Raw genomic sequence first — 72089 nt, 5'->3', positions numbered from 1 at the left:
TGTAGACCCCATCTCCTTGCCAAGCCCTGATTGGCCCAATGCAGATGATTAGGGTTGACCAGTGGTCAAAACCCTAATCTCAAGGTATCTGATCAATCTCTTGAATCTCTTAGATGATAACAAAACCATGATGATGATGATGTATCATTTCAACCAAGATGAAGATCAATCTCCTTGAGAACCAAAAACCCTAATTTGAACCACACATCCTCAGATGATTAATGATCAATTCAATCAATGAAACCCTCAGGCTTGCATACATCAACCTTTTATCTTCTGACCAAGACTTAGGAGGATGACTTGCTCAATGTAGCCACATGATATGCAAATATGCAATGCCTAATGACCTAATAAATGATATGCAATATGTTAAGCTAGTCCCAAGAGAGGAGGGCAAATTTTGAGGTGTTACAGATATCCATCACATAAAAGGTGCTCTTGAACACCTGCGGTCCAATCTTAACTGGCAACTCAACTTCGCCAAAGACAGCTCTCTTAGAGCCATCAAAAGCCCTCACAACTAAGTTACTTGGCCTCAGGATGGTGTCATCGCAATCCAACTTCATTAAGGCTTTCTTTGGAAGAACATTTAGAGAAGAGCTTGTATCAACCAAAACATGGGAAAGCATCACCCCTTTGCACTCCATTGTGATATGCAAGGCTTTGTTGTGATTCCTGCCCTCAGACGTCAGGTCATTATCGGTGAAACCTAGCCCCGGGCTAGCGTTTACATTGGAAACTACCGACTCCAGCTGGTTAACAGTTATCTCCGGTGGAACATAGGCCATATTCAGTACTTTCAACAAGGCTGCTCTGTGCGCCTCAGAGCACAGCAATAGTGAGAGAATGGAGATCTTTGAGGGTGTCTAATTTAGCTGGTCGACTACCTTGTAGTCACTTTTCTTGATAATCCTCATAAACTCATCCACTTCCTTCTCGAATGCGGTCTTAGGAGGATCTTCCTCAGTAGTAACCTCTTCGACGGCCATCTGTTTCCCTTTAGCCTTGGCAGCTGCCTCGGCTTCAGTATTCGCGCGTAATGTTGATGGTGCAAATAGGCGTCCACTGCGAGTGAAGCCACCAACCCCTCCAACATTGTCTACAGCGGAGCTACCAATGTCAATGTCTTCTTCGTTAACTTTCTACCCCTGGCAGTAGATATCAGCCCCATAGTGCCACGGGATAGCACTGTCTTTCTCATACGGAACGGGTCCTGGTACCGTGATGGTGATTGGACCAACCAAAGTCGGTTGAGGGCTGTCAGAGTAAATTGCGACTGGTGCTGAACTTTCGATGTTCACCGCTGCTGGTTCTGTACTTTCTGGGAAATATATTGTTGTCGGAGCGAGTCTCTCGGGAACATATATTTCTTCAGGAGTGAAATAAAACGTCACCGTTGATACATCATTCTTCACCGGACGGGCCTGATCGAACTGAAGACAACCTTCATCTATCAGTTGCTGAATACCCCTTCTCAAACTATCACATCCGTTTTCGGCAGCTTGACAATTTCTGCATTCTTTCCCACAGCCCGGGAAAATCTGTCCTTTCAGAAGTCGGTCTTTAACCACCGATAGCGAAGTCTTCACCTTAGTCACATCAGAAACCAAATTCAAAGTTTCCCCACTATCAACAGCATTAATCCTCTGCCCGCCGTGAGCCGGCATCGGGTTCTGGATAACATTAGGCACCGGAGCAAAATTGATAGCCTGGGCATCTCTCAAATCTTGTACCTTTAACTAGAGAGCCTTGCAATTATCTGTAGTATGGCCAGGTGCGTTGGAGTGAAAAGCGCATCTGGCGTTGACATCATAACCTCTAGGCAAATTATTGGGATCGATTGGTGGGGCCAGAGTTCTCAATGTAACCAGATTCATGTCAATCAGCTTGGGAAGTAATACTGAATAAGGCATTGGGATTGGCTCGATGACCCGGTCCGTCTGCCTTGGACGTTGTTGATAGTGTCTCTGCTGACCCGGATTACCTCCTTGTTGTTGATTGTTGTACCTGGGTTGTTGTTGCGGATGATATTGCGGTTGAGGAACAGGTGTTGGTATAGTGACTGCGGCCACTTGATCTTGATAATAATTAGGGCGTCCTTTACTCCTGCCTCTGCCGGCATACACAACGCTTGCCTCGCCTTCTTTTCTTCGCTGACCGTTACCAGCAAACGGTCTCTTGGGACCTGATGAGTTGGAAGCACTATTGTCTTGAATTCGGCCCATCTTCAACAAAAGACTCTCGATTCTTTCTCCAGCAATTACTATCTCTGCAAAGCTGATTGACGGGCAAGCAGCCAATCTCTCAATATAATTGCCTTGAAGAGTGTTCATGAACATGTCCGCCATCTCCCTTTCAGACATAGGGGGTTGGACGGACACAGCAATCTGTCTCCAACGCTGAGCATACTCTCTAAAGGTTTCTTTGGCAGTCTGAGACATACCTTGCAACAAGGTCCGATTTGGAGCCATGTCCAAGTTGTATTGATATTGCTTGATAAAAGCCTCTGCCAAGTCTTTCCAGCTCTTGATGGTAGTACGAGACAAATGAGAATACCATTCACGAGAAGCTCCAGTTAGACTATCTTCAAAATAGTACATCCACAGCTTTTCATCTTCCGTGTGAGCTCCCAACCTTCCCAAATAAGATTGGAGATGAGTGCGTGGGCAAGAAGCCCCGTTGTATTTCTCAAAAGTAGGGGGTTTGAACTTGTGAGGAATCCTTACTCCCTGAACCAGACCAAGATTTGTGACATCAAAGCCTAAGGAATTTTGAGACTCCAAAGATTTGAGCTTCTCAGCAAGCTCATCCATACGGCGAGTGGTCTCGAGGGCCTCGTCGTGCAAAGAAAATTGATCACACTGATAATCTTCAGTAACGGGGCTCCCGTTAATCCGAATTCCTTGATTCACATCGTACCTTCCGCCAATACCATTCCCAACATTCCCTGTGTTGCCAACATTACCCGGGTTTCCATCAGCATTTGCGTTACCCGCGTTACCAGTGTTCACAGGGTTATCAGCGTTCCCAGGGTTACCAGGGTTTCCCTCAGCATTTGGTATCTCCACCTCCGGATCGGGTCTCGGTTGCTCAACCAATTCCCTCAGCTTCGCTTGGCCTTCTGCCATACCAGTCATCAATGTCATGAACTGATCCATCCTTTCACGCATATCAGCCAGCTCTTTCTGTACTTGGTCCATCGCTAGCTGTGGACGATTTTCCTTTGTCGGGTACCTGTGGACTCGCTTGGGACCAATAACTGCCTGATATAGGGAACAAACATTAGACACTACGGTGACACCTGCAAAACAGACAAGGGTTAATATGCATGGTATGCGATGCACTGCTTGTTCAGTTTTAAGGCACCCCCATTTTGAAAGGGAATACCCTGCAAATGAATAAGCATGAGATGTTGGATGCAAATATGCAGATGATGTTATGCAATGCAAAGGCATGTCAATCAGAATTGATGGATCCGCTTGAACATCTGTCAGGTTGCACTGCCTGGAGAGAAATTCACTGAGGAATATAATACAAGACCAAAACTCTGCTCCAGAAAACCGGGTTGGTTGGAGGTTAAGGTTTCCTGAATTTAGCCCACCCCTCACTGGTAGGTTTTAAGAACAGAAGTTCGTCAGCTTCAGCCCTTCAGTCGCGAATAATACGTTTACCACTGAAGGTTTGGCATTATTACGGGATAAAAGACCTCCACTGACTCCCCTCAACAGGACATCCTAAAGCAAGTTTCCAGTCTCGGGGTCCTCGGATTGATCAGCGTGAATGCGCCCACCAGAGCTAACATAATCACGTCTCGGAGGAGAGGCCTCGACTGAGTTCTCGGGAAATGGTCACCAGAGTCGACGATTTCTAAAGGAACACCATGTCGTTACGGAACATCCGTAGGACATAATATATCCAAAAGAAACCTCGTCTGGGTGTGGTTCTTCACGAACGACTTAACGTAGCAACATGCCATGCAAGCCTCATGATCATCCACTCTAAAACCTGTGTGTACACTAAAGCCTGGGTAATGGGCTTATCTCTCGTAGAACATCCCATCCCAACAAACAAACAAACAGATCCAGCAGATATAGCAGGTGAATGCAAGCAAGTAAATAAATAAAGGTACAAAAGCATGAACACCCAATAAACAAGAAATTCACAAAAGCTAGGAGGGACTCGCTTAGGGAAGATGGACCAGCAAGAGGTCAACTTCTTTTGTCCCCAGCAGAGTCGCCAGCTGTCGCAACCTGAAAAATACAGTGCGCGAAAAAACAATCGGCGAAAGAAAATGACAGAAGAGTCGCCACCGCGTGTTATTCATCCCAAATGAGGGAAAGGAAACGCTCGAAGTAAACCTGAAAAAGGAAAGGACAAGACGGGGTCTCGCAACCAAATCTTGGGTTCGGGAGTCGGTTATGCGAAGGGAAGGTATTAGCACCCCTACGCATCTGTAGTACTCTACGGGATCCACTTTTATAGTTCTTGTCTAAAGGGTGTGAGTTTATCTTGTGCTGTTTACAAAAAAAAAAGGTTAAATGAAAATGACTCGCGCGGATGTCGCATCCACTGCATACGTATCTCATCTGAATATGACAATCAGAGTCTTCGTAGCTCGGCTGACCTATGGGTTGGGGGGATGTGTGCTCGCTAAGACATCACGTCTTATGCCTACGTATCTCATCTGGCCTGAGAATCAGAGCAAAACGTAGTTCGGCTAACTATGGGGTTATGGATTGGGTTTTGGACGAACGACGTCACTACGCAATCTACCGGATGCTCGACCTTTGGAGACTTACTCGCCTGTAGTAGAAGGAGTAAACGTGTGTTATGGAGAAGAAAAATCAATGAAGGTTTTGTTTGCATTGTAGGAACGCGCATGCAAAAGGGTAATGAGGATAAGACCTCATAGCTCTTAACCCTGGACAAAGGAACCTGCATAAAGTAAACACAAAAAACATTGCCTCCTATCGAGGTCTTCCAGCTAGGAAAGCAGTAAAATGCGGGAAAAATGTAAAAGTACCACACGGATGAAGATCCGAAGTAACAGCAATTAAAGGAGTAAGAAACCCAGGGATCTCCCAAGCTAATGCCATCAAAGAAAGGTGAGTCAGTACAGGTAATCGGAATGAACCTCCAGGGGTTATCCCACAAATAAAGTGGGAAACCACGCAAGTTATCCCTGCAAAAGTCATGTGAGCCCTCACAAAAACTCAACAAAAGGGTTAGTGAAACACCATAAGCATTTTTTTCATGGATAACAGTATGGTTTCATAAACCTCAAACCCTGTGGCATACACTTCAGAAATCATGTGATTAAACATTCAAGGCATAGGTTTCACCCATTCATAATACATCACACATTTAGAACATTCAAATTGAAGGCGTAAAATAATGGAAATAGGGCAAACCTGATTGGAGGGCTTGATTGAAATTGAGTTGCACCCGTGAGGCCCTTCAGGGTTTGGAGGCTGCTCTGAGTTCTCTGTCAGGTTTCTCTTCAAGTTTTGTCCAGGGTTTTGTTCCAAGGAAACCTCAGAGTATTTTGTTTCTCTTCCTTTTTCTCAAGTGAAGCCTTGGTATTTATAGACTGAATTTCATGGTTTTGTGGGCTCAAAAGAGAGAGACCCAAGTCCAAAATTTTTTATTATATTATATTTATTTTTTTATTATTTTTATTTATTTATTTATTTTTGTAAAAAATTATTATTATTATTATTATTTTTTTTTCGGATCTAATTCTGATTGACATGATGAAATGCAATATGAAATGAATGCATGAATGAGGAGGGCAAATTTTGGGGTGTTACAAGCCTTAATGCTTGCAACTATGGATGGTGAAAACTTTACTTCCCCTGTGAACTCAGACGAAGTTAAAAAATACTTCGCATAAAATAGACCCGTTGGACAATAAAAAGAATAGTCCAGGAAAAAAATGGGCATCCCGACGAACCAAGAAAATGAAAAGGTTCGGGAAAAAATTAGGGATTAAAAATGAAAAGATTGTACACTCGGTAAGTTGAAAACCTGAAAGGGCAACTTAGGCAAAAATGGGTATCCCGGTGGATTGAAAACCCGAAAGGGCGATCCAGGCAAAAGTTAGGGATTAAGCGAATGACTGCGTTCTGGGTAGTTCTGAATCTCATCTCGTGTCAATAACTGGAAACTTCCGAAGGTAGGAAACATTCCAATCACTCTTTTCAGAAAGTCGATCATCTGAAGGATCTTGAAGACGAGCGAGTCATAGCAGAATTGGAACCCGATAGAAATCCTTTTCACATTGCCATTAGATTAATTTCTGTTTTTTTTTATCTTTTGTGTGATTACCTCTTTCCAGGGATTGCTACCTGATGTAAATGCCTATTCAGAGGCCATTCAATCAATAAAATCATGTCATTCAGTATATCTCTGTGTTTATTATCATTTTACTGTTTTGTTTGCAAAAAATGACGTCCGAATTTTTGATAAACATTGCATCATGAAACATAAGAGCTTTACAGGTAAGTGCTTAATAAACATTGAAAATTGCTGTAAATTTTTTGTGCTCGGGATCGTCTATTCAGAACAGGTACACTCGGGGCATTTCCTTAAGGTCCCCATCAAATGATCGCGGATGTTTTTCCTAAACAGTGGGAATTTGGTATCTTATCCATGCAGAGCTGGTCCGAGTGTTGGATTCTTCAATCCCCAACAGGCTCTCACTGTTGTACTTCCCCAAGCATTTGTTTCAGACTATACTCTCCCCAGTAGAGTCGACAGTGCCAGACTGTATATCCCCAACGGACTTGACAGTGCCAGACTGTGTCTTCCCAGCAGAAGTAGCTGCTCCTCAGAGTTCGACGCCAGATCGATGATCTCGATGCTAGATCCGTAGTCTCTCTCCTTGAAGCAGAATCTCGGTACCGTATCGGTGTTTGCTTCCCCTGCTGAGTCGTCTCTCTCGCAGATTATGGTTGCCAGAACCACTGTCGCTTTCCTCAACAGTAAGTTTTCAGTGTCGTTCTCTCCTCAATCAGAGCCTCGGTATTTTGTTATTTGCCAGAACACCGTGTGGCGGGTCGTTTCCCCACAGAGTTCTTTGTGCTGTGCATCTCCAACAGCCTTGCCAAGGTCCAAAAGATGGTGATCATTTCCCCAGCAGAATTCCTTGCCTCATCTTGGCATTCTATCTAATCAAGCATTTCGCATCCCTGCATGTAGAATCATATTGCATAGCATCCTCCCAAATTGCGTAGCATTTCCATTTTCACGAAGCATTACGCCATTGAAAAATTCAAACATACGCATGTAAAGCATAAGGCATTCTCGGTATCCCCAGTGATAAGTCAGAAGTTGTTTCCAGTACTCAGACTGAAAGGTTGTTCATGACTTATCATTATTATTCCCAGCAGGGGTCGTTGGCCAACACGCCGCCTCAATTATCATTTTCCCTATTTCTGCCGATGCTGACAGGCATGAAGGTTTCCGGTATGCAGACTGAAGTGGCATTCAGGCCAATTTTCCGATGTTCAGATCGAAGAAGTTTCCGAAGTTCAGGTCAATGCAACTTGTGGCATTCAGGCCAGGTTTCCGGTATTCAGACCGAAGTGGCATTCAGGCCAATTTTCCAATGTTCAGATCGAAGAAGTTTTCGACGTTCAGGTCGATGCAACTTGTGGCATTCAGGCTAGTTTTTCGGGTATTCAGACCGAAGTGGCATTCAGGCCAGTCTCTCGGTGTTCAGATCGAAGAAGTTTCTGACGTTCAGGTCGATGCAACTTGTGGCATTCAGGCCAGTTTTCGGGTATTCAGACCGAAGTGGCATTCAGACCAGTCTCTCGGTGTTTAGACCGATATTAATAATCTCATATCTTCCGATGCTTAGATCGAAGTCATTTCCAGTATTCAGACTGATGAGCGGTATTCAGGCCATGGTTATTTCTGTGTTACCATTTATTCTGGTATTCAAGCTAACATTCTTTTTCGGTGTTCAGACCGACTGTCACCGTACCAGACAGATTCTTCTTTCAAGACCACCTCTTTGCCGATGCTAACAGGCATTGTTACTTCACTTCACTTCACTTCAGTGCAAATTTTCAGACTTTTATTGTATTCAATCCCTTGATACCTCGAAAGTGCGAAAGCCGCTGCTATCTTCTTTTCGGGTCTCCAGTTGATTGAATAGGGGCAGCTGTAGCACCTCAAATTTGCCCCCTCATTCATGCATTCATTTTTAGGTCATTTGACATTTCATATTGCATTTCATCATGTCAATCAGAATTAGATCCAAGAAGCTTGAATATCATCCAAGAAACTTTGTGGGATCTATCTGGGTGATCAGTCAGCACAAGGGAATGACTTGAGTTACTTCCAACATGTTCAAATGGGGTCTATCTGTCATTCAAAACGTTAATCTTGAAGGAGCAAAAGTCTGTTCCTGAGCTGTCATGCTCGCTAGGCGAGCAGCATGGTTCGCTTAGCGAGTTTGAACTGTCATGCTCGCTAGGCGAAGCCCACACGTTTTTAAAATATAACAGAAAAATCTTGGACTTGGACCTCTCTCATTTGAGCTCACCAAGCCACGAAAATCAGGTTATAAATTCTAAAAATTCAGTGAAAAACCCTAGAGAGAAGAGAAGAGCTAACAGAATTCAGAGCAACGTCAAGACACTAAAGAGAAAAAGTCACTCGGACTCTGAGACTTTTCACTCTGAATCGCCTCTATCAATTCCATCTCGTATAAACCCTAACATTACTTTGCAAACCCAAGGGTGCAATTCAATTTCATTCGATCTCTCCAACCAGGTTTGCCCTATTTCCATTACTTTATGCTTTCAATTTGAAATTTCTGAATGTATGAGGTATTTTGGTTGAATTTGGAAGAGTGGGTATCGTTAGGTTTTGCATGTGGGTTTAGATATGCATGAATGTGTAACAATACCTTGAATGTTTGATCACTCAGTTTCTGAAATGAGCACCATAGGGTTTGGGGTTTCTGAAATCGCACTGTTATCAAAGAAAAACCCAGAACCCGCAGACATTCGCTAGCACCTCACTAAGCGAACATGTAGCGAAGCTTCGCTAAGCGAAGCAGTAGCGATCGCGACAGTAGCTGCTTTTTCTGTTTGCTCTCCAATCTGTTTTGTGTTTGCTATGACATGCTTTCTATTGCATCCGGGCACATGTTTTAGTATGTATGTCATATCTTGATGTGTGGATCCTTGCCCCCTGACCTTGAGTTTTGATACCCTTTCGATGCAATTGTTTGACAAGAGGTCTGGGCCTCCTATCCTTGGTTGCTTTATGTGAGCTTTTTGTGAATTTTAATGGCATGATTCATGTGGCTATATTTTGATTCTGGTTTGGTGCAGCTCTTGATTGCACCCCATCTTGTTTCTTTAACCTATTTGTTGAGTTTTTGTGAGGGCTCACATGACTCTTGAAGAGATAGCTTGCTTGGTATTCCACTTTATTTGTGGGATACCATTTGGAGATTTATTCCAATTACTTTGCTGACTTGCTTTCTTTGATGGTGCTAGCTTGAGAGATCACCGGGTTTCTTGCTCCTTTAGTTGTTATTACTTCGGATTTTTATCCGTGTGGTAGATCTCTTGACCCCTTTACATCTTCCCAGCATTTTACCGCTTTCTTAGCTGGAAGACCTCGATAGGAGGCAATGTTTTTGTGTGTTTACTTTTGTGCCCAAAGACCTCCACGAAGAGGCAATTGACGGATAAAAGGGATTAGTAGTCAATCCCCCGTTATTCAGTGTGTCGTTCTTTATGCTCGCACTACGTGTCGATGCTTCAGAACAAAAGCCCAAGATCTTTTGTCCGGTCAGTCAGTGGAGAGGGTTCCACCTTTCTGAATCCCCACTTTTTGTCATGAGCTCACCCTGTCCAGGGTTAAGAGCTATGAGGTCTTATCCTCATTACCCTTTTGATGTGCTCACCCTGACGTGCAGTGTCAGTGGTTAAGAGCCCGTTTGATTACCCTTCCATGGCTTATTTGTCGAGGTTGATATGACCCCTCTTGACTAAAGCCCTACCCATGTATGCTTGAGCCCCTTGTTGGTGTGTTTACTTTATGCTATATGTTTTTTTGTGTGGTGTAATCATCACCCATAGGACTGCTAGGCTTCATATAGTCTCTCGTTTGCATCTCAATTAAGGTAGCACGATTCCTTCGTCTAGGACTTCCTTTTTGCATGAGCATTCCTATAACCCCCAAAAAACTCATTGAGTTTTCTTCTCCTAAGAACACGTTAACTCCTTCTACTACAGGCGAGTAAGTCTCCAAAGGTAGAGCATCCGGTAGATTGCATAGTAACGTCGTTCACCTAAAAAAAACACAAAACAAACCAATAGGCCAGCCAAACTATGGTTTGCTCTGATTCTCATTCCGGATGAGATACGTAGGCATAAGACGCGATGTCTTAGCGAGCACACTTCTCTTTAACCCCTAGGTAGCTGAGCTACGAAGACTCTGATTCTCATATTCAGATGAGATACGTATGCAGTGGATGTGACATCTGTGCGAGTCATTTTCTTTTGACCCCTCTTTTAGTAAATAGTACATTAGATAAACCCACACCCTTTGGACAAGAACAACAAGAGTGGATCCCTTAGAGTACTACGGATGCGTAGGGGTGCTAATACCTTCCCTTCGCATAATCGACTCCCGAACCCAAGATTTGGTGGCGAGACCTTGTCTTTTCCTTTCCTTTTTCCAGGTTTACTTCGAGCGTTTCCTTTCCCTCCTTTGGGATAAATAACGCACGGTGGCGACTCTTCTGTTCCTTTTCCTTCGCCGGTTGTTTTTCGCCTGGTTGCGACAGGAAGTTATAGTGACTTATGTATGGTGCACTGTGCAACACTCCTCGAAAAGCAAATCTAGTTCAATTGGTTCGTTAGTATTGGCTCAGGTCAGGTCACATCATGCTTTCACTTGTTAATAAGATATTTTTGTTCTCATTTTTTACATCTCCCTCTTGTTTGTTTTGGATTTTATTACGAGATTCTCTCTCTCTCTCTAACGTGAAAATTCTAAAATAGGAATTATAATAATCTAAGTCATTCCTATACATACATCACTAATTAACAATACTCTAATTGGAGATGCAGGGGATCAAACCATGTACCTCTCGCATGCAAAGCGAGCGCTCTACCATTTGAGCTACATCCCCATATATAAAATTATTCTTGAACTTTTAAAATCAACAATACAATATTATTTCATCAAAACTAATGGTAAATAAGTTGCATGTTTGATACAAAACATTTATTCATGCAAAGAAGAAAGAACAAAAAAAAGTCAAATAAATCTAAATCTTCTTTTTTTTATAAATAAAATTACTTTTAAATACTTGTGTTAGCCCTTCAAAAGTCATATATGAAGGAGAACGGCGATCCAAAACGCAACGGAAATTAAAATTTTCTCCTTTAGTGGTCCTTACGAATGGGCATGATCAATGATAAAATATTTACCTCTTGTGACGATTGAAACCTTTGATGCAAATCTACGGAGCGATCACGAACGTTGAACGACGACAACGCCTCTACTAAGTCCATACGAACGGATTCCTTCAATCTCAGTGCTAGCTGCTATGAATGAAGGCTTTGAGTGTGAGAGAGAGAGAGAAAATGAAAAATGCAACTGCAAAAAAAGAATGCTTCTGCACAAGGGTTCTATTTATATAACCACTTGTGTGGGCTTCAAGCTAAAAGGCCCACTTAAGTGTAGGTGGCCCATATCTTATAATATTCCCAAAATCACTTAAGCCCATGGTACCTTACCATATTTCGCATTCTATTTAAGTACAACGTACCTTACGATGTTCTACAATTCACTTAAGTGCACCGTACCTTACGGTGTTCATTAGTTACTCTATCTCTCATCAATCCGTCCTTTGTGTGTGACCCTGTATGTTTTTGCGGCATTGGCAAATATATTAAAGCACGTATTTAACATAATAAACAGTGAGTGGTATCTAGCAACACATCACTACTACCCAAGACACGAAAATGTCACGTGATCTGACAAATCCTTCTGTGACAATACTTATGTGCATAATTACCCTTTTACCCTTATGTCTATATTGAACACAAGGCATAGACCGTGTCATCCTTGTCCAGTTCAATATTGGGCCCATAGACATTTATCTTGTTATACAAGATGGGCAAATCCCATCTAGGTCACTCATGTCCCTCAGCATGCTTCGTGGAGTACCCATCAACTGTCTTTATTAACCAGTTACGGAAAATGTTTGATCAGCAATAAAGTACTCGACTCTACATCTAGGGTCCATAGTGGTTTCAGGACGAAGGGTGGTATACACCATTATCACCATGAGAATAACTTATGAAACTTTGCATAACTTTCTATATAGTACTCTCATAGCGGGTCAATCCAGTATAAATATTATTCTTAATATTCATACCTATGTTTAAGACTTGACAACTCTTTATCCATGATCCATGAGATGTGATCATCAGTCTATATACATAATAGTCTTAATGTTTTAATGTAATCCCACTTCACAATAAAGCTCGACTACGGATACTTTAAGAATAATGTCCTTATGTTTAATGTGATCTCATCATCAAGTCACACTTGATACATTAAACGGACTAGCTATCCTAAGGACTTTACTAAACAAACATAATAAAGAAAAAGCTTTTTATTACTAATAAAGCATTTGATACAAGTACCAAAAGTATTGGCCTCTAGGGCGTACACCACAATATAATCACCTTTAGGTGATACTGTCAATATTATGGATTAAAAATCTAAATTTAGAACAAATTGATTGAGAAAAATTAGCATCCAATGAACATAAGCATTTAAAATGATTTTATATGGAAAATAGCACAATTAAAAAAAGAATGGAAAATGATACAGAATGATTCTCCATCTTTCAATTATTGTGTGTGAGAAATACTCTTTTTTTACCTGACACGTATATAATTGTGAAATAGATATATGAAAAAATTAATTAAAGATGTAGAAGCATACCTTAAAACCTCAAGTGATGAAAAAAAGGAAAACATGTTCCGAGGCTGTAAAAAATTGAAGATATTATAACACATGAAAAACGGATCAAAAGTCATTACAGAATATGAGAGCTGCAAAGCAACAACATCTTAAGGAGATGAACAGCGGCTTAAAAGCCCCAAATAAACAGTTTGTGTGCCACAAGAGGCACATCAATCGCAATCGTTTTACTATTTTCATTAGCTAGCAAACAAGAAAGAAGAAGGTCGAGTAGGGAAGTGTTGGGGGGAAGTAACTCATGTTGCCACTAATAACGACTCATGAATCTAGTTATTGGAGGTAGTGGTCGCAGGAAATTGACTTCTAGGAAGCTATAGTGACTTATGTATGGTGCACTGTGCAACACTCCTCGAGAAGCAAATCTAGTTCAATTGGTTCATTCGTATTGGCTCAGGTCAGGTCACATCATGCTTTCACTTGTTAATAAGATACTTTTGTTCTCATTTTTGACATCTCCCTCTTGTTTGTTTTGGATTTTATTACGAGATTCTCTCTCTCTCTCTCTCTCTAACGTGAAAATTCTAAAATAGGAATTATAAAAATCTAAGTCATTCCTATACATACATCACTGATTAACAATACTTTAATTGGAGATGTAGGGGATCGAACGTTGTACCTCTCGCATGCAAAGCGAGCGCTCTACCATTTGAGCTACATCCCCATATATAAAATTATTCTTGAATTTTTAAAATCAACAATACAATATTATTTCATCAAAACTAATGGTAAATAAGTTGCATGTTTGATACAAAACATTTATTCTTGCAAAAAAGAAAGAACAAAAAAAAAGTCAAATAAATCTAAATCTTCTTTGTTTTATAAATAAAATTACTTTTAAATACTTGTGTTAGCCTTTCAAAAGTCATATATGAAGGAGAACGGCGATCCAAAATGCAGCGGAAATTAAAATTTTCTCCTTTAGTGATCCTTACGAATGGGCATGATCAGTGATAAAATATTTACCTCTTGTGACGATTGAAACCTTTGATGCAAATCTACGGAGCGATCACGAACGTTGAACGACGACAACGCCTCTACTAAGTCCATACGAACGGATTCCTTCAATCTCAGTGCTAGCTGCTATGAATAAAGGCTTTGAGTGTGAGAGAGAGAGAGAGAAAATTAAAAATGCAACTGCAAAAAAAGAATGCTTCTGCACAAGGGTTCTATTTATATAACCACTTGTGTGGGCTTCAAGCTAAAAGGCCCACTTAAGTGTAGGTGGCCCATATCTTATAATATTCCCAAAATCACTTAAGCCCATGGTACTTTACCATATTTCGCATTCTATTTAAGTACAACGTACCTTACGATGTTCTACAATTCACTTAAGTGCACCGTACCTTACGGTGTTCATTAGTTACTCTATCTCTCATCAATCAGTCCTTTGTGTGTGACCCTGTATGTTTTTGCGGCATTGGCAATTATATTAAATCACGTATTTAACATAATAAACAGTGAGCGGTATCTAGCAACACATCACTACTACCCAAGACACGAAAATGTCACGTGATCTGACAAATCCTTCTGTGATAATACTTATGTGCATAATTACCCTTTTACCCTTATGTCTATATTGAACACAAGGCATAGACCGTGTCATCCTTGTCCAGTTCAATATTGGGCCCATAGACATTTATCCTGTTATACAAGATGGGCAAATTCCATCTAGGTCACTCATGTCCCTCAGCATGCTTCGTGGAGTACCCATCAACTGTCTTTATGGTTAACTAGTTACGGAAAACGTTTGATCAGCAATAAAGTACTCGACTCTACATCTAGGGTCCATAGTGGTTTCAGGTCGAAGGGTGGTATACACCATTATCACCATGAGAATAACTTATGAAACTTTGCATAACTTTCTATATAGTACTCTCATAGCGGGTCAATCCAGTATAAATATTACTCTTAATATTCATACCTATGTTTAAGACTTGATAACTCTTTATCCATGATCCATGAGATGTGATCATCAGTCTATATACATAATAGTCTTAATGCTTTAATGTTATCCCACTTCACAATAAAGCTCGACTACGGATACTTTAAGAATAGTGTCCTGATGTTTAATGTGATCTCATGATCAAGTCACACTTGATACATTAAACGGACTAGCTATCCTAGGGACTTTATTAAACAAACATAATAAAGAAAAAGCCTTTTATTATTAATAAATCATTCGATTCAAGTACCAAAAGTATTGGCCTCTAGGGCTTACACCAAAAATATAATCACCTTTAGGTGATACTGTCAATATTATGGATTAACAATCTAAATTTAGAACAAATTGATTGAGAAAAATTAGCACCCAATGAACATAAGCATTTAAAATATTTTTATATATAAAATAGCACAATTAAAAAAAGAATGGAAAAATGATACATAGTGATTCTCCATCTTTCAATTATTGTGTGTGAGAAATACTCTTTTTTTACCTGACACGTATATAACTGTGAAATAGATATATGAAAAAAGAGATTAAAGATGTAGAAGCATACCTTAAAACCTCAAGTGATGAAAAAAAGGAAAACATGTTCCGAGGCGGTAAAAAACTGAAGATATTATAACACATGAAAAACGGATCAAAAGTCATTACAGAATATGAGAGCTGCAAAGCAACAACATCTTAAGAAGATCAACAACGGCTTAAAAGCCCCAAATAAACAGTTTGTGAGCCACAAGAGGCACATCAATCGCAATCGTTGTACTATTTTCAGTAGCTAGCAAACAAGAAAGATGAAGGTCGGGTAGGGAAGTGTTGGGGGGAAGTATCTCATGTTGTCACTAATAACGACTCATGAATCTAGTTATTGGAGGTAGTGACCGCAGGAAATTGACTTCTAGTAAGTTATAGTGACTTATGTATGGTGCACTGTGCAACACTCCTCGAAAAGCAAATCTAGTTCAATTGGTTGATTAGTATTGGCTCAGGTCAGGTCACATAATGCTTTCACTTGTTAATAAGATATTTTTGTTATCATTTTTTACATCTCCCTCTTGTTTGTTTTGGATTTTATTACGAGATTCTCTCTCTCTCTCTCTCTAACGTGAAAATTCTAAAATAGGAATTATAAAAATCTAAGTCATTCCTATACATACATCACTGATTAACAATACTTTAATTGGAGATGCAGGGGATCGAACGTTGTACCTCTCACATGCAAAGCGAGCGCTCTACCATTTGAGCTACATCCCCATATATAAAATTATTCTTGAATTTTTAAAATCAACAATACAATATTATTTCATCAAAACTAATGGTAAATAAGTTGCATGTTTGATACAAAACATTTATTCATGCAAAGAAGAAAGAACAAAAAAAAAGTCAAATAAATCTAAATCTTCTTTGTTTTATAAATAAAATTACTTTTAAATACTTGTGTTAGCCCTTCAAAAGTCATATATGAAGGAGAACGGCGATCCAAAACGCAGCGGAAATTAAAATTTTCTCCTTTAGTGATCATTACGAATGGGCATGATCAGTGATAAAATATTTACCTCTTGTGACGATTGAAACCTTTGATGCAAATCTACGGAGCGATCACGAACGTTGAACGACGACAACGCCTCTACTAAGTCCACACGAACGGATTCCTTCAATCTAAGTGCTAGCTGCTATGAATAAAGGCTTTGAGTGTGTGAGAGAGAGAGAGAGAGAAAATGAAAAATGCAACTGCAAAGAAAGAATGCTTCTGCACAAAGGTTCTATTTATATAACCAATTGTGTGGGCTTCAAGCTAAAAGGCCCGCTTAAGTGTATGTGGCCCATATCTTATAATATTCCCAAAATCACTTAAGCCCATGGTACCTTACCATATTTCGTATTCTCTTTAAGTACACCGTACCTTACGATGTTCTACAATTCGCTTAAGTGCTCTGTACCTTACGGTGTTCCTTAGTTACTCGATCTCTCATCAATCCGTCCTTTGTGTGTGACCCTGTATGTTTTCGAGGCATTGGCAATTATATTAAATCACGTATTTAACATAATAAACAGTGAGCGATATCTAGCAACACATCACTACTATCCAAGACACAAAAATGTCATGTGATCTGGCAAATCCTTCTGTGATAATACTTATGTGCATAATTACCCTTTTACCCTTATGTCTATATTGAACACAAGGCATAGACCGTGTCATCCTTGTTTAGTTCAATATTGGGCCCATAGACATTTATCCTGTTATACAAGATGGGCAAATTCCATCTAGGTCACTCATGTCCCTCAGTATGCTTCGTGGAGTACCCATCAACTGTGTTTATGGTTAACCAGTTACGGAAAACGTTTGATCAGCAATAAAGCACTCGACCCTACATCTAGGGTCCATAGTAATTTCAGGTTGAAGGGTGGTATACACCATTATCACCATGAGAATAACTTATGAAACTTTGCATAACTTTCTATATAGTACTCTCATAGCGAGTCAATCCAGTATAAATATTACTCTTAATATTCATACCTATGTTTAAGACTTGATAACTCTTTATCCATGATCCATGAGATGTGATCATCAGTCTATATACATAATAGTCTTAATGCTTTAATGTTATCCCACTTCACAATAAAGATCGACTACGGATACTTTAAGAATAGTGTCCTTATGTTTAATGTGATCTCATGATCAAGTCACACTTGATACATTAAACGGACTAGCTATCCTAGGGACTTTATTAAACAAACATAATAAAGAAAAAGCCTTTTATTATAAATAAATCATTCGATACAAGTACCAAAAGTATTGGCCTCTAGGGCTTACACCAAAAATATAATCACCTTTAGGTGATACTGTCAATATTATGGATTAACAATCTAAATTTAGAACAAATTGATTGAGAAAAATTAGCACCCAATGAACATAAGCATTTAAAATGATTTTATATGGAAAATAGCACAATTAAAAAAAGAATGGAAAAATGATACAGAGTGATTCTCCATCTTTCAATTATTGTGTGTGAGAAATACTCTTTTTTTACCTGACACGTATATAACTGTGAAATAGATATATGAAAAAAGAGATTAAAGATGTAGAAGCATACCTTAAAACCTCAAGTGATGAAAAAAAGGAAAACATGTTCCGAGGCGGTAAAAAACTGAAGATATTATCACACATGAAAAACGGATCAAAAGTTATTACAGAATATGAGAACTGCAAAGCAACAACATCTTAAGGAGATCAACAGCGACTTAGAAGCCCCAAATAAACAGTTTGTGAGCCACAAGAGGCACATCAATCGAAATCGTTGTACTATTTTTAGTAGCTAGCAAACAAGAAAGACGAAGGTCGGGTAGGGAAGTGTTGGGGGGAAGTATCTCATGTTGTCACTAATAACGACTCATGAATTTAGTTATTGGAGGTAGTGTAGCACCTCAAACTTGCACCTCCCATTTGTATATACAGTTTTAGGTCATTAACGTCACATTAACATTGCATTCATATTGCATAGTCCATTGCATTGCATCAGGTAAGACTGGTCAGGAGATTCAACTGTGCAAGGCCATTGCATTCCGTTGACGTCTGGTCGAGTCTTCCCAGTTCATCCGTTGATGTCTGGTCACCTCTCCGTTGGTGTCGATAAACGTCAAGTTTCTCCCGTTTGTCCGTTGACGTCTGGTCGAGTCTTCCCATTCATCCGTTGATGTCTGGTCACCTCTCCGTTGGTGTCGATAAACGTCGAGCTTCTCCCGTTTGTCCGTTGACGTCTGGTCGAGTCTTCCCATTCATCCGTTGATGTCTGGTCACCTCTCCGTTGGTATTGGTAAACGTCGAGTTTTTCCCGTTCGTCCGTTGACGTCTGGTCGAGTATTCCCATTCATCCGTGGATGTCTGGTCACCTCTCCGTTGGTGTCGATAAACGTCGAGTTTTTCCTAGTCGTCCGTTGGCGTCTAGTTGTGATTTCTATTCCCCTTCATCATCTTTCGATGTCTGGATGTGGTTCCTTTTTTCTGAAAAAAAATCAAAATCCCAGTGGAAGCTTCCGTTGGTGAATTTTCCTTTCTTGGATCCCCGCAGGGTGCAAATTTCTACGGTTCTTCGGTATTCAATCCCTGTTTACCTTGAAGGTCTGACAGCCGTTGCTATCATCCATTCAGGTTCCCAGTTGATTGAATAGGGGCAGCTGTAGCACCTCAAATTTGCACCTCCCATTTGTATATACAGTTTTAGGTCATTAACATTGCATTCATATTGCATAGTCCATTGCATTGCATCAGGCAAGACTGGTCAGGAGATTCAACTGTGCAAGGCCACAAGAGCATTCTCCATGAGATCAAAGCCCTAGGGTGATTCCCATGAGTTCATATGACCCAAGGATCATTTTGAAGTATTTTGGCCAAGTGCTGAAGGCTCAGAATTCATCAGTCCATGTGCAAATCATCTGAGGCCCACAAAAGTCAACAGAAGTCGACTGCACAGTCAACCATGGATTTGGAAGTAGGAAGAGGTTAGAGATGATTCATTCATGTTCAAACAAGTCTCATTTGACATTTCAAACATCAACATTGAAGAATTTGAAGTCAGATCAAGACTTTCCAAAAATAGCAGGTGACCTGTAATTTGAACTTTCCAAAAATGGAAAGATTTTGGACCAACTTCAACTCAAGATTACATCATTAAGAAAGCTTCAAATGAAATTTTGTCCAACATAAAAGTTGAAGATCTTTCTCTCCCATTTCCAAAAAGTCCAAGATCATGGATTTCTCATGTGTGGTTGAGGAGATATGGTCCAATCATGGCAAAGTGTGGTTTAAACTTCAAATGAGCATAACTTTCAAACAAAAACTCCAAATTGAGTGGTTCTTTTTGCACTTTGATCCTTATAACATGTATTTTCCAAGCATATCATCACATGGCATAAAATCTCATTGCATGGCCTTTGGTTCATTCATGAAGATTTTGGGAGGAAATTGCATAAAATCATTTTTGTGGAACATATGCATATCAAATCAATTCAAAAGCTTGCAAGGGATGTTTTTAAGGCATTTTGAGCCAAGAACATGTACTGTTCACGTGCATGGGGGTGCATGAAGGGAGAATTTCATTTTTGCACAAGCACCTTCCAACTCACTAATCACACTTGCATTTGGCTTAAGTTGTTGTTAAACATGATTAGCATGAGGTATAAGTACTTAATCCTAACTGTTTTGATCAGAATCATCAATTTCAGATCTAGAATCAAAATTCTCCAAAAAAGTTTCTCTTAAACTTTTTCCAAATTTCTTCATACATGAACACTTTTCCTTGCTCAATTCATCATCATGAAGCATAATTGAGCACATTTGGACGTGGAAGCAGAGGAAATCGTGGCATTCTTGTTCATGTTCATAGCTTGGAGCATCCATGGCAGTTGGAGATTCAGCTGAATTCATGTGCGTTTGAGTTTCTAATTCATCACCAATCGTATCCACAAGCATTATAGAAGGATTCTGGAGCTTTACAAGCCTTGAAGCAAGCTGAATCCAACCTCTGTTCTTCAAGAGGTACTTAAGTTGCTTTGAGTTCTTTTGAACTTGCTTTTGCTTTGCTTGGTTGCTTAACCACTGAGGTATAATTCCTTTGACTTCATGTAGTCTGGAAGACCTGTCCTGTTATGTGGGCAGGCACCTGTCTGAAGCCCTCCTTAAGAGGCAATGCTTGTGAATGTTTATTTTTGTGCCAAGCAGGTAAAGACCTCTTAAGAGGCAATTGGCAGATAGAAGGGATGTGCAATCCATCCCCTGCTATTCAGTTGTGTCATTCACATTGCTCACACACCTTGTGTTGATGCATTGTGGATAATAACCCAAGACCTTTGTTGTGTCAGTTATCTATGGAGAAGAGTTCCTACATTCTGAACTCCCACACTTTCATTTGTCTGAAGCTCTCCCATGCCAGGGATAAGAGCTGTGAGGTCTTACCCTCACTTCCTATTTCATCTGCTTCACCCTAACTCTCAATGTTAGGGTTAAGAGCTAACTACACCCGATTCCAGTTGGCTTGTGTTTACAGCCTAACCTTGTATGAGCCCAATTGTTCGCATATAGTGTGTGTGCTTGCTTTTTTGTGCTTGTATGTATTTGCCTGTGCTGTTTAGGATAGCTTGCTTCCTGTGCAAGTTAGGTAGAAACCTTAACATAGGGATCGCATGCATGATAACTTCTAGTCTCGAGTCGTAGTCTCCCTAGTAGTTTGTGTCTCCCTTTGTCTCTGGTTAGGTTAGAAGTTCTTTCCCTGTTAAGGGGAACTACGTCGCCCTGATCCTCATACCAGATGAGGTACGTAGGCAGGAGATTGAGCTGATCTCTCCGGGCGCCCTTTTTCTTTTTCAACCCCTTTGTGTGTGTTTGGAGTCTGACAAAAGTCCAGCGATTGGCAGTTGGTTTCTTGTGTCTTGTTTGCTTGTTGGAGTCTGACATAAGTCCAGCGATTGGCAGTCGGTTTCCTGTGTGTGTGTTTATTGGTTCGGAGTCTGATGTAAGTCCAGCGATTGGCATTCGGTTTCCATGTTTGCCTGTTTGTGTGGAGTCTGATGTAAGTCCAGCGATTGGCAGTCGGTTTCCTGTTTGTGTTTTGTTTGGCGTGCGTTAGCCGAGCTACGAGTGCTCTGATTCTTCTCTGGTTAGAGAAGATACGTATGCATAGGATGCGACATCCTAGCGAGCACGCTTCCCCTGTCCCGAACTACGTCGACTCTGATGTCTGTGTCTGACAGACTACGTAGGCCCAGGATGCGATATCCTGCCGAGTCCCGTTTCTTTCGTTTTTCTGTGTTTCCTTCCAGCCTTGTGCAGTGTGTGAGCAGTTTTTAGCAACCTTTATCCTTTCTTTCTGAGCGTGGATCTCGTCGAGTACGACGGATGCGTAGGGGTGCTTATACCTTCCCTTCGCATAACCGACTCCCGATCCCATCTTTCTCTGGTCGCGAGACCATGTCTTTTCCAGGTTTACTTCGAGCGTTTCCTTTTCCTCTTTTGGGATAAATAACGCACGGTGGCGGCTCTGTGTCTTTTCCCGCCGGTTTTTCGCGTAATGCGACAGCTGGCGACTCTGCTGGGGACTTAATAGAAGTTGACCTCTTGCTGGTCCATCTTCCCTAAGCGAGTTAGTCCTAGCGCTCTTTAGGATAGGGTTTGGTTGCTTTTGCTGTTTATTTATTGCATTTATGATTATGATGTGATCGTTTGTGTTTATATTTATGTTTGCATTTATGTTTGCATGCATCATACTTTCATTGTGCTGGCTGTGTGTTTGTCTCTCTGTGGGGTGGGAGTTACAAGAGGTAAAAGGCCCAATACCCAGGCTATGAGTGAACTCTAGGACACTTAGGAATAGAGTGATTCATGGGAAGCGGGTGGTATTGCGCCACTTAGCGGAACATGATATCACGAGCAGTTCAGATCCTGATGGGGTATTATCGTTGCATACATCTGGTGTGTACATGATGATATTCTTGAAAGGGTTGTTTATCCTGCGTTTCTCTTGACCTTACCCTGGCCTAGATGACACCCGTGAGCAGGGAGGGATTGAATCATTTGCAGGTACATTTGGTGACTATGGTTCAAATGAACTTATGGGTACTTACTTCTGACACGCCGGAATTCTGTCCGTGATATCTATCAGCGGGTTCCGTTTATTTCGGATCCCCGGGTTGAATTTGAGAGTACTCGTTCAGAGGATCTGGTTGTCATCCGTTCAGTGGATGTTCCTGTGATGATAGTGATGTAACCTCCGGTTCCGTTTATTTCGGAACTCCACAAGTTGGATTTGCGGTTACATGGGCCCTCAGATGATTGTGACTGGTTCAGAGACTTGATGGATCCTCAGATGACTTGGGAGATGGCACAGTGACCTGCCTGCATGCATTTGCATCAGTCCCATTTTGCATTCATCTGCATTTAACCCATGTCTATCCGTACTCAGGGTCCATTTTTTTGATTGAAATTTTGGTTGAGAGACATCCTGATGTCAGAATGTTATTGTGGAACTATTATCCGTCTCGATGAAACCAGAATCAAAGGACAGAATTTTCCTCATACGGATAGACATTACATGTGTGAGTCATATTAACCTGTTTGCTGTTTTGTAGGTGTCAGTATCCAACCGGTGCGCATAGCTCTTCCGTTCAGATATCCTGCCAGACTCAACAAATCCAAGCTGATGGATCCACCCAACGCCGACATCTCGAATTGAAAGAGATGATGGGGGAGTTGTTCAAAGTCGTGCAAGGGCTCGCCTTGGGGCAGAAAGCAATTGCTGAGAGGTTGGAGAGGATTGAGAAATGGCTGATTACGGAGAAAGTTTAGGGAAAGGCTCCGTCATCCGTAGTAAAGAAGCCCTCTGGCAGTGGTCAGCCCGAGAAGGAGGTTGAGTCAAGTGGTGTGCATGCCAAAAAAGAACGCGGTCAGGATCGTTACCACCCTTATGCTTCTACTGTAACAACTCCTGTTGGTAATCCACCTGTACAACAGCAACAACCGCCACCTCAACAAAAAGCACCGAAAGCTAAGGGCCAAGTGAAGAAGGGGAAGGCGGATCGTCAGTTTGATAAGCCACCCGTGACTTATACCCTTATGTTCAAAAGGTTGAGGGATCTTGGGTTAGTTCGGTCGAGGATATTGGTTCCTGTAGAACTGCATCAGAGGCCTGCAAACTACGATGAGAATGCCAAGTGCGAGTTCTATTCTGGGGCACCAGGACATAACATTGAGGGTTGTAGAGCCTTTAAGCATGTCGTCCAAGATATGGTGGATTCTAAGGCTATCAGTTTGGCACAGATACTGAATGTTAACGCCAACCCCATGCCAGGTCCTGTAGAGGTGAAAGTGATGTCAAGGGACAAGAGAGGAATAGAGGTGACTGATGGGGATCAGTTAAAAATTCCAAAGTCTGGGGTCCCAAAATATCTGATGAAGAGTGGAGCATTCCCTAGTGTTGATAACTGTTGTGCGGCCGTCGCCACAAACGGGTGTGTAGTGATGGGGGAAACGATTCAGAGGATGATGGAAGTAGAAATGGACGGTGAAAAATTTGAAACACCAAGTCAGGCAGTTGAAACCGTCAAGGTGGAGAGGGCCATCTGTGCTGATAAAGAGAAGAAGCTGTCCATTTCTTCTTACAAGCAGGCCATGGAAGTGGTGAAGAACGGAGAAGCCCTAGGCTGGGGAAGGATCATAGACATTATGGTGAAAGAGGATATGTTCGAGGTCGGCTATCAGCCAGATCAAGAGTCGTCTAGACAAAACAGAGGACGTCGTCCACCGTACACCTTCGTCAGGGCAGGAATGCTGGATCCTGGTCACGCCTATACAGTGGGTGAAGAGATTGACAGTGACCGCGAGCTCGAGTCGTGGATAAAATCGTGCGTACCAGGAAACTGGAAGGCCTCCAAGATCATCATTGTCACTCATCCTGAAGTGTAGTATTTCTGTTTTTCAATTTTGTTTGCATGAAAGCCATACATTTTGTCCGAAACGTAATGGTCCATTGTAAGGGCCATCTCATGTGTTTCATTGTGCAACATTTTGCATCATTAATAAATGGATGTTTTTGTAGTAAAAGCGGTGCTCCCTGTCTTTCATTTCTTTTTGCAGTTTAAAAAAATAAAATAAAAATGGCAATGTGTATTTTCAATTTTTTTTCCTTTTGATTCATCTTGTTCCGACCTCAAAAGTGATTATCCTCCTGATCTCATTGATAACAATTCGGTTACACCTCTGTATGACTTCGACAATCCGATCTGTCATGCCGAAGAAGAAGGCGAAGAAGATTGTGATCTGCTGGAAGATTAGCCAGGTTGTTAAGACAAGCGGAGAAGGTGATTCAACCGCACGAGGAGCGAGTTGAGATTGTTAATCCAGGCACCGAGGAGGTCAAAAAGTGAAAGTTGGGGCCGCTTCAGAGAAATGTCAAGAGCAGAATGGTAGCACTGTTGAAAGAGTATGTCGATATCTTCGCCCAGTCTTATCAAAATATGCCAGGGTGGAATATCGATGTCGTGGCGCACAAGCTACCATTGAGAGAAGACAGTCCTCCAGTGAAACAGAAGCCGGTGCCGGAAAAGGATGAGAAGGTGAGAACGTGTGTGGACTACCGAGGTGTGAACAGAGCTAGTTCGAAAGAGGAATCCCCAGTATGTCACATTGATGTATTAGTTGATAGTACAACTCAGTTCTCGGTGTTTTCCTTCATGGATGGCTTTGTTGGCTGTAGTCAGATCAAAATGTCGCCAGATGATATGGAGAAAACAACGTCCATCATACCATGGGGCACTTTGCGTTATAAGGTGATGTCGTTCAGTCTCAAGAAGCGTCGGGGCCATGTATCAAAGAGCCATGGTGACTTTGTTTCATGATATGATTCATCGTGGAATCAAATGCTATGTTGATGACATGATAGCAAAGTCCCAAACAGGAGAGGGGCATCCGGGGCAAGTTGTTTGACCGGATTGAGACAACTCAGACTGAGGTTGAGTCCGCATCAGTGCACTTGTGGAGTGTTGTCCGGTAAACTGCTGAGGTTTATTGTGAGCGAAAGAGGAATCGAGGTCGATCCTGCTAAAAAAAAAAAAAGAAAGAAAAAAGCAATATAAGAAATGCCTGAACCGAGAACAGAAAAAAAGGTTCGTGTTTTCTTAGATAGATTGAACTGCATTTCACGGTTCATATTTCATCTGATAGCCACGTGGGAACCCATTCAAGAAAAAGGGAGAAAACGGTCAGGTGGATAATGATTGCCAAGGGGCATTGAAAGATAAAAGAATAAGTTGCAGGAACCTCTGATTCTGATGCCTCCTGTGGAAGGAACAACTGTTAATTCTGTACTTGACAGCTCTCGAGGTGTCTATGAGGTGCGTATTGTGTCAGCATGACGAGTCTGGTCGAAAAGAGCATGCAATTTACCTTAGCAAAAAGTTTATCGACTGTGAAACAATACATTCACTGCTCGAGAAAACTTGTTGTACTTTGGCATAGGCTGCTCGCCGACTGAGACAGTGTATGCTGGTTCGTACCACTTTGTGGATGTCCAAGATGGATCCGATCAAGTATGCGTTTGAGAAGTCAGCATTGACCGGACGGGTGGCGAGAGGGCAAATGATGTTGACTAAATACGATATTCAGTATACCTCTCAGAAAGCAATCGAGGGGAGTGTATTGTCCGATTACATCGCCCCGCAACCCATTGAGGATTATCAACCAAGGAAGTTTGAGTTCCCTGATGAGGACATCTCGAGGTGCTCAAATCGAAAGATTCTGAGGAACCGATCCCGGAGGAGGGGCCTGACCCTGAATCCGAACGGATTCTGATGTCTGATGGGGGGAGGTTAATGTGGATGAGTTAGCGCCGTTTTGGTTACGTCGAAAAGATCCCACATTCCTTTTGTTGCCCAGATAACATTTGAATGCACCAACAATGGTGGTTGAGTACGAAGCTTGTATCCTGGGTATCGATCTTCGGTGCGTACGTCTACTGGGGCAACGCCGCGCTCGCTCGTGTATGGGATAGAAGTGGTATTACTTACTGAAGTCTAGATCCCATTGTGGAGAGTCCTGGTGGGCGTAAAATTGGAAAAGGCTGAGTGGATAAGGACTCGGTGTGAAGGGAGCCCTATTGAGGAAAAAAGACTGGCAGTCATTTGTCATGAGCAGTTGTACCCAGTGAATGAAACGTGCTTGTGGCTGAAAAGTGCAACTTCGTGCGTGTCATGTGGGAGACGCGTTGTTGAAAAGGATCCTTCCTCCTCAACGATCGTAGGGGCAAGTGGACACACAATTATGAAGGTCCATTCATGGTCAAGAAGGTTTTCTCTGGTGGAGCCTTGTTGTTGACGACCATGGATGACGAGGATTCTCCATCCCTTGTGAATGCGGACGCAGTTAAAAGATACTTCGTAAGAGAGACCCGCTGGACGAAAAGAATAAAAGAGTCCAGGCAAAAATGGGCATCCCGGCGAACCAAAGAAAAAAAAGGAAAAGGTTCGGGCAAAAGTTAGGGATAAAGAATGAAAAGAATTTGTACACCCGGCAAGTCGAAAACCCTACAAGGGCGGCTTGGGAAAAAAAGGGTATCCCGGTGGACTGAAAACCCGAAAGGGCGGTCCAGGCAAAAGAGGGAATGAAACGAACAACTGCGTCTAGCATGGTCATTTGTGCTTTGGATAAGACATCATGGATAATCCCCGACAGAGATCGATCGGAAGCGTCTGGTTCAGAAGACAGAAAGTGCGGAAAGTCTTGAGGACATATGGGGTGTAACCGAGTTGAAACCCGATGAGATCACGGTTTCACATTGCCATTAGGATAGATTTTTCCTTTTGTGCGCAATCACCTCTTTCCAGGGATTGCTTCCTGTGTGTTGCTCGGTTTTGAGCCACCTTTTTTTTCAGTCAATAAATGCGTGTTCAGTCAAATAATTTTGTTTTTGTTTTCATGACCGCTTTGATTGCAAAAACATCCGTTTATTTTTTATAAGCATATTTGCATTTTGAAATATAGAGGTTCCTTCTGATGCATGCTTATAAGATTGAAATCGGGAAATCTTATTCGGAAGTTTGAGTGACCTAGGTGTTAAAATGTTGGCACGCCTGGGGCACGCTTTTATCTAACGATCTCTTGTGCAGGTGCTGTTAGATATATCCACCCACTTGCAGTTTGTGATGGGTAACACTTTGACAGAAGATCCCTGCAGAGTCCAATCAAGGGCAAGGGATAGAAGAACGGTGAAGAGATGAAAGAATTGCAACGACGATCCTAGAGGGTAATCAAGAAGACTCTTCAAAGTCTGAAGATTGGAGAGTTTGCCCGAATCTGAGGAGATCATTCGTCTCAAAGCAAGGAAGAGACGAGAATACTAGGTGATGGATCCGAAAAGACCGGATGAGTCTGGGAGTCTCTCAAGAGTGGAAAGTTGACACTGTGGTTAGATAATGAATGCCGGTGTTCGACGAATCGATGGGCGTTCCGTGTCAAATAAGCCGTATCTCCCTAGTGGATTTGGGAGTGTTATCTCCACAGCAGATTCGAGATCGGTGTCTCCCCACTGAGTCTGAAGGTTGTATCCCCAACGGAGGTATCAGTGAGTAGTCTGTTCCTCAGCAGTCTGGGTATGAAGTACTGCCTTCCTCAGCATGGTCGTGAATGCCTTTTCCCAGCAGGGTTGTGATTGTCTCCCCAGCTATTTTGAAATGGGTAGTCTTCCCAGCAGAAGTTTGCGTTGATGGTTTTCCCCAGCAAAGTCCCCAAGCGGATCATGTTCGGTGAAATTATCCCCAGTAGAGTTTATTCTGCTCGTGGGTTGGCAGTTATCCCCAGTAGAGGTGAGCATTGGTTGTTTCCCCTAGCGGGGTCCCTCAGTGGATTGGATTCAGTGGAAGTCATCCCCGGTGGGATTTATCCTTTCTCCAGCAGCAATGCTATTCGCCAGCACGGTTGAGAAGTTGGCGTGTTCCTCAGACAGAGTCTCCCCAGAGTTGACTTGGTTTCCTCTGCCGTCTCCAGAGTACCGGATCAGCAAAGCACCCCCAGCAGTGCATCTCCCCACTGAGTCGGAGAATCTAATCAGATGTGTGCACTCAGAGGAGCGACCTGTGCTCCCCAGCAGGAGTTTTCATCATTTGCATCTTTCATGTAGTGATCATTGCATCCTCAAATAGCGTAGCATTTCCATTCAACGTGGAGCATTACGCCATAGAAAAATTCAAACATATGCATTCATGTGTTAAACCTGATTGGACCACATCCCTAGCAGAGGCGGACCATTGTTCAACATCTGTACGGCACATTTGCTACAGTTGCTCTTGACAGATAGCATTCAAGAGTGGTAATTCCCCAGAGGTTTATTTCCTCACCCGCAGGTGAGAGGAAAGCTTGATTCTCCTCAGTGAGATCCCCAACAAGTGTCTGGCCTTGCCTTGACATATGTAGATGTCATCCTTCTGATACCGGTAGGTGTCATGTCCATACCCGTGTGTGTTCTTTCTTTGGTGTCGGTAAGCACCATTGTTTCGGTGTCTGTAAACATTGACTCTTCCCATTCATCCGTTGATGTCTGGTCACCTCTCCGTTGGTGTCGGTAAACGTTGAGTTTTTCCCATTCGTCCGTTGACGTTTGGTTGTATCTCTTTCTCCCAGTTCATTTGTTAATGTCTGGTCACCTCTCCGTTGGTGTCGATAAACGTCGAGCTTCTCCCGTTCCTCCGTTGACGTCTGGTCGAGTCTTCCCATTCATCCGTTGATGTCTGGTCACCTCTCCGTTGGTGTCGATAAACGTCGAGCTTCTCCCGTTCGTCCGTTGACGTCTGGTCGAGTCTTCCCAGTTCATCCGTTGATGTCGGGTCACCTCTCCGTTGGTGTCGATAAACGTCGAGTTTCTCCCGTTTGTCTGTTGACGTCTGGTCGAGTCTTCCCATTCATCCGTTGGTGTCTGGTCACCTCTCCGTTGGTGTCGATAAACGTTGAGCTTCTCCCGTTTGTCCGTTGACGTCTGGTCGAGTCTTCCCATTCATCCGTTGATGTCTGGTCACCTCTCCGTTGGTATTGGTAAACGTCGAGTTTTTCCCGTTCGTCCGTTGACGTCTGGTCGAGTATTCCCATTCATCCGTGGATGTCTGGTCACCTCTCCGTTGGTGTCGATAAACGTCGAGTTTTTCCTAGTCGTCCGTTGGCGTCTAGTTGTGATTTCTATTCCCCTTCATCATCTTTCGATGTCTGGATGTGGTTCCTTTTTTCTGAAAAAAAATCAAAATCCCAGTGGAAGCTTCCGTTGGTGAATTTTCCTTTCTTGGATCCCCGCAGGGTGCAAATTTCTACGGTTCTTCGGTACTCAATCCCTGTTTACCTTGAAGGTCTGACAGCCGTTGCTATCATCCATTCAGGTTTCCAGTTGATTGAATAGGGGCAGCTGTAGCACCTCAAATTTGCACCTCCCATTTGTATATACAGTTTTAGGTCATTAACATTGCATTCATATTGCATAGTCCATTGCATTGCATCAGGCAAGACTGGTCAGGAGATTCAACTGTGCAAGGCCACAAGAGCATTCTCCATGAGATCAAAGCCCTAGGGTGATTCCCATGAGTTCATATGACCCAAGGATCATTTTGAAGTAGTTTGGCCAAGTGCTGAAGGCTCAGAATTCATCAGTCCATGTGCAAATCATCTGAGGCCCACAAAAGTCAACAGAAGTCGACTGCATAGTCAACCATGGATTTGGAAGTAGGAAGAGGTTAGAGATGATTCATTCATGTTCAAACAAGTCTCATTTGACATTTCAAACATCAACATTGAAGAATTTGAAGTCAGATCAAGACTTTCCAAAAATAGCAGGTGACCTGTAATTTGAACTTTCCAAAAATGGAAAGATTTTGGACCAACTTCAACTCAAGATTACATCATTAAGAAAGCTTCAAATGAAATTTTGTCCAACATAAAAGTTGAAGATCTTTCTCTCCCATTTCCAAAAAGTCCAAGATCATGGATTTCTCATGTGTGGTTGAGGAGATATGGTCCAATCATGGCAAAGTGTGGTTTAAACTTCAAATGAGCATAACTTTCAAACAAAAACTCCAAATTGAGTGGTTCTTTTTGCACTTTGATCCTTATAACATGTATTTTCCAAGCATATCATCACATGGCATAAAATCTCATTGCATGGCCTTTGGTTCATTCATGAAGATTTTGGGAGGAAATTGCATAAAATCATTTTTGTGGAACATATGCATATCAAATCAATTCAAAAGCTTGCAAGGGATGGTTTTAAGGCATTTTGAGCCAAGAACATGTACTGTTCACGTGCATGGGGGTGCATGAAGGGAGAATTTCATTTTTGCACAAGCACCTTCCAACTCACTAATCACACTTGCATTTGGCTTAAGTTGTTGTTAAACATGATTAGCATGAGGTATAAGTACTTAATCCTAACTGTTTTGATCAGAATCATCAATTTCAGATCTAGAATCAAAATTCTCCAAAAATTTTCTCTCAAACTTTTTCCAAATTTCTTCATACATGAACACTTTTCCTTGCTCAATTCATCATCATGAAGCATAATTGAGCATATTTGGACGTGGAAGCAGAGGAAATCGTGGCATTCTTGTTCATGTTCATAGCTTGGAGCATCCATGACAGTTGGAAATTCAGCTGAATTCATGTGCGTTTGAGTTTCTAATTCATCACCAATCGCATCCACAAGCATTATAGAAGGATTCTGGAGCTTTACAAGCCTTGAAGCAAGCTGAATCCAACCTCTGTTCTTCAAGAGGTACTTAAGTTGCTTTGAGTTCTTTTGAACTTGCTTTTGCTTTGCTTGGTTGCTTAACCACTGAGGTATAATTCCTTTGACTTCATGTAGTCTGGAAGACCTGTCCTGTTATGTGGGCAGGCACCTGTCTGAAGCCCTCCTTAAGAGGCAATGCTTGTGAATGTTTATTTTTGTGCCAAGCAGGTAAAGACCTCTTAAGAGGCAATTGGCAGATAGAAGGGATGTGCAATCCATCCCCTGCTATTCAGTTGTGTCATTCACCTTGCTCACACACCTTGTGTTGATGCATTGTGGATAATAACCCAAGATCTTTGTTGTGTCAGTCATCTATGGAGAAGAGTTCCTACATTCTGAACTCCCACACTTTCATTTGTCTGAAGCTCTCCCATGCCAGGGATAAGAGCTGTGAGGTCTTACCCTCACTTCCTATTTCATCTGCTTCACCCTAACTCTCAATGTTAGGGTTAAGAGCTAACTACACCCGATTCCAGTTGGCTTGTGTTTACAGCCTAACCTTGTATGAGCCCAATTGTTTGCATATAGTGTGTGTGCTTGCTTTTTTGTGCTTGTATGTATTTGCCTGTGCTGTTTAGGATAGCTTGCTTCCTGTGCAAGTTAGGTAGAAACCTTAACACAGGGATCGCATGCATGACAACTTCTAGGCTCGAGTCGTAGTCTCCCTAGTAGTTTGTGTCTCCCTTTGTCTCTGGTTAGGTTAGAAGTTCTTTCCCTGTTAAGGGGAACTAAGTCGCCCTGATCCTCATACCAGATGAGGTACGTAGGCAGAAGATTGAGCTGATCTCTCCGGGCGCCCTTTTTCTTTTTCAACCCCTTTGTGTGTGTTTGGAGTCTGACGTAAGTCCAGCGATTGGCAGTTGGTTTCCTGTGTCTTGTTTGCTTGTTGGAGTCTGACATAAGTCCAGCGATTGGTAGTCGGTTTCCTGTGTGTGTGTTTGTTGGTTCGGAGTCTGATGTAAGTCCAGCGATTGGCATTCGGTTTCCATGTTTGCCTGTTTGTGTGGAGTCTGACGTAAGTCCAGCGATTGGCAGTCGGTTTTCTGTTTGTGTTTTGTTTGGCGTGCGTTAGCCGAGCTACGAGTGCCCTGATTCTTCTCTGGTTAGAGAAGATACGTATGCATAGGATGCGACATCCCAGCGAGCACGCTTCCCCTGTCCCGAACTACGTCGACTCTGATGTCTGTGTCTGACAGACTACGTAGGCCCAGGATGCGATATCCTGCCGAGTCCCGTTTCTTTCGTTTTTCTGTGTTTCCTTCTAGCCCTGTGCAGTGTGTGAGCAGTTTTTAGCAACCTTTATCCTTTCTTTCTGAGCGTGGATCTCATCTAGTACGACGGATGCGTAGGGGTGCTAATACCTTCCCTTCGCATAACCGACTCCCGATCCCATCTTTCTCTGGTCGCGAGACCATGTCTTTTCCAGGTTTACTTCGAGCGTTTCCTTTCCCTCTTTTGGGATAAATAACGCACGGTGGCGGCTCTGTGTCTTTTCCCGCCGGTTTTTCGCGTAATGCGACAGGTAGTGACCGCAGGAAATTGACTTCTAGTAAGTTATAGTGACTTATGTATGGTGCACTGTGCAACACTTCTCGAAAAGCAAATCTAGTTCAATTGGTTCATTAGTGTTGGCTCAGGTCAGGTCACATAATTCTTTCACTTGTTAATAAGATATTTTTGTTCTCATTTTTTACATCTCCCTCTTGTTTGTTTATTACGAGATTCTCTGTCTCTCTCTCTCTCTAACGTGAAAATTCTAAAATAGGAATTATAATAATCTAAGTCATTTGAGCTGTGGAATTAACAATAATCTAAGTCTCTCTCTCTCTCATTTTTTACATCTCCCTGTGGAATTAACAATACTTTAATTGGAGATGCAGGGGATCGAACCCTGTACCTCTCGCATGCAAAGCGAGCGCTCTACCATTTGAGCTACATCCCCATATATAAAACTATTCTTGAATTTTTAAAATCAACAATACAATATGATTTCATCAAAACTAATGGTAAATAAGTTGCATGTTTGATACAAAACATTTATTCATGCAAAGAAGAAAGAACAAAAAAAAGTCAAATAAATCTAACCCTTCTTTTTTTTATAAATAAAATTACTTTTAAATACTTGTGTTAGCCCTTCAAAAGTCATATATGAAGGAGAACAGCGATCCAAAACGCAGCGGAAATTAAAATTTTCTCCTATAGTGATCCTTACATATGGGCATGATCAGTGATAGAATATTAACCTCTTGATACGATTGAAACCTTTGATGCAAATCTACGAAGCGATCACGAACGTTGAACAACGATAACGCCTCTACTCAGTCCACACGAACGGATTCCTTCAATCTCAGTGCTAGCTGCTATAAATGAAGGCTTTGAGTGTGAGAGAAAGAGAAAACGAAAAATGCAACTGCAAAAAAAGAATGCTTATGCACAAGGGTTCTATTTATAGAACCACTTGTGTGGGCTTCAAGCTAAAAGGCCCACTTAAGTGTATGTGGCCCATATCTTATAATATTCCCAAAATCACTTAAGCCCATGGTACCTTACCATATTTCGTATTCTATTTAAGTACACCGTACCTTACGATGTTCTACAATTCACTTAAGTGCACCGTACCTTACGATGTTCCTTAGTTACTCTATCTCTCATCAATCCGTCCTTTGTGTGTGACCCTTTAGGTTTTCGCGGCATTGGCAATTATATTAAATCACGTATTTAACATAATAAACAGTGCGCGGTATCTAGCAACACATCACTGCCACCCAAGACACAAAATATGTCATGTGATCTGACAAATCCTTCTGTGATAATACTTGTGTGCATAATTACCCTTTTACCCTTATGTCTATATTGAACACAAGGCATAGACCGCGTCATCCTTGTCCAGTTCAATATTGGGCCCATAGACATTTATCCTGTTATACAGGATGGGCAAATTCCATCTAGGTCACTCATGTCCCTCAGCATGCTTCGTGGAGTACCCATCAACTGTCTTTATGGTTATCCAGTTACGGAAAACGTTTGATCAGCAATAAAGCACTCGACTCTACATCTAGGGTCCATAGTGGTTTCAGGTCGAAGGGTGGTATACACCATTATCACCATGAGAATAACTTATGAAACTTTGCATAACTTTCTATATAGTACTCTCATAGCGGGTCAATCCAGTATAAATATTACTCTTAATATTCATACCTATGTTTAAGACTTGATAACTCTTTATCCATGATCCATGAGATGTGATCATCAGTCTATATACATAATAGTCTTAATGCTTTAACGTTATCCCACTTCACAATAAAGCTCGACTACGGATACTTTAAGAATAATGTCCTTATGTTTAATGTGATCTCATGATCAAGTCACACTTGACACATTAAACGGACTAGCTATCCTAGGGACTTTATTAAACAAACATAATAAAGAAAAAGCCTTTTATTATTAATAAATCATTCAATACAAGTACCAAAAGTATTGGCCTCTAAGGCTTACACCAAAAATATAATCACCTTTAGGTGATACTGTCAATATTATGGATTAACAATCTAAATTTAGAACAAATTGATTGAGAAAAATTAGCACCCAATGAACATAAGCATTTAAAATGATTTTATATGGAAAATAGCACAATTAAAAAAAGAATGGAAAAATGATACAGAGTGATTCTCCATCTTTCAATTATTGTGTGTGAGAAATACTCTTTTTTTACCTGACACGTATATAACTGTGAAATAGATATATGAAAAAAGAGATTAAAGATGTAGAAGCATACCTTAAAACCTCAAGTGATGAAAAAAAGGAAAACATATTCCGAGGCGGTAAAAAACTGAAGATATTATAACACATGAAAAACGGATCAAAAGTCATTACAGAATATGAGAGCTGCAAAGCAACAACATCTTAAGGAGATAAACAGCGGCTTAAAAGCCCCAAATAAACAGTTTGAGAGCCACAAGAGGCACATCAATCGCAATCGTTGTACTATTTTCAGTAGCTAGCAAACAAGAAAGACGAAGGTCGGATAGAGAAGTGTTGGGGTGAAGTATCTCATGTTGTCACTAATAACGACTCATGAATCTAGTTATTGGAGGTAGTGACCGCAGGAAATTGACTTCTAGTAAGTTATAGTGACTTATGTATGGTGCACTGTGCAACACTCCTCGAAAAGCAAATCTAGTTCAATTGGTTCATTAGTATTGGCTCAGGTCAGGTCACATAATGCTTTCACTTGTTAATAAGATATTTTTGTTCTCATTTTTTACATCTCCCTCTTGTTTCTTTATTACGAGATTCTCTCTCTCTCTCTCTCTCTCTCTAACGTGAAAATTCTAAAATAGGAATTATAATAATCTAAGTCATTCCTATGCATACATCACTGATTAACAATACTTTAATTGGAGATGCAGGGGATCGAACCCTGTACCTCTCGCATGCAAAGCGAGCACTTTACCATTTGAGCTACATCCCCATATATAAAACTATTCTTGAATTTTTAAAATCAACAATACAATATGATTTCATCAAAACTAATGGTAAATAAGTTGCATGTTTGATACAAAACATTTATTCATGCAAAGAAGAAAGAAAAAAAAAAGTCAAATAAATCAAAATCTTCTTTTTTTTATAAATAAAATTACTTTTAAATACTTGTGTTAGCCCTTCAAAAGTCATACATGAAGGAGAACGGCGATCCAAAACGCAGCGGAAATTAAAATTTTCTCCTATAGTGATCCTTACATATGGGCATGATCAGTGATAGAATATTTACCTCTTGATACGATTGAAACCTTTGATGCAAATCTACGTAGCGATCACGAACGTTGAACAACGATAACGCCTCTACTCAGTCCACACGAACGGATTCCTTCAATCTCAGTGCTAGCTGCTATAAATGAAGGCTTTGAGTGTGAGAGAAAGAGAAAACAAAAAATGCAACTGCAAAAAAAGAATGCTTATGCACAAGGGTTCTATTTATAGAACCACTTGTGTGGGCTTCAAGCTAAAAGGCCCACTTAAGTGTATGTGGCCCATATCTTATAATATTCCCAAAATCACTTAAGCCCATGGTACCTTACCATATTTCGTATTCTATTTAAGTACACCGTACCTTACGATGTTCTACAATTCACTTAAGTGCACCGTACCTTACGGTGTTCCTTAGTTACTCTATCTCTCATCAATCCGTCCTTTGTGTGTGACCCTGTAGGTTTTCACGGCATTGGCAATTATATTAAATCACGTATTTAACATAATAAACAGTGAGCGGTATCTAGCAACACATCATTGCCACCCAAGACACAAAAATGTCATGTGATCTGACAAATCCTTCTGTGATAATACTTATGTGCATAATTACCCTTTTACCCTTATGTCTATATTGAACACAAGGCATAGACCGCGTCATCCTTGTCCAGTTCAATATTGGGCCCATAGACATTTATCCTGTTATACAGGATGGGCAAATTCCATCTAGGTCACTCATGTCCCTCAGCATGCTTCGTGGAGTACCCATCAACTGTCTTTATGGTTATCCAGTTACGGAAAACGTTTGATCAGCAATAAAGCACTCGACTCTACACCTAGGGTCCATAGTGGTTTCAGGTCGAAGGGTGGTATACACCATTATCACCATGAGAATAACTTATGAAACTTTGCATAACTTTCTATATAGTACTCTCATAGCGGGTCAATCCAGTATAAATATTACTCTTAATATTCATACCTATGTTTAAGACTTGATAACTCCTTATCCATGATCCATGAGATGTGATCATCAGTCTGTATACATAATAGTCTTAATGCTTTAATGTTATCCCACTTCACAATAAAGCTCGACTACGGATACTTTAAGAATAGTGTCCTTATGTTTAATGTGATCTCATGAACAAGTCACACTTGATACATTAAACGGACTAGCTATCCTAGGGACTTTATTAAACAAACATAATAAAAAAAAAACCTTTTATTATTAATAAATCATTCGATACAAGTACCAAAAGTATTGGCCTCTAAGGCTTACACCAAAAATATAATCACCTTTAGGTGATACTGTCAATATTATGGATTAACAATCTAAATTTAGAACAAATTGATTGAGAAAAATTAGCACCCAATGAACATAAGCATTTAAAATGATTTTATATGGAAAATAGCACAATTAAAAAAAGAATGGAAAAATGATACAGAGTGATTCTCCATCTTTCAATTATTGTGTGTGAGAAATACTCTTTTTTTACCTGACACGTATATAACTGTGAAATAGATATATGAAAAAAGAGATTAAAGATGTAGAAGCATACCTTAAAACCTCAAGTGATGAAAAAAAGGAAAACATGTTCCGAGGCGGTAAAAAACTGAAGATATTATAACACATGAAAAACGGATCAAAAGTCATTACAGAATATGAGAGCTGCAAAGCAACAACATCTTAAGGAGATCAACAGCGGCTTAAAAGCCCCAAATAAACAGTTTGTGAGCCACAAGAGGCACATCAATCGCAATCGTTGTACTATTTTCAGTAGCTAGCAAACAAGAAAGACGAAGGTCGGGTAGGGAAGTGTTGGGGTGAAGTATCTCATGTTGTCACTAATAACGACTCATGAATCTAGTTATTGGAGGTAGTGACCGCAGGAAATTGACTTCTAGTAAGTTATAGTGACTTATGTATGGTGCACTGTGCAACACTCCTCGAAAAGCAAATCTAGTTCAATTGGTTCATTAGTATTGGCTCAGGTCAGGTCACATAATGCTTTCACTTGTTAATAAGATATTTTTGTTCTCATTTTTTACATCTCCCTCTTGTTTCTTTATTACGAGATTCTCTCTCTCTCTCTCTAACGTGAAAATTCTAAAATAGGAATTATAATAATCTAAGTCATTCCTATGCATACATCACTGATTAACAATACTTTAATTGGAGATGCAGGGGATCGAACCCTGTACCTCTCGCATGCAAAGCGAGCGCTCTACCATTTGAGCTACATCCCCATATATAAAACTATTCTTGAATTTTTAAAATCAACAATACAATATGATTTCATCAAAACTAATGGTAAATAAGTTGCATGTTTGATACAAAACATTTATTCATGCAAAGAAGAAAGAACAAAAAAAAGTCAAATAAATCTAAATCTTCTTTTTTTTATAAATAAAATTACTTTTAAATACTTGTGTTAGCCCTTCAAAAGTCATATATGAAGGAGAACGGTGATCCAAAACGCAGCGGAAATTAAAATTTTCTCCTATAGTGATCCTTACATATGGGCATGATCAGTGATAGAATATTTACCTCTTGATACGATTGAAACCTTTGATGCAAATCTACGAAGCGATCACGAACGTTGAACAACGATAACGCCTCTACTCAGTCCACACGAACGGATTCCTTCAATCTCAGTGCTAGCTGCTATAAATGAAGGCTTTGAGTGTGAGAGAAAGAGAAAACGAAAAATGCAACTGCAAAAAAAGAATGCTTATGCACAAGGGTTCTATTTATAGAACCACTTGTGTGGGCTTCAAGCTAAAAGGCCCACTTAAGTGTATGTGGCCCATATCTTATAATATTCCCAAAATCACTTAAGCCCATGGTACCTTACCATATTTCGTATTCTATTTAAGTACACCGTACCTTACGATGTTCTACAATTCACTTAAGTGCACCGTACCTTACGGTGTTCCTTAGTTACTCTATCTCTCATCAATCCGTCCTTTGTGTGTGACCCTGTAGGTTTTCACGGCATTGGCAATTATATTAAATCACGTATTTAACATAATAAACAGTAGGCGGTATCTAGCAACACATCACTGCCACCCAAGACACAAAAATGTCATGTGATCTGACAAATCCTTCTGTGATAATACTTATGTGCATAATTACCCTTTTACCCTTATGTCTATATTGAACACAAGGCATAGACCGCGTCATCCTTGTCCAGTTCAATATTGGGCCCATAGACATTTATCCTGTTATACAGGATGGGCAAATTCCATCTAGGTCACTCATGTCCCTCAGCATGCTTCGTGGAGTACCCATCAACTGTCTTTATGGTTATCCAGTTACGGAAAACGTTTGATCAGCAATAAAGCACTCGACTCTACATCTAGGGTCCATAGTGGTTTTAGGTCGAAGGGTGGTATACACCATTATCACCATGAGAATAACTTATGAAACTTTGCATAACTTTCTATATAGTACTCTCATAGCGGGTCAATCCAGTATAAATATTACTCTTAATATTCATACCTATGTTTAAGACTTGATAACTCTTTATCCATGATCCATGAGATGTGATCATCAGTCTATATACATAATAGTCTTAATGCTTTAATGTTATCCCACTTCACAATAAAGCTCGACTACGGATACTTTAAGAATAGTGTCCTTATGTTTAATGTGATCTCATGATCAAGTCACACTTGATACATTAAACGGACTAGCTATCCTAGGGACTTTATTAAACAAACATAATAAAGAAAAAGCCTTTTATTATTAATAAATCATTCGATACAAGTACCAAAAGTATTGGCCTCTAAGGCTTACACCAAAAATATAATCACCTTTAGGTGATACTGTCAATATTATGGATTAACAATCTAAATTTAGAACAAATTGATTGAGAAAAATTAGCACCCAATGAACATAAGCATTTAAAATGATTTTATATGGAAAATAGCACAATTAAAAAAAGAATGGAAAAATGATACAGAGTGATTCTCCATCTTTCAATTATTGTGTGTGAGAAATACTCTTTTTTTACCTGACACGTATATAACTGTGAAATAGATATATGAAAAAAGAGATTAAAGATGTAGAAGCATACCTTAAAACCTCAAGTGATGAAAAAAAGGAAAACATGTTCCGAGGCGGTAAAAAACTGAAGATATTATAACACATGAAAAACGGATCAAAAGTCATTACAGAATATGAGAGCTGCAAAGCAACAACATCTTAAGGAGATCAACAGCGGCTTAAAAGCCCCAAATAAACAGTTTGTGAGCCACAAGAGGCACATCAATCGCAATCGTTGTACTATTTTCAGTAGCTAGCAAACAAGAAAGACGAAGGTCGGGTAGGGAAGTGTTGGGGTGAAGTATCTCATGTTGTCACTAATAACGACTCATGAATCTAGTTATTGGAGGTAGTGACCGCAGGAAATTGACTTCTAGTAAGTTATAGTGACTTATGTATGGTGCACTGTGCAACACTCCTCGAAAAGCAAATCTAGTTCAATTGGTTCATTAGTATTGGCTCAGGTCAGGTCACATAATGCTTTCACTTGTTAATAAGATATTTTTGTTCTCATTTTTTACATCTCCCTCTTGTTTCTTTATTACGAGATTCTCTCTCTCTCTCTCTAACGTGAAAATTCTAAAATAGGAATTATAATAATCTAAGTCATTCCTATGCATACATCACTGATTAACAATACTTTAATTGGAGATGCAGGGGATCGAACCCTGTACCTCTCGCATGCAAAGCGAGCGCTCTACCATTTGAGCTACATCCCCATATATAAAACTATTCTTGAATTTTTAAAATCAACAATACAATATGATTTCATCAAAACTAATGGTAAATAAGTTGCATGTTTGATACAAAACATTTATTCATGCAAAGAAGAAAGAACAAAAAAAAGTCAAATAAATCTAAATCTTCTTTTTTTTATAAATAAAATTACTTTTAAATAATTGTGTTAGCCCTTCAAAAGTCATATATGAAGGAGAACGGCGATCCAAAACGCAGCGGAAATTAAAATTTTCACCTATAGTGATCCTTACATATGGGCATGATCAGTGATAGAATATTTACCTCTTGATACGATTGAAACCTTTGATGCAAATCTACGAAGCGATCACGAACGTTGAACAACGATAACGCCTCTACTCAGTCCACACGAACGGATTCCTTCAATCTCAGTGCTAGCTGCTATAAATGAAGGCTTTGAGTGTGAGAGAAAGAGAAAACGAAAAATGCAACTGCAAAAAAAGAATGCTTATGCACAAGGGTTCTATTTATAGAACCACTTGTGTGGGCTTCAAGCTAAAAGGCCCACTTAAGTGTATGTGGCCCATATCTTATAATATTCCCAAAATCACTTAAGCCCATGGTACCTTACCATATTTCGTATTCTATTTAAGTACACCGTACCTTACGATGTTCTACAATTCACTTAAGTGCACCGTACCTTACGGTGTTCCTTAGTTACTCTATCTCTCATCAATCCGTCCTTTGTGTGTGACCCTGTAGGTTTTCACGGCATTGGCAATTATATTAAATCACGTATTTAACATAATAAACAGTGAGCGGTATCTAGCAACACATCACTGCCACCCAAGACACAAAAATGTCATGTGATCTGACAAATCCTTCTGTGATAATACTTATGTGCATAATTACCCTTTTACCCTTATGTCTATATTGAACACAAGGCATAGACCGCGTCATCCTTGTCCAGTTCAATATTGGGCCCATAGACATTTATCCTGTTATACAGGATGGGCAAATTCCATCTAGGTCACTCATGTCCCTCAGCATGCTTCGTGGAGTACCCATCAACTGTCTTTATGGTTATCCAGTTACGGAAAACGTTTGATCAGCAACAAAGCACTCGACTCTACATCTAGGGTCCATAGTGGTTTCAGGTCGAAGGGTGGTATACACCATTATCACCATGAGAATAACTTATGAAACTTTGCATAACTTTCTATATAGTACTCTCATAGCGGGTCAATCCAGTATAAATATTACTCTTAATATTCATACCTATGTTTAAGACTTGATAACTCTTTATCCATGATCCATGAGATGTGATCATCAGTCTATATACATAATAGTCTTAATGCTTTAATGTTATCCCACTTCACAATAAAGCTCGACTACGGATACTTTAAGAATAGTGTCCTTATGTTTAATGTGATCTCATGATCAAGTCACACTTGATACATTAAACGGACTAGCTATCCTAGGGACTTTATTAAACAAACATAATAAAGAAAAAGCCTTTTATTATTAATAAATCATTCGATACAAGTACCAAAAGTATTGGCCTCTAAGGCTTACACCAAAAATATAATCACCTTTAGGTGATACTGTCAATATTATGGATTAACAATCTAAATTTAGAACAAATTGATTGAGAAAAATTAGCACCCAATGAACATAAGCATTTAAAATGATTTTATATGGAAAATAGCACAATTAAAAAAAGAATGGAAAAATGATACAGAGTGATTCTCCATCTTTCAATTATTGTGTGTGAGAAATACTCTTTTTTTACCTGACACGTATATAACTGTGAAATAGATATATGAAAAAAGAGATTAAAGATGTAGAAGCATACCTTAAAACCTCAAGTGATGAAAAAAAGGAAAACATGTTCCGAGGCGGTAAAAAATTGAAGATATTATAACACATGAAAAACGGATCAAAAGTCATTACAGAATATGAGAGCTGCAAAGCAACAACATCTTAAGGAAATCAACAGCGGCTTAAAAGCCCCAAATAAACAGTTTGTGAGCCACAAGAGGCACATCAATCGCAATCGTTGTACTATTTTCAGTAGCTAGCAAACAAGAAAGACGAAGGTCGGGTAGGGAAGTGTTGGGGTGAAGTATCTCATGTTGTCACTAATAACGACTCATGAATCTAGTTATTGGAGGTAGTGACCGCAGGAAATTGACTTCTAGTAAGTTATAGTGACTTATGTATGGTGCACTGTGCAACACTCCTCGAAAAGCAAATCTAGTTCAATTGGTTCATTAGTATTGGCTCAGGTCAGGTCACATAATGCTTTCACTTGTTAATAAGATATTTTTGTTCTCATTTTTTACATCTCCCTCTTGTTTCTTTATTACGAGATTCTCTCTCTCTCTCTCTCTAACGTGAAAATTCTAAAATAGGAATTATAATAATCTAAGTCATTCCTATGCATACATCACTGATTAACAATACTTTAATTGGAGATGCAAGGGATCGAACCCTGTACCTCTCGCATGCAAAGCGAGCGCTCTACCATTTGAGCTACATCCCCATATATAAAACTATTCTTGAATTTTTAAAATCAACAATACAATATGATTTTATCAAAACTAATGGTAAATAAGTTGCATGTTTGATACAAAACATTTATTCATGCAAAGAAGAAAGAACAAAAAAAAGTCAAATAAATCTAAATCTTCTTTTTTTTTATAAATAAAATTACTTTTAAATACTTGTGTTAGCCCTTCAAAAGTCATATATGAAGGAGAACGGCGATCCAAAACGCAGCGGAAATTAAAATTTTCACCTATAGTGATCCTTACATATGGGCATGATCAGTGATAGAATATTTACCTCTTGATACGATTGAAACCTTTGATGCAAATCTACGAGCGATCACGAACGTTGAACAACGATAACGCCTCTACTCAGTCCACACGAACGGATTCCTTCAATCTCAGTGCTAGCTGCTATAAATGAAGGCTTTGAGTGTGAGAGAAAGAGAAAACGAAAAATGCAACTGCAAAAAAAGAATGCTTCTGCACAAGGGTTCTATTTATAGAACCACTTGTGTGGGCTTCAAGCTAAAAGGCCCACTTAAGCGTATGTGGCCCATATCTTATAATATTCCCAAAATCACTTAAGCCCATGGTACCTTACCATATTTCGTATTCTATTTAAGTACACCGTACCTTACGATGTTCTACAATTCACTTAAGTGCACCGTACCTTACGGTGTTCCTTAGTTACTCTATCTCTCATCAATCCGTCCTTTGTGTGTGACCCTGTAGGTTTTCGCGGCATTGGCAATTATATTAAATCACGTATTTAACATAATAAACAGTGAGCGGTATCTAGCAACACATCACTGCCACCCAAGACACAAAAATGTCATGTGATCTGACAAATCCTTCTGTGATAATACTTATGTGCATAATTACCCTTTTACCCTTATGTCTATATTGAACACAAGGCATAGACCGCGTCATCCTTGTCCAGTTCAATATTGGGCCCATAGACATTTATCCTGTTATACAGGATGGGCAAATTCCATCTAGGTCACTCATGTCCCTCAGCATGCTTCGTGGAGTACCCATCAACTGTCTTTATGGTTATCCAGTTACGGAAAACGTTTGATCAGCAATAAAGCACTCGACTCTACATCTAGGGTCCATAGTGGTTTCAGGTCGAAGGGTGGTATACACCATTATCACCATGAGAATAACTTATGAAACTTTGCATAACTTTCTATATAGTACTCTCATAGCGGGTCAATCCAGTATAAATATTACTCTTAATATTCATACCTATGTTTAAGACTTGATAACTCCTTATCCATGGTCCATGAGATGTGATCAATAGTCTATATACATAATAGTCTTAATGCTTTAACGTTATCCCACTTCACAATAAAGCTCGACTACGGATACTTTAAGAATAGTGTCCTTATGTTTAATGTGATCTCATGATCAAGTCACACTTGACACATTAAACGGACTAGCTATCCTAGGGACTTTATTAAACAAACATAATAAAGAAAAAGCCTTTTATTATTAATAAATCATTCGATACAAGTACCAAAAGTATTGGCCTCTAGGGCTTACACCAAAAATATAATCACCTTTAGGTGATACTGTCAATATTATGGATTAACAATCTAAATTTAGAACAAATTGATTGAGAAAAATTAGCACCCAGTGAACATAAGCATTTAAAATGATTTTATATGGAAAATAGCACAATTAAAAAAAGAATGGAAAAATGATACAGAGTGATTCTCCATCTTTCAATTATTGTGTGTGAGAAATACTCTTTTTTTACCTGACACGTATATAACTGTGAAATAGATATATGAAAAAAGAGATTAAAGATGTAGAAGCATACCTTAAAACCTCAAGTGATGAAAAAAGGAAAACATGTTCCGAGGCGGTAAAAAATTGAAGATATTATAACACATGAAAAACGGATCAAAAGTCATTACAGAATATGAGAGCTGCAAAGCAACAACATCTTAAGGAGATCATCGGCGGCTTAAAAGCCCCAAATAAACAGTTTGTGAGCCACAAGAGGCACATCAATCGCAATCGTTGTACTATTTTCAGTAGCTAGCAAACAAGAAAGACGAAGGTCGGGTAGGGAAGTGTTGGGGTGAAGTATCTCATGTTGTCACTAATAACGACTCATGAATCTAGTTATTGGAGGTAGTGACCGCAGGAAATTGACTTCTAGTAAGTTATAGTGACTTATGTATGGTGCACTGTGCAACACTCCTCGAAAAGCAAATCTAGTTCAATTGGTTCATTAGTATTGGCTCAGGTCAGGTCACATAATGCTTTCACTTGTTAATAAGATATTTTTGTTCTCATTTTTTACATCTCCCTCTTGTTTCTTTATTACGAGATTCTCTCTCTCTCTCTAACGTGAAAATTCTAAAATAGCAATTATAATAATCTAAGTCATTCCTATGCATACATCACTGATTAACAATACTTTAATTGGAGATGCAGGGGATCGAACCCTGTACCTCTCGCATGCAAAGCGAGCGCTCTACCATTTGAGCTACATCCCCATATATAAAACTATTCTTGAATTTTTAAAATTAACAATACAATAAGATTTCATCAAAACTAATGGTAAATAAGTTGCATGTTTGATACAAAACATTTATTCATGCAAAGAAGAAAGAACAAAAAAAAGTCAAATAAATCTAAATCTTCTTTTTTTTATAAATAAAATTACTTTTAAATAATTGTGTTAGCCCTTCAAAAGTCATATATGAAGGAGAACGGCGATCCAAAACGCAGCGGAAATTAAAATTTTCACCTATAGTGATCCTTACATATGGGCATGATCAGTGATAGAATATTTACCTCTTGATACGATTGAAACCTTTGATGCAAATCTACGGAGCGATCACGAATGTTGAACAACGATAACGCCTCTACTCAGTCCACACGAACGGATTCCTTCAATCTCAATGCTAGCTGCTATAAATGAAGGCTTTGAGTGTGAGAGAAAGAGAAAATGAAAAATGCAACTGCAAAAAAAGAATGCTTCTGCACAAGGGTTCTATTTATAGAACCACTTGTGTGGGCTTCAAGCTAAAAGGCCCACTTAAGCGTATGTGGCCCATATCTTATAATATTCCCAAAATCACTTAAGCCCATGGTACCTTACCATATTTCGTATTCTATTTAAGTACACCGTACCTTACGATGTTCTACAATTCACTTAAGTGCACCGTACCTTACGGTGTTCCTTAGTTACTCTATCTCTCATCAATCCGTCCTTTGTGTGTGACCCTGTAGGTTTTCGCGGCATTGGCAATTATATTAAATCACGTATTTAACATAATAAACAGTGAGCGGTATCTAGCAACACATCACTGTTACCCAAGACACAAAAATGTCATGTGATCTGACAAATCCTTCTGTGATAATACTTATGTGCATAATTACCCTTTTACCCTTATGTCTATATTGAACACAAGGCATAGACCGCGTCATCCTTGTCCAGTTCAATATTGGGCCCATAGACATTTATCCTGTTATACAGGATGGGCAAATTCCATCTAGGTCACTCATGTCCCTCAGCATGCTTCGTGGAGTACCCATCAACTGTCTTTATGGTTATCCAGTTACGGAAAACGTTTGATCAGCAATAAAGCACTCGACTCTACATCTAGGGTCCATAGTGGTTTCAGGTCGAAGGGTGGTATACACCATTATCACCATGAGAATAACTTATGAAACTTTGCATAACTTTCTATATAGTACTCTCATAGCGGGTCAATCCAGTATAAATATTACTCTTAATATTCATACCTATGTTTAAGACTTGATAACTCCTTATCCATGGTCCATGAGATGTGATCAATAGTCTATATACATAATAGTCTTAATGCTTTAACGTTATCCCACTTCACAATAAAGCTCGACTACGGATACTTTAAGAATAGTGTCCTTATGTTTAATGTGATCTCATGATCAAGTCACACTTGACACATTAAACGGACTAGCTATCCTAGGGACTTTATTAAACAAACATAATAAAGAAAAAGCCTTTTATTATTAATAAATCATTCGATACAAGTACCAAAAGTATTGGCCTCTAGGGCTTACACCAAAAATATAATCACCTTTAGGTGATACTGTCAATATTATGGATTAACAATCTAAATTTAGAACAAATTGATTGAGAAAAATTAGCACCCAGTGAACATAAGCATTTAAAATGATTTTATATGGAAAATAGCACAATTAAAAAAAGAATGGAAAAATGATACAGAGTGATTCTCCATCTTTCAATTATTGTGTGTGAGAAATACTCTTTTTTTACCTGACACGTATATAACTGTGAAATAGATATATGAAAAAAGAGATTAAAGATGTAGAAGCATACCTTAAAACCTCAAGTGATGAAAAAAGGAAAACATGTTCCGAGGCGGTAAAAAATTGAAGATATTATAACACATGAAAAACGGATCAAAAGTCATTACAGAATATGAGAGTTGCAAAGCAACAACATCTTAAGGAGATCATCGGCGGCTTAAAAGCCCCAAATAAACAGTTTGTGAGCCACAAGAGGCACATCAATCGCAATCGTTGTACTATTTTCAGTAGCTAGCAAACAAGAAAGACGAAGGTCGGGTAGGGAAGTGTTGGGGTGAAGTATCTCATGTTGTCACTAATAACGACTCATGAATCTAGTTATTGGAGGTAGTGACCGCAGGAAATTGACTTCTAGTAAGTTATAGTGACTTATGTATGGTGCACTGTGCAACACTCCTCGAAAAGCAAATCTAGTTCAATTGGTTCATTAGTATTGGCTCAGGTCAGGTCACATAATGCTTTCACTTGTTAATAAGATATTTTTGTTCTCATTTTTTACATCTCCCTCTTGTTTGGATTTTTTATCTCTCTCTCTCTCTCTCTCTCTCTCTCTAACGTGAAAATTCTAAAATAGGAATTATAATAATCTAAGTCATTCCTATGCATACATCACTGATTAACAATACTTTAATTGGAGATGCAGGGGATCGAACCCTGTTCCTCTCGCATGCAAAGCGAGCGCTCTACCATTTGAGCTACATCCCCATATATAAAACTATTCTTGAATTTTTAAAATCAACAATACAATATGATTTCAACAAAACTAATGGTAATAAGTTGCATGTTTGATACAAAACATTTATTCATGCAAAGAAGAAAGAACAAAAAAAAGTCAAATAAATCTAAATCTTCTTTTTTTTATAAATAAAATTACTTTTAAATACTTGTGTTAGCCCTTCAAAAGTCATATATGAAGGAGAACGGCGATCCAAAACGCAACGGAAATTAAAATTTTCTCCTATAGTGATCCTTACGAATGGGCATGATCAGTGATAGAATATTTACCTCTTGATACGATTGAAACCTTTGATGCAAATCTACGGAGCGATCACGAATGTTGAACAACGATAACGCCTCTACTCAGTCCACACGAACGGATTCCTTCAATCTCAATGCTAGCTGCTATAAATGAAGGCTTTGAGTGTGAGAGAAAGAGAAAATGAAAAATGCAACTGCAAAAAAAGAATGCTTCTGCACAAGGGTTCTATTTATAGAACCACTTGTGTGGGCTTCAAGCTAAAAGGCCCACTTAAGCGTATGTGGCCCATATCTTATAATATTCCCAAAATCACTTAAGCCCATGGTACCTTACCATATTTCGTATTCTATTTAAGTACACCGTACCTTACGATGTTCTACAATTCACTTAAGTGCACCGTACCTTACGGTGTTCCTTAGTTACTCTATCTCTCATCAATCCGTCCTTTGTGTGTGACCCTGTAGGTTTTCGCGGCATTGGCAATTATATTAAATCACGTATTTAACATAATAAACAGTGAGCGGTATCTAGCAACACATCACTGTTACCCAAGACACAAAAATGTCATGTGATCTGACAAATCCTTCTGTGATAATACTTATGTGCATAATTACCCTTTTACCCTTATGTCTATATTGAACACAAGGCATAGACCGCGTCATCCTTGTCCAGTTCAATATTGGGCCCATAGACATTTATCCTGTTATACAGGATGGGCAAATTCCATCTAGGTCACTCATGTCCCTCAGCATGCTTCGTGGAGTACCCATCAACTGTCTTTATGGTTATCCAGTTACGGAAAACGTTTGATCAGCAATAAAGCACTCGACTCTACATCTAGGGTCCATAGTGGTTTCAGGTCGAAGGGTGGTATACACCATTATCACCATGAGAATAACTTATGAAACTTTGCATAACTTTCTATATAGTACTCTCATAGCGGGTCAATCCAGTATAAATATTACTCTTAATATTCATACCTATGTTTAAGACTTGATAACTCCTTATCCATGGTCCATGAGATGTGATCAATAGTCTATATACATAATAGTCTTAATGCTTTAACGTTATCCCACTTCACAATAAAGCTCGACTACGGATACTTTAAGAATAGTGTCCTTATGTTTAATGTGATCTCATGATCAAGTCACACTTGACACATTAAACGGACTAGCTATCCTAGGGACTTTATTAAACAAACATAATAAAGAAAAAGCCTTTTATTATTAATAAATCATTCGATACAAGTACCAAAAGTATTGGCCTCTAGGGCTTACACCAAAAATATAATCACCTTTAGGTGATACTGTCAATATTATGGATTAACAATCTAAATTTAGAACAAATTGATTGAGAAAAATTAGCACCCAGTGAACATAAGCATTTAAAATGATTTTATATGGAAAATAGCACAATTAAAAAAAGAATGGAAAAATGATACAGAGTGATTCTCCATCTTTCAATTATTGTGTGTGAGAAATACTCTTTTTTTACCTGACACGTATATAACTGTGAAATAGATATATGAAAAAAGAGATTAAAGATGTAGAAGCATACCTTAAAACCTCAAGTGATGAAAAAAGGAAAACATGTTCCGAGGCGGTAAAAAATTGAAGATATTATAACACATGAAAAACGGATCAAAAGTCATTACAGAATATGAGAGTTGCAAAGCAACAACATCTTAAGGAGATCATCGGCGGCTTAAAAGCCCCAAATAAACAGTTTGTGAGCCACAAGAGGCACATCAATCGCAATCGTTGTACTATTTTCAGTAGCTAGCAAACAAGAAAGACGAAGGTCGGGTAGGGAAGTGTTGGGGTGAAGTATCTCATGTTGTCACTAATAACGACTCATGAATCTAGTTATTGGAGGTAGTGACCGCAGGAAATTGACTTCTAGTAAGTTATAGTGACTTATGTATGGTGCACTGTGCAACACTCCTCGAAAAGCAAATCTAGTTCAATTGGTTCATTAGTATTGGCTCAGGTCAGGTCACATAATGCTTTCACTTGTTAATAAGATATTTTTGTTCTCATTTTTTACATCTCCCTCTTGTTTGTTTTGGATTTTATTACGAGATTCTCTCTCTCTCTCTCTCTCTCTCTCTCTCTCTCTCTCTCTCTCTCTAACGTGAAAATTCTAAAATAGGAATTATAATAATCTAAGTCATTCCTATGCATACATCACTGATTAACAATACTTTAATTGGAGATGCAGGGGATCGAACCCTGTTCCTCTCGCATGCAAAGCGAGCGCTCTACCATTTAAGCTACATCCCCATATATAAAACTATTCTTGAATTTTTAAAATCAACAATACAATATGATTTCAACAAAACTAATGGTTAATAAGTTGCATGTTTGATACAAAACATTTATTCATGCAAAGAAGAAAGAACAAAAAAAAGTCAAATAAATCTAAATCTTCTTTTTTTTATAAATAAAATTACTTTTAAATACTTGTGTTAGCCCTTCAAAAGTCATATATGAAGGAGAACGGCGATCCAAAACGCAACGGAAATTAAAATTTTCTCCTATAGTGATCCTTACGAATGGGCATGATCAGTGATAGAATATTTACCTCTTGATACGATTGAAACCTTTGATGCAAATCTACGGAGCGATCACGAATGTTGAACAACGATAACGCCTCTACTCAGTCCACACGAACGGATTCCTTCAATCTCAATGCTAGCTGCTATAAATGAAGGCTTTGAGTGTGAGAGAAAGAGAAAATGAAAAATGCAACTGCAAAAAAAGAATGCTTCTGCACAAGGGTTCTATTTATAGAACCACTTGTGTGGGCTTCAAGCTAAAAGGCCCACTTAAGCGTATGTGGCCCATATCTTATAATATTCCCAAAATCACTTAAGCCCATGGTACCTTACCATATTTCGTATTCTATTTAAGTACACCGTACCTTACGATGTTCTACAATTCACTTAAGTGCACCGTACCTTACGGTGTTCCTTAGTTACTCTATCTCTCATCAATCCGTCCTTTGTGTGTGACCCTGTAGGTTTTCGCGGCATTGGCAATTATATTAAATCACGTATTTAACATAATAAACAGTGAGCGGTATCTAGCAACACATCACTGTTACCCAAGACACAAAAATGTCATGTGATCTGACAAATCCTTCTGTGATAATACTTATGTGCATAATTACCCTTTTACCCTTATGTCTATATTGAACACAAGGCATAGACCGCGTCATCCTTGTCCAGTTCAATATTGGGCCCATAGACATTTATCCTGTTATACAGGATGGGCAAATTCCATCTAGATCACTCATGTCCCTCAGCATGCTTCGTGGAGTACCCATCAACTGTCTTTATGGTTATCCAGTTACGGAAAACGTTTGATCAGCAATAAAGCACTCGACTCTACATCTAGGGTCCATAGTGGTTTCAGGTCGAAGGGTGGTATACACCATTATCACCATGAGAATAACTTATGAAACTTTGCATAACTTTCTATATAGTACTCTCATAGCGGGTCAATCCAGTATAAATATTACTCTTAATATTCATACCTATGTTTAAGACTTGATAACTCCTTATCCATGGTCCATGAGATGTGATCAATAGTCTATATACATAATAGTCTTAATGCTTTAACGTTATCCCACTTCACAATAAAGCTCGACTACGGATACTTTAAGAATAGTGTCCTTATGTTTAATGTGATCTCATGATCAAGTCACACTTGACACATTAAACGGACTAGCTATCCTAGGGACTTTATTAAACAAACATAATAAAGAAAAAGCCTTTTATTATTAATAAATCATTCGATACAAGTACCAAAAGTATTGGCCTCTAGGGCTTACACCAAAAATATAATCACCTTTAGGTGATACTGTCAATATTATGGATTAACAATCTAAATTTAGAACAAATTGATTGAGAAAAATTAGCACCCAGTGAACATAAGCATTTAAAATGATTTTATATGGAAAATAGCACAATTAAAAAAAGAATGGAAAAATGATACAGAGTGATTCTCCATCTTTCAATTATTGTGTGTGAGAAATACTCTTTTTTTACCTGACACGTATATAACTGTGAAATAGATATATGAAAAAAGAGATTAAAGATGTAGAAGCATACCTTAAAACCTCAAGTGATGAAAAAAGGAAAACATGTTCCGAGGCGGTAAAAAATTGAAGATATTATAACACATGAAAAACGGATCAAAAGTCATTACAGAATATGAGAGTTGCAAAGCAACAACATCTTAAGGAGATCATCGGCGGCTTAAAAGCCCCAAATAAACAGTTTGTGAGCCACAAGAGGCACATCAATCGCAATCGTTGTACTATTTTCAGTAGCTAGCAAACAAGAAAGACGAAGGTCGGGTAGGGAAGTGTTGGGGTGAAGTATCTCATGTTGTCACTAATAACGACTCATGAATCTAGTTATTGGAGGTAGTGACCGCAGGAAATTGACTTCTAGTAAGTTATAGTGACTTATGTATGGTGCACTGTGCAACACTCCTCGAAAAGCAAATCTAGTTCAATTGGTTCATTAGTATTGGCTCAGGTCAGGTCACATAATGCTTTCACTTGTTAATAAGATATTTTTGTTCTCATTTTTTACATCTCCCTCTTGTTTGTTTTGGATTTTATTACGAGATCTCTCTCTCTCTCTCTCTCTCTCTCTCTCTCTAACGTGAAAATTCTAAAATAGGAATTATAATAATCTAAGTCATTCCTATGCATACATCACTGATTAACAATACTTTAATTGGAGATGCAGGGGATCGAACCCTGTTCCTCTCGCATGCAAAGCGAGCGCTCTACCATTTGAGCTACATCCCCATATATAAAACTATTCTTGAATTTTTAAAATCAACAATACAATATGATTTCAACAAAACTAATGGTTAATAAGTTGCATGTTTGATACAAAACATTTATTCATGCAAAGAAGAAAGAACAAAAAAAAGTCAAATAAATCTAAATCTTCTTTTTTTTATAAATAAAATTACTTTTAAATACTTGTGTTAGCCCTTCAAAAGTCATATATGAAGGAGAACGGCGATCCAAAACGCAACGGAAATTAAAATTTTCTCCTATAGTGATCCTTACGAATGGGCATGATCAGTGATAGAATATTTACCTCTTGATACGATTGAAACCTTTGATGCAAATCTACGGAGCGATCACGAACGTTGAACAACAATAACGCCTCTACTCAGTCCACACGAACAGATTCCTTCAATCTCAGTGCTAGCTGCTATAAATGAAGGCTTTGAGTGTGAGAGAAAGAGAAAACGAAAAATGCAACTGCAAAAAAAGAATGCTTCTGCACAAGGGTTCTATTTATAGAACCACTTGTGTGGGCTTCAAGCTAAAATGCCCACTTAAGTGTATGTGGCCCATATCTTATAATATTCCCAAAATCACTTAAGCCCATGGTACCTTACCATATTTCGTATTCTATTTAAGTACACCGTACCTTACGATGTTCTACAATTCACTTAAGTGCACCGTACCTTACGGTGTTCCTTAGTTACTCTATCTCTCATCAATCCGTCCTTTGTGTGTGACCCTGTAGGTTTTCGCGGCATTGACAATTATATTAAATCACGTATTTAACATAATAAACAGTGAGCGGTATCTAGCAACACATCACTGTTACCCAAGACACAAAAATGTCATGTGATCTGACAAATCCTTCTGTGATAATACTTATGTGCATAATTACCCTTTTACCCTTATGTCTATATTGAACACAAGGCATAGACCGCGTCATCCTTGTCCAGTTCAATATTGGGCCCATAGACATTTATCCTGTTATACAGGATGGGCAAATTCCATCTAGGTCACTCATGTCCCTCAGCATGCTTCGTGGAGTACCCATCAACTGTCTTTATGGTTATCCAGTTATGGAAAACGTTTGATCAGCAATAAAGCACTCGACTCTACATCTAGGGTCCATAGTGGTTTCAGGTCGAAGGGTGGTATACACCATTATCACCATGAGAATAACTTATGAAACTTTGCATAACTTTCTATATAGTACTCTCATAACGGGTCAATCCAGTATAAATATTACTCTTAATATTCATACCTATGTTTAAGACTTGATAACTCCTTATCCATGGTCCATGAGATGTGATCAATAGTCTATATACATAATAGTCTTAATGCTTTAACGTTATCCCACTTCACAATAAAGCTCGACTACGGATACTTTAAGAATAGTGTCCTTATGTTTAATGTGATCTCATGATCAAGTCACACTTGACACATTAAACGGACTAGCTATCCTAGGGACTTTATTAAACAAACATAATAAAGAAAAAGCCTTTTATTATTAATAAATCATTCGATACAAGTACCAAAAGTATTGGCCTCTAGGGCTTACACCAAAAATATAATCACCTTTAGGTGATACTGTCAATATTATGGATTAACAATCTAAATTTAGAACAAATTGATTGAGAAAAATTAGCACCCAGTGAACATAAGCATTTAAAATGATTTTATATGGAAAATAGCACAATTAAAAAAAGAATGGAAAAATGATACAGAGTGATTCTCCATCTTTCAATTATTGTGTGTGAGAAATACTCTTTTTTTACCTGACACGTATATAACTGTGAAATAGATATATGAAAAAAGAGATTAAAGATGTAGAAGCATACCTTAAAACCTCAAGTGATGAAAAAAAGGAAAACATGTTCCGAGGCGGTAAAAAATTGAAGATATTATAACACATGAAAAACGGATCAAAAGTCATTACAGAATATGAGAGTTGCAAAGCAACAACATCTTAAGGAGATCATCGGCGGCTTAAAAGCCCCAAATAAACAGTTTGTGAGCCACAAGAGGCACATCAATCGCAATCGTTGTACTATTTTCAGTAGCTAGCAAACAAGAAAGACGAAGGTCGGGTAGGGAAGTGTTGGGGTGAAGTATCTCATGTTGTCACTAATAACGACTCATGAATCTAGTTATTGGAGGTAGTGACCGCAGGAAATTGACTTCTAGTAAGTTATAGTGACTTATGTATGGTGCACTGTGCAACACTCCTCGAAAAGCAAATCTAGTTCAATTGGTTCATTAGTATTGGCTCAGGTCAGGTCACATAATGCTTTCACTTGTTAATAAGATATTTTTGTTCTCATTTTTTACATCTCCCTCTTGTTTGTTTTGGATTTTATTACGAGATTCTCTCTCTCTCTCTCTCTCTCTCTCTCTCTCTAACGTGAAAATTCTAAAATAGGAATTATAATAATCTAAGTCATTCCTATGCATACATCACTGATTAACAATACTTTAATTGGAGATGCAGGGGATAGAATCCTGTACCTCTCGCATGCAAAGCGAGCGCTCTACCATTTGAGCTACATCCCCATATATAAAACTATTCTTGAATTTTTAAAATCAACAATACAATATGATTTCAACAAAACTAATGGTAAATAAGTTGCATGTTTGATACAAAACATTTATTCATGCAAAGAAGAAAGAACAAAAAAAAGTCAAATAAATCTAAATCTTCTTTTTTTTATAAATAAAATTACTTTAAAATACTTGTGTTAGCCCTTCAAAAGTCATATATGAAGGAGAACGGCGATCCAAAACGCAGCGGAAATTAAAATTTTCTCCTATAGTGATCCTTACGAATGGGCATGATCAGTGATAGAATATTTACCTCTTGATACGATTGAAACCTTTGATGCAAATCTACGGAGCAATCACAAACGTTGAACAACGATAACGCCTCTACTCAGTCCACACGAACAGATTCCTTCAATCACAGTGCTAGCTGCTATAAATGAAGGCTTTTTGAGTGTGAGAGAAAGAGAAAACGAAAAATGCAACTGCAAAAAAAGAATGCTTCTGCACAAGGGTCCTATTTATAGAACCACTTGTGTGGGCTTCAAGCTAAAATGCCCAATTAAGTGTATGTGGCCCATATCTTATAATATTCCCAAAATCACTTAAGCCCATGGTACCTTACCATATTTCGTATTCTATTTAAGTACACCGTACCTTACGATGGTCTACAATTCACTTAAGTGCACCGTACCTTACGGTGTTCCTTAGTTACTCTATCTCTCATCAATCCGTCCTTTGTGTGTGACCCTGTAGGTTTTCGCGGCATTGGCAATTATATTAAATCACGTATTTAACATAATAAACAGTGAGCGGTATCTAGCAACACATCACTGTTACCCAAGACACAAAAATGTCATGTGATCTGACAAATCCTTCTGTGATAATACTTATGTGCATAATTACCCTTTTACCCTTATGTCTATATTGAACACAAGGCATAGACCGCGTCATCCTTGTCCAGTTCAATATTGGGCCCATAGACATTTATCCTGTTATACAGGATGGGCAAATTCCATCTAGGTCACTCATGTCCCTCAGCATGCTTCGTGGAGTACCCATCAACTGTCTTTATGGTTATCCAGTTACGGAAAACGTTTGATCAGCAATAAAGCACTCGACTCTACATCTAGGGTCCATAGTGGTTTCAGGTCGAAGGGTGGTATACACCATTATCACCATGAGAATAACTTATGAAACTTTGCATAACTTTCTATATAGTACTCTCATAGCGGGTCAATCCAGTATAAATATTACTCTTAATATTCATACCTATGTTTAAGACTTGATAACTCCTTATCCATGGTCCATGAGATGTGATCAATAGTCTATATACATAATAGTCTTAATGCTTTAACGTTATCCCACTTCACAATAAAGCTCGACTACGGATACTTTAAGAATAGTGTCCTTATGTTTAATGTGATCTCATGATCAAGTCACACTTGACACATTAAACGGACTAGCTATCCTAGGGACTTTATTAAACAAACATAATAAAGAAAAAGCCTTTTATTATTAATAAATCATTCGATACAAGTACCAAAAGTATTGGCCTCTAGGGCTTACACCAAAAATATAATCACCTTTAGGTGATACTGTCAATATTATGGATTAACAATCTAAATTTAGAACAAATTGATTGAGAAAAATTAGCACCCAGTGAACATAAGCATTTAAAATGATTTTATATGGAAAATAACACAATTAAAAAAAGAATGGAAAAATGATACAGAGTGATTCTCCATCTTTCAATTATTGTGTGTGAGAAATACTCTTTTTTTACCTGACACGTATATAACTGTGAAATAGATATATGAAAAAAGAGATTAAAGATGTAGAAGCATACCTTAAAACCTCAAGTGATGAAAAAAAGGAAAACATGTTCCGAGGCGGTAAAAAATTGAAGATATTATAACACATGAAAAACGGATCAAAAGTCATTACAGAATATGAGAGCTGCAAAGCAACAACATCTTAAGGAGATCATCGGCGGCTTAAAAGCCCCAAATAAACAGTTTGTGAGCCACAAGAGGCACATCAATCGCAATCGTTGTACTATTTTCAGTAGCTAGCAAACAAGAAAGACGAAGGTCGGGTAGGGAAGTGTTGGGGTGAAGTATCTCATGTTGTCACTAATAACGACTCATGAATCTAGTTATTGGAGGTAGTGACCGCAGGAAATTGACTTCTAGTAAGTTATAGTGACTTATGTATGGTGCACTGTGCAACACTCCTCGAAAAGCAAATCTAGTTCAATTGGTTCATTAGTATTGGCTCAGGTCAGGTCACATAATGCTTTCACTTGTTAATAAGATATTTTTGTTCTCATTTTTTATATCTCCCTCTTGTTTGTTTATTACGAGATTCTCTCTCTCTCTCTCTAACGTGAAAATTCTAAAATAGGAATTATAATAATCTAAGTCATTCCTATGCATACATCACTGATTAACAATACTTTAATTGGAGATGCAAGGGATCGAACCCTGTACCTCTCGCATGCAAAGCGAGCGCTCTACCATTTGAGCTACATCCCCATATATAAAACTATTCTTGAATTTTTGAAATCAACAATACAATATGATTTCATCAAAACTAATGGTAAATAAGTTGCATGTTTGATACAAAACATTTATTCATGCAAAGAAGAAAGAACAAAAAAAAGTCAAATAAATCTAAATCTTCTTTTTTTTATAAATAAAGTTACTTTTAAATACTTGTGTTAGCCCTTCAAAAGTCATATATGAAGGAGAACGGCGATCCAAAACGCAACGAAAATTAAAATTTTCTCCTATAGTGATCCTTACGAATGGGCATGATCAGTGATAGAATATTTACCTCTTGATACGATTGAAACCTTTGATGCAAATCTACGGAGCGATCACGAACGTTGAACAAGGACAACTCCTCTACTCAGTCCACACGGACGGATTCCTTCAATCTCAGTGCTAGCTGCTGATGCGGTGTTTCGCAAGTATACGAACGCGTTAGAGTAATATAAAAGATTGTCGAATCCACAGAGACCAAGTGTTAATCTATCGTTATCTATTGTTATGGTGTTTATCAAAGGCAATCGAAATAGGTGTTTTTGTAGTGTTCAATGAAAAGTAAAGTGTTGAATGAAGATTAATTAATAAAGACAGGGTCGAATGTAATTCACGTAATCAATTAATAATCTAAGTACTTGCTAATAGAACTACTTATGGGCAATGTTTTCTACTTTGAAAAGAACTAATTTAATAGGAACTGTCGCTTTCGCGTATTCAGAACCGAGTTGCACTCCCTAATCAAACCCTCTTATTGTCACTTATAAAAAGGCGCGCATTGCGTTAGAGTAGTAAGCCTATTTTTAAGAAATATAGTATCTTGACTAAGTTGAAAAGTATTATAACCTGGATTTCTTAACCAAAAGAGGTTCTCACGAACCAGACTCTAAACTTATAAACGCGTCCGAAAATAGTTTTAAAATCTCTTTTCTTCTTAATGTTAAAATCTCCTAATGAACTAAACAAAGCGCTTTCACTGTTTTTGAAATAGTTAAAAACAATTAAGTTTAAAAAGACGTTGGACGACTTTCGATCTTACCCAACGGAATTGAAGTGCGGGAAAACTTAAGTTGAAAGTTAAAATAGCCCTTAAGTGTTTCTACGAACAATTGTACGAATTACTGGTTCAATTACGATCCTTACATTCTAACCTTATAAATTTAGTTAGACATGGTAAAGTGAAAGTGCATTAATTTAAATAAAAGTAGTGCGAGTGCGGAAAGTAAATAAAAGTAGTGCGAGTGCAGAAAATAAACAAAAGTAGTGTGAGTGCGAGGAAATAAATAATTTAAAGCGAGTGCGAGGAAATAAATAAAAGTAAAGCGAGTGCGAGGAAATAAATAATTTAAAGCGAGTGCGAGGAAATAAATAAAGTAAAGCGAGTGCGGGAAATAAATAAAGTAAAGCGAGTGCGAGAAATAAATAAAAATAAGGCGAGTGCGGGAAAATAAATAAAAGTAAAGCGAGTGCGGGAAATAAATAAAGTAAAGACAAGTAATAAAAACCTGCTCCAATCGGAGGGTTGAATAAATTGCAATGCGGAAATGAAAATGGCGGCAGGATTAACTTCCTTCCAAAGTGCTCCAAACTCGATTACAGACTCTATCACAGACTCGATTACACAATTGTGGTAACACTCCAATGCGAAGCGATTACCACTTTAAAATACTAAATATATGCCTAAGTGAAACAAAGTTGCTCTGAGTTTGCCTCTGCTCTAAGTTTGGATGATTGTAAAAGTGAAATCGAGTTTCTATTTATAAGCAAGTAAAAAGATGGAAATGACAAGGATGCCCTTCAACTTGGAAATGGGAGGGAAGACTTTCCTCTTGTGGCGCCCACCACAAGGCCATGGCGCCCGCCACAAGCACAAAATGAGGCGCCTTAGTGGAAGTAGTGGGGAACGTGGGAGTTGAGGGAAGTTGAGCTTGGACACGTCATGGCAGGGTCTATGGCGCCAGCCATGGGGTAGGCCACAAGAACAAAATGCTGAATTTTAGGGTTTTTGGCTCTTTTTCGCTCCTTTTCTCGATCGGGGCTCCGATTAAAGTAAAAACCTGAAAACAAAGGAAAACATACCAATAACACAACAAAATGATAATAAAACAACTAGAATGCATGTGAAATCGGAGTCGAAAATACGGTAAATATTAGTGTTATCAAACTCTCCCACACTTAAACCTTTGCTTGTCCTCAAGCAAAACATTAGAAAGCTCATAAAAGAAAATTTGTGTAAACGAGTGTTTTAGGTAAAAATTCTAAGTTCAAGTCGGGATGCAGTGATAGGTACTAACTGAGTGAACTAAGGGTATCATGATGACACTAATCCGCAAATACGGACATAAACTTCATTCCTATATTAACCAACCCATATTATCCCACAATGCCTAGGCCTGCCTCTTCATCTCTTTTGTGTCCTTTTCATCCAGGCGCAATCACATTAAGCCCGTTATCCGTACATGCTTCGTAGTAGAGTGGCCTGTTAGTGATTATGATCTGAGCATGGGGTTTCTGGCACATAAATATGTGTAAACCCTTTTATTGGACCCAACTGTAGTTGTGGGGGATCGGATCGTAATCCGCCCTACCGAGTTCAGTGCCAGATACCTCTAAACCAACTAGCAGTGGGTAAGTTTTTCTTTTTCTTTTTCTTTTTCTTTTTGTAGCAATTTTTTACAATTCTTTGGTTTAAATGACTTTGTGAGGGTCACCTATACCGGAGTTGCCTTTTTTCTTTCTTTTATTTTTTTGTTTTTCTGGATCATTCACTTATTTGCATCGGTCCCCTACGTAGAGGATGCGTAGGCCGGAGCTGACTGCTGAGATAAACTACTAAGGACTTATACGGAAATGATGATTAAGGCCATGGTATATGGGGTTTCGGGAATGATTCCTATATTCACGAAGCTTATGGTGCTAAAACAGATACTGATGTTTCGCAAAGTTCTCCCAAGTCACCGCATCCTTACTCAAAACATGTCTTTAAAACCTAAAAACTTTCGGAATAACACTATTTTCTTTTGCAAAAAAAATTCGGTGGGGCTAAAGGTATGGGGAGGTAGGATTTTACTAAAGATCTAATATATTTAGTGACTCGTCAGACTCATGCATTATACTAAAAAGCAAAATAAACAACTAAAAGGAAATAACAATAAATAAACTATCTAAAAACAGTAAAGAAAAACCGATAAAGGAAAAACGAGAAAAGCCATAAAGAAAAGACGATAGAGTCTCCTCCCACACTTAAATCGAACATTGTCCCCAATGTTTCAAAATAAGATAAGGGAAGAGTTACCTGACAACCTATTGCTGACCACTAGTGCCCTCGCCATCTTGAGGTGGACGAAGGGATCGGGTACGACGACGGTCTCTTTGATCCATCCTCGCCTGCAGGGCATCCTGAGCGGTCCTCACCTCTCGAAGGTTACCTATAATGGAACCTTGAGTGGCTTCAATGAGTGTCATGTGTCTCTGGTGGTAGTGTTGCTGACGGGCTTGTGAATCTGTGATCGTTTGCAGAGACTGTAGAATAGTGTCGTAGGACCTGTCTATCCTCTGCTGCGACTCTTGCATGAAGCTCATGTTATCCGCCATTTGTTGCTGGATGGTAGAGAGTAGGTTGTCACACCTTTGCTCTCTAGCCATGTGGTCACGCCACATCTCCTCTGTAATATAGAAGCCAGGAGTGGTACCTGCAGAAGAAGAAGATGGTGCGGTGTATGGTGGGGAAGGATGATGGGGGGGCACAAGGGGTACGGGAGATCTCTCTCGCCGATCATATTCATCATCAGTGTCAAGTCCCGCCTCATCAGGCATGTTAGGAGGAAGAGGACCCAAAACAGGTGGGGCATCTAAAGCGTAGGTCCAATTCCTTTCATCTCGTACATTTGTACGTCTAGAGCACGGTAAAACAACAGATGGGACGGCTACCCCATGAACCATAAGCATATAGCCTCCTTCTCTCCTCGAGCGGCACAATTTCATGTCTCTTAGAAATTTTAGGTTAATTGTGCGAGGAGGTAAGGGTTATAGGGTAGTCATCTCATCGTTCAGGTTAAGCGCCCGAGCAATAGATGTAATCAATCCACCAAAAGAAATCGGTCCCACTTTATTCAAGGTTAAAGTCATATGAGCAAGCATGAACGGGACCGAATTAATAAGTCTATTTGTGAGGCTTCCTTGTAAAAATAGAAGCTCTCTAGCATTAACCTTATTTGGATTCTCCCGGCCAAAAATAGTGCCTGCCAACAGATATCTAAAAACTCTGATGGCCGGGTTATGGATAGTTGAGGCAAGAACTCCTTCAAAAGAGTTTATGGAAGTGTTTGATAAACGCTCCCAGAAGGAAAATACCTCAACAGACCATTCGGAATCCAAAGGGGCCTCACAAATAGCACCGTCCCCATGAGGGATTCCTAACAAGCTGGCTAGTTCGTCGGTACTGAATTGGTATTCAACAGCAAACATTCTAAATTTGATAGTACCAATTGTGCTAGCAGTGTTAGGGTTGACAATATAAATTAAGGAACTCAAAAACTCAATTGTCAACCGCTCATAGGTAGGTTCTTTATTGGAAAAGAAATTATGCAAACCTAAATTATCTAATAAATGAAATATGCTATGATAGATACCTAAAGTGTAGAGACAGTTTTCGTCAACATACCTTGTCGGGAGGATTTCCCGATTTTGCAACCGTTCGATAATTTTTCTTTGTTTATCCCCCGGTTTCCCTCCTCGAAGAATGAATCCGTTAAACTCCATTTGAAAAGCTCTTGAAAAGTGATGAAGAAGATGAAGTGGTTTGTGAAAAGGTTGGATTTTTACAAAATCTGATGGATGAAATCAAAAATGGAAATTGGAATAATGATTTGTGTGGTGTGGTGGTTAGAAAAGTATGAGCTTTTTGTGGGTTCAAGGATATTTTTCCAAGGTGAAAAAATGGGTTTGGAGGGTTGTAAGTTGCAAAAATGGTGAAGAAAGGGGTTTTGCCCCGACCTTTTACAGACATTGTGGCGGGCGCCACAGGGTCTATGGCGGGTGTAAGACCCCAATTTTGGCCCTAAGATCCCTCATGGCCCATATCACATCATATCATGGCCTCAAGGATCATTGCATGCCCTAGCTTCCCTCCTAGTGGGTGGGTTATCTTGTGAGTGTGTTTCTTGATCACCAAGCATGTATTGCCTTTGTATATCATTGCTTTTCATATGTTTACTAACCAAAAGTACAAAAATATTGTCATCTAACCATGTTACTTGCAGATGAAGCAATCAACAGTCAATCAGTCTAATCAGTCATTGAATAGTGGATAGTGGCCATTCTTGAAGAATTTGGGCACCATGATCAATAATCAAGAGTTCATATATGTTGTGATATCATTTGGAATCAAGATCTCAAGTAATTAGGGTTTGGAATTCATCAGAACATGGTTCAGTCAAGCAAAACCCTAGAAAAGTCAACCTTGGTCAACTGAGCATTTAATCAATGATTTGATGGTGGGAATTGGTCTGAGAGATCTCATTCATGTCCATATAAGCCTCATATATCATGTCAAACATCATCATGGAAGAATTTGAAGTCAAACAAGAAATTTCCAAAAATAGAAAGTTGACCTGTAATTGGAATTTGCCAAAAATGGAAACTTCTTGATCCTCAACTTACATCATCATACAAGCTTCAAATGAATTTTTTCCCAACATGAAAGTTGAAGATCTTGTTCTCCCATTTCCAAAAAGTCCAAGAACACTCAATTCCCATGTATGGTTGGCAAGTTATGATCAAATCATTCTTACAAATTTTTGAACTTCAAAAGGCCATATCTTCCAAACCATTTGGCCAAATTGGGTGGGGTTTTTTGCTACAAGTCACATTTGATGCCCTCTTTCCAAATATGTCATTACAATTTACCAAAAACTCACCAATCAAAATGGCATTTTTGAACTAGCATGAATTAATTCAAGTGAGGTGAAAAAATGAGTTTTCAAAATAACCAATTCCAATCATTTTTACCACTTGCAATTGATCAGAAATGATGTTTGGAGTTTGCCCAAAGGCCCAATTCGCAGCTGTAAGCCATGGCCATGTCATTTGAGTGGAATTTCACAATTTGTCCAAAACACTTCAATTATGCAAATTCCAATTACCACTTTGATTAATTAAGCTTAGCTTCACTAAACAGCATACATATATCACATTTTCTGCTGAACAAAGCCCTAGCAGCCACTCTTACACAAACAGAAAAGCTCTTTCCTCTAAAACTCACAATTTCTTCATTTTGGAAATTCTTGCTGAAAACCTCAAGGAGCTCGAACTTGCTTGCTTGTTCCATCATTCACCAACCTATTGGAAGCATTTTCAGGCCCTGTATCTTAACTGTAACCAAAGGCAAACCCTGTTCCATTGAAGAGCATTGTCATGGCAGATCTGAATTGAAGCCATTCCAAGGATTGTTGAGCCACAAGTTACTATCCATTCATCATCTAAAGCATATTTGCACATCTGTTTTAGCTGTTTGAGGCCAAAGAATCACAAAAGCATCACTGTTTTGCAGATTTGGTAAGTTTTCGAATATCACCATTTGCTAAATCATGATATGCTTTAGATAGATCTTGCAATGCTGATTGTTTTGAGCTTTACATCGTGAAAAATGGTTGCATATTGAGAGAGATATTTGGATTCAAAGTTTCATATGTGAATGTGTTTTTGCTTGGTTCTCTCTTGTTAGCATAAATTAATGAAAATGGTTGTTGGATTTGTGATGTATGATGTTTGCTGAGTTGAGTGATATGCTTGTTGTTCAATTCTGAGACAAAAAAATTTCACGATTTGGGATGAAGATGATACTGTAGCAAGAACCCTAAATTCATTTGCCCAGATTTGTGTGATCGTGTTTTGGCTTTTGGATTTGTGTTTTTGCATGAAATTCCCTGTTACATTGCCATGAGACCAGTTGCTGCGTGCCACCTCACTAAGTGAAACGCAACGTTTCACTTAGTGAGCCTCTAAATTACGTTTTTGCCACCGGTTCCTAATTATATCATTTAAATCATTTTATTTTCTCCATTTTATTTCATTTTTGAACACAATCTTTGAAAAATCATATCACATTCCATTTTAATCCAAATTTCATGGGATTTTTTGCAAAATGCTCTGCTTGATCTCTAGTTTTTATCATGTATTTTCCAGAATTTTTGCATGAGTGAATTTTAAATGGTGCTAGGGTTTTGTGACATGTGCTCATTTTTTGTACACTTTGCCAAATCAATTGTGAAATGATGATGCTTTATCCAATACCTTTGAAATTTTTTGAGCTTAAACTAGACACATTCATGGTGATTTTGGTGTAGAGTTTGTGAATTTATCATTGCTGGTTTGTGAGTTATGATTTTTTGAATTAGGGTGTGACAATTTGTGTCACACCATTGATGTCCAACTTCATGATTTTCATTACTCTGCTTCTTGAACCCAAATTGGCTTGAATTTTTGCATGAATGTACTCTTGGATGTCTAGTTTACATGTGATTTTTTGTGGAATTATTGATGGCATTTCCTAATTGTTTAGGATTTTCTCCCCTGTTTGATCATATGTTGACTTTTTGTGACACATCATCTCATATTGTTTGTGAAATTCTCATACTTAATTGGATGAACATGAAATTTGACATGTGATTAGTAGACATGTTAAGCTTTGTCATAGTTTTGATCCCATTCATTTCTCATATGTTGTCACTGATTTATGATTTATTGAAGTCGGTGTATGTTTGGTTGACTTCTTTGAGCATGCTTGAACTTGCTTTGACTTTATGATTTTCATTGACCATCTTCCCTTGATCCAAATGAGCTGAAATTTGATATGCATATCATGCTATGGATTATGTTTGATCATGAATTATTTGATAATTTTTTGAAATGTTTGAGATTGGTTTTGAGTTGAGTCTTGCTGTTGACTTCTATGAGCTTCTATATGCCATGCCTTGACCTAATGTGCTTATGAAATGATGATGATGCATGATATGAACATGAAACCAATTGAGTTTGTTTCTTGATTGTTTGAACTTGACTTTGATTGGATATCACTTGCTGTTTTGACTTTCTCATCCCTTTTTGACCCTAGGCTTGTCCTAGTGGTCATATTGCTCATGTTTGAGTTCATGTTTTCAGGTTGAGAAGCAATTGCCTCAAGGAAACTTATACAAGTTGATTGAGTTTATTTGATTATCTTAAACTAACTTCTTTGTTTTGTAGGTTGCTCGGCTCATATGCTTTGAGCCTTGTGCATTGCACACTTAACTGATTGTTTTGACTGTTAATCCTTATCCCTTTTGCCTTAACTTTTGAGTTGTGTACTGATTCTGTTTGACTGGTTTCAGGTACCTTTAGTTGCTTAGTTCTTTAAGAACTTGCTTTGCTTTGCTTTGCTTTAATAGCAATTTGCATTGAGGTATAATCCCTTGTCTTCATGTAGTCTGGAAGATCTGGCCTGTTACTTGGCCAGGCAACTGTCTGAAGTCCTCCTTAAGAGGCAATGCTTGTGTGTGTCTACATTTGTCCCAAGCAGGAAAAGTCCTTCAAATAAGGCAATTGGTAGAACCCAAGAGATAAGCAACCTATCTCCTACTATTCTGTGAGTCTTCTCCTTGCTCCCATTACATGGTTGTAGCATTGAGATTCAAGCCCAAGATCTATAGAGTCTAATCTGTGGAGAGAGTTCCTACTTTCTGAACTCCCACACCTTCTGATATTCAAATGCTCTCCCTGACCAGGGATAAGAGCAATGAGGCACACCCCTCATATCCTTTCATCTGCTTCACCTTAGCCCCTCAATGGCAAGGTTAAGAGCACCATTAACCCTATTCCAGTTGGCTTCAATGCCTAACCTTTTGTGTGAGCCTGATTGTTTGGTTATAGTGTGTGCTGAATGATTTTGATTGATTTGATTACTTCATATGCACATGTTTGCTTGTATGATTTATGCATTTATCATCATTAATTGTTCATTAGTGCATGATCATTTCATCTGTCTTTGTGACATATCTTTGTTGTTTACCCATTGAGGACAATTGTAAGACCATCCATTGGCCATTTGTTCCTATGATATGGGAGTGAGTATAAGACCATTTCATTGGCCACTCATTTTTCTCTTTGCTTGATGCATTTGTTTGTTGTATGTGAGGATGCAATTATAAGTCCCTGTGATGTGGCATTTGTATTCCCAGGACCATACTGTGGAGGTTAGAGTAAGCCCAGATAAATTGGCATCTGACATTTATGATTTGCTTTTGTTTGATTGTATGTGAGGATGCAATTATAAGTCCCTGTAAGTTGGCATTTGCTTTCCTGTGATCATATGTTGCATTTGTTTGATTGTATGTGAGGATGCAATTATAAGTCCTTGTAAGTTGGCATTTGCTTTCCTGTGATCATATGTTGCATTTGTTTGATTGTATGTGAGGATGCAATTATAAGTCCCTGTAAGTTGGCATTTGCTTTCCTGTGATCATATGTTGCATTTGTTTGATTGTATGTGAGGATACAATTGTAAGTCCGTGTAATTTGGCATTTGTTTTCCTATGATCATATGTGGGAGGTTAGAATAAGTCCAGATAGATTGGCATCTGACATCCAAGTGTTTGCTTTGTTGTTGGAGATTGGTATAAGTCCAGATAGATTGGCATCCGGTATCCACTTTTTCATTTCTTTGTTGAGGAGATTGGTATAAGTCCATAGAGTGGCCTCTGATATCCAGTTTTGTTTTAGGAGATTGGTGTAAATCCATCTATTGGTATCCGGTATCCACTTTTTGTTTGTGAGATTGGAGTAAGACCATTGAGTGGCATCCGGTATCATTTGTTTGCTTATTATTATTGATCATTGCCCATTCCAAAGGACACACTTGAATCATCTTCTATATGATTTCAAGAGGTGAACCTTCTAAGAAGTTTTACATTCCATCCTCATCCATTCATTCTCATTATGTCCTAAACCTTTTCACACCTTACTTTCAAACTTGAGATAGGTATTGTGCAAACATCTTCATGTTTTCAAATTAAAAACCTGGACCCCAAGTCCTTGACTTTTTTCTAACTCCATTTCATAATACTTCTTTGAATTAATCTTAATCATACTTTGACTCTACTTTCATAATCATAATCAATTAATTTCACCCATTCAATTGTTTTGGCTTTGTCCATTTTTAATCTTTTCATACATGAGCTATAGGTTTGATTTATCCTAGTTGGTTGATGTCAATCTCACCTATTTGTCCTTAGTTGATTGAATTGTAAGTCTTCCTTGCTTATTATAGGGTTAACCCCTCACTAGCAAGTTGAAGCTGTTCTCACATGGTGGACTCGTTGTTTTATAAGGTTGAGTTTTCTCCCGTGGATAACGTAAGACCTTAGGGCTTGTGTTTAAAATTGAATCCACTAACTTTTGGAAATCTTTTAGCCGAACTACGGCGTTTTGATCCTTACCTTTGATGGAAGGTATGTAGGCAACGGGTTCATCCGTTCAAACCCAATAAAAATTGTACATTCTTTTCTCATCATCCCAATCATGTTTGCACAATACTTATGTCATAACAAATAACAATTTTATACAACAAGTGTGAAAAGGGCTCCCTAGGAGTACCTAGGACGTAGTGGGTGCCTAACACCTTTCCATTGCGTAATTTACCCCTTACCCAGACTCTCTGATCTTTTTATTAGTTTTCTACGTGTAAAACTTCTTAGGCTTTTGTTCGCTTTTTAGCCAGTCCTTTGGATAAATAAAAGTGCGGTGGCGACTCGAAATCATTGTATACCTTGCTTATGATTTAATCGATAGATCATATAGCGACGAATACACCGCTACAGAAAAGTGGCGACTCCACTGGGGAATACATGTAAATCCTTGGTGGTATTGCCTACTTTTCACCCTTGTTGTGCTATATTATTATTTGTTATATGACATATTTTTGTACAATTTGGGATAACTGTATTGATTGTAATGTTTGAATTGCTTGATATACAATTGATGTTTGCTTTGGTGATCTGTGAGATGAGTTCTATACCCGAACTCGAGTGCACTCTAGGATAGGAGAATGGCATAGTCTTGTCGATTGGTGTGGAGTATTCCTTAGCCAGTTGACTTGCGAGTCCATTCACTTGGTGGAGGTCATGTTGGATTAATAATGTCACACAAGTTATTTGTGGATAGGCATTATTCTTTCAATCATGTTCCGCGGAAGCCAAGGACCTTAGTTTACCAAACCCATCCTGGCCTATTTTTAGGACCGTAGTGCGGAGGTCGTTCAGATGTCAGTTCTGATACGATTGTTACGCGATACTACACTCATAAGAGTTTCTCTTGAGAATATTCTTGGAATACGAGTATTCGTTCCTCCGATAATATTCGAAAGATGGAACGATGATTATGGGAACCTCTGATAGAACATGTCTGGCAGGTTTAAACCCTAGTACACTCCCTTTGGGTGGTTCTTAACCGAGACTCCATGCTCGTGACTCTCAACAAACCCGTGATTCATGGTTGAGTCGTTCAGACACCGTTAATATCAATGGAACCCGGATCAGGTGTAAAACCTAAAATCCACCAAAGCGGCTGGTTGATATTAAGGATGTCCGAGCCGGTTCATGTACCGTTAATATCAATGGAACTTGGGTGTCGATAAGGTGAAAACCTAAATCCACCAAAATGGATGATTGATATTAGGGATACATAGAGCTTTCCCATGACCTTTGTTTGGTGTGCTTTGCTTGATCCTTGAGTGTGATTGTTGCATTCATACATTCATGCATTCATCTGCACTTCATGTCATCAAAAAAGAAAATTTTCAAGGAACTTAAAAGGGTTTATTTGCAAAATTTTCAGACATGGAAAGACCAAAAAGGCATACAAAGAAGTACAGCTTTAAACAGCCCGATATAAAAGAGTTAAGGAATCTGACATCGTATGTATTAGATCCCTTGGGTTTCAAAGCTCGCTATGGGAAGCTCCTACCTCTGTTGACTACTCAGGTGGACGAAGGGTTGATGAGTACTCTAGCTCAGTTTTATGATCCCTTATATCATTGCTTCTCTTTTCTGGACTTCCAGCTGTTGCCGACCTTGGAGGAGTATTCTCATCTTGTTGGGATTCCGATTCTGGATCAAGTGCCGTTCAGTGGCCTAGAGGATATTCCATCTGCTCGAGAGATTTCCAGCTTGTTGCACATAGATGAAGATCTGATTAGAGCTAATCTGATTACCAAAGGTGGAATTCAGGGTTTTCCTTCCGAGTTCCTCATTGATCAAGCTATCTTTTATGGGAAGGCCATGAGTGAGGATGCCTTTGAGGCTCTATTTGTGCTGCTCATCTATGGATTGGTGTTGTTTCCCAACTTCGACAAGTTCGTGGACATGAATGCTATTAGGATCTTCTCAGTTCTTAATCCAGTTCCGACTTTGTTGGGCGATGCTTATGTTTCCTTGCACTCCAGGAATGCGAAAGGAGGAGGAGTTATTGTCTGCTGTCTACCCCTGTTGTACAAGTGCTTTATTTCGCACTTGCCGCAGACAGTTGCTTTCAAGGAGAACAAGGGATGTCTACGGTGGTCTCAGAGACTCATGTCTCTCACCAATGATGATATCACCTGGTATGATCGCGTGTATGATACCGTTCAGATCATCGATTATTGTGGTGAATTCCCTAATGTGCCTCTTCTTGGCACATGTGGTGGGATCAGCTACAATCCTATTCTCGCACGCCGTCAGCTTGGGTTCCCCCTAAAGGATAAACCCCATAACATTCTGTTAGAAGGTGTATTCTTTCTGGAGGGTAAAGATCCCCAAGGCCTGAAAGCCAGATTTGTCCGTGCTTGGCGCAGTATTCGCAAGAAGAGTAGGAACGAGTTGGGTCCAAAGAACTGCATTGCTTTGGAGCCTTACACCTCTTGGGTCAGACAGAGGGCTGCCACCTACTTGATGCCGTACGATCATCCGAGACCTACACCGTTGGATGTGGCTGGGCCTTCAACCCTCCCTACCCAACGTGTAGAGGAGTTGAGAGAAGAAGACCTTTCACGTGCTTGGATCCGTGAAAGAGAAGAATTGCTGCAGCAGCTCAAGGAGAAGGACGCTATGATTGAGTTCCTCGAGCACCGAGTGATCGACGATCCGAACGACGCTTGGACTTCTCTGCTTCCTCAGTCTTCCAAATTCTGGAAGAGGAAGTATGATCGACTTGCAAAGGAGAAAGATGACATGGAAGCGGCCTATGAGAGAGAGATCAAGAAGTTGTGCACTTCTCGTCTTCCAGCATCCCGAGTTTCTAGGGATCCATAGGATGTCATTTACCTTTTCTCTTTGTAATGATTAAAGAATGTTGTACTTCTTTGTCTCAATATTTTGAATGAAATATTTTCCATGAGTAATTAAAATGCTTTAACAATTCAAAATATTGCAAATAATACCCTAAGGGTTCCTTGAAAACAAAGCATTTGCACAAGCATTTCATGCATCATTTTTGCATAAACAGGTACCCTTTGTTTCTGGTCTTCTTGTCCTAACCTCTGTTCTTCATTTATT

General features: G+C 39.0%; 10 non-coding genes across 10 annotated transcripts; all 10 read right to left on the bottom strand.

Moving 5' to 3' along the window:
• Positions 1-33147: 33147 nt before the first annotated feature.
• Positions 33148-33220, bottom strand: TRNAA-UGC (transfer RNA alanine (anticodon UGC)). The gene has a single exon. It is a non-coding gene; the product is annotated as a tRNA-Ala (tRNA).
• A 2456-nt stretch (positions 33221-35676) lies between these two features.
• Positions 35677-35749, bottom strand: TRNAA-UGC (transfer RNA alanine (anticodon UGC)). Its single transcript has one exon. It is a non-coding gene; the product is annotated as a tRNA-Ala (tRNA).
• Positions 35750-38195: 2446 nt separating this feature from the next.
• On the bottom strand, positions 38196-38268 carry TRNAA-UGC (transfer RNA alanine (anticodon UGC)). The gene has a single exon. It is a non-coding gene; the product is annotated as a tRNA-Ala (tRNA).
• A 2447-nt stretch (positions 38269-40715) lies between these two features.
• Positions 40716-40788, bottom strand: TRNAA-UGC (transfer RNA alanine (anticodon UGC)). Its single transcript has one exon. It is a non-coding gene; the product is annotated as a tRNA-Ala (tRNA).
• A 2449-nt stretch (positions 40789-43237) lies between these two features.
• On the bottom strand, positions 43238-43310 carry TRNAA-UGC (transfer RNA alanine (anticodon UGC)). The gene has a single exon. It is a non-coding gene; the product is annotated as a tRNA-Ala (tRNA).
• Positions 43311-45754: 2444 nt separating this feature from the next.
• TRNAA-UGC (transfer RNA alanine (anticodon UGC)) lies at positions 45755-45827 on the bottom strand. Its single transcript has one exon. It is a non-coding gene; the product is annotated as a tRNA-Ala (tRNA).
• A 2454-nt stretch (positions 45828-48281) lies between these two features.
• Positions 48282-48354, bottom strand: TRNAA-UGC (transfer RNA alanine (anticodon UGC)). Its single transcript has one exon. It is a non-coding gene; the product is annotated as a tRNA-Ala (tRNA).
• Positions 48355-50837: 2483 nt separating this feature from the next.
• Positions 50838-50910, bottom strand: TRNAA-UGC (transfer RNA alanine (anticodon UGC)). The gene has a single exon. It is a non-coding gene; the product is annotated as a tRNA-Ala (tRNA).
• A 2469-nt stretch (positions 50911-53379) lies between these two features.
• On the bottom strand, positions 53380-53452 carry TRNAA-UGC (transfer RNA alanine (anticodon UGC)). The gene has a single exon. It is a non-coding gene; the product is annotated as a tRNA-Ala (tRNA).
• Positions 53453-58445: 4993 nt separating this feature from the next.
• TRNAA-UGC (transfer RNA alanine (anticodon UGC)) lies at positions 58446-58518 on the bottom strand. Its single transcript has one exon. It is a non-coding gene; the product is annotated as a tRNA-Ala (tRNA).
• Positions 58519-72089: the final 13571 nt, after the last annotated feature.

The sequence above is a fragment of the Lathyrus oleraceus genome, chromosome 7 (genome assembly GCF_024323335.1).
Source record: "Lathyrus oleraceus cultivar Zhongwan6 chromosome 7, CAAS_Psat_ZW6_1.0, whole genome shotgun sequence".
NCBI lineage: Eukaryota > Viridiplantae > Streptophyta > Magnoliopsida > Fabales > Fabaceae > Lathyrus > Lathyrus oleraceus.
This window is presented reverse-complemented; position numbering and strand designations above follow the sequence as displayed.